At 49.5% G+C, this 71,806-nt stretch overlaps 1 long non-coding RNA gene across 2 annotated transcripts; it reads right to left on the reverse strand.

The window, feature by feature from the left end:
• Positions 1-13,932: 13,932 nt before the first annotated feature.
• On the reverse strand, positions 13,933-41,170 carry LOC122450253. 2 transcript variants are annotated; one of them, XR_006272089.1, is made up of 3 exons: positions 41,056-41,170; positions 33,695-33,855; positions 13,933-14,570 (listed from the first exon to the last, which is right to left on the reverse strand). It is a non-coding gene; the product is annotated as an uncharacterized LOC122450253 (long non-coding RNA). The 2 variants fall into 2 exon arrangements; XR_006272088.1 differs by lacking the exon at positions 13,933-14,570 and adding an exon at positions 32,524-32,728.
• Positions 41,171-71,806: the final 30,636 nt, after the last annotated feature.

Genomic DNA, 71,806 nt, shown 5'->3' on the forward strand with positions numbered 1-71,806 from the left:
CTTTACTTGTGGTTGTTTAATTAATGTTTCCTTCCTGGGTTCACGCTGTCCACCCCATGGAGACAAGAAACACATGTCTTGGGTCACCTGGCACAGAGGAGGTGCTTGGCACACAGCTTTTGATTGACAAAATGATTGTTGTGAGTATCAAATGAGTTAGTGTTTGTGACTGCACTCGCAAAATATGAAATGTAAATAATATGAACAAGGGCGTTAGGCTCTTAACTCTCCAGGACTTGGTTTCAGTCTCAGCACATGAGAGGATTGCTCCAGGTGGTCCCAAGAACAAGAAAACACAAACAGAGATGAAAAACATTGGAAAGGGAGGCAAAAATGGTAACAATTTGCTGATGATGTGATTTTTCTAAGTTGAAAAATCCAAACAACTATGCCTGGATAGCAATGAGCAATGCTGGTAAAAAAACGTTTGTTAAAAGATGTAGATATGAAAATTAGGTAAAAATTAATTGTTTTCCCATCTTGTTAGTATACTTCATTTCAAAGTGTTATTTGCAATAGGATCTTGCTTATAATAGGAAGCTGAAAACCCTGTTAGGAATTTACTTCACAAGAAACTTTGCAAGAGCTCTAGAAAGAAATCTATTAATACTTCACAACAGGAAAAAAGAAAGAATATCTGAATAAGTAGAGACAGAATCATATTTCTAGAAAGAAAGTCCTAAATGTAAAGATGTCAATTGTCTCTCCTATAATTCATAAACATAAGGTAATTCCAAGGAAAGGAGTAGTGGGAATATAAACTTCACTTGGAAAACTAATTGCTTGCAAATAGCCAAGAAAATTATGGACAAGTAGTGATGAAAAGATGACAAGGAGATTTTACTTTATTGATACCAAAATATACTATGAAGTGACAATAATTAAACCAGTGTGAGTTTTGCACGGGAAAACCTGGTTCAATTCTCACCTCCCCCTTCCTAGCTGTGTACTTATCTTCTCTAGTTCATTTCAGTAATATGAGGATAATAATGGCCCCGGAGTTGATGAGGGAATCCAATAAGCTGAAGCATAAGTGGATTTAGCCTGGTGCCTGGAGTAAACTCTCAATAGTTGACATTATTTTATTCACTAAAAATAATACTGAATAAGTACATCATTAACTATCTCACGGGTGGAGCAAGAGTCAGTTGCATTTTTCAGTTCGTGCTGGGATCTTGGTTCAGTTTCCGCATTGGAACCTGTGCTGGGCAAGCTCCGAGCAGCTGGGAGGTGGGACCCTCTGAGTATTATTGAGCTGAGATTTGTTCCCCTCTGCCCTCAGCTCACCTTCCGGGTGGTTCTCTGGTTTCCTTGTGGTTGTTTTTTTCCGATTGTGAATCACAGAGCCGTCCTCTCTGTCACCTTCACAGGTCCGACTGGCAGAAGCCGAGACCAGGGAGCCAAGGCTGCCCAGACTCCCCCGGTGGGGGCAGGGCCTTTGCTCTTGGCCATTAGGGGTGCCCGAGATGCACCCCTCCCTGCAGGACTGAGTTCAAGCAGCACGGAGTGGGGGGCTCCTTTCCACGCCTCCCCCACCCACCCCCGCCTTCAATACTCCCGGGCTCTCTGCGGGGAGAGGATAGCATTTTCCTGAACACCATCTGAATGTAGCCTGGAGTGACGCTCCCAGGGGTGACCTTGGGATGTTTGCGAGGAATGAATGAGGCGGAGAGCAGCTGAGACCCTCAGTACCCTGTGAGCCCAGCCGCGCCCCACAGGTGCCCTGTGCCCTGTGTGCCCAGTCGTGTGTGACGCTTGGTGACCCCGTGGACTGTAGCCCACCAGGCTCCTCTGTCCATGGGGTTCTCCAGGCAAGGATACTGGAGTGGGTTGCCATGCCCTCTTCCAGGGCATCTTCTTAACCCAGGGATCGAACCCAGGTCTCCCGCATTGCAGACAGATTCTTTACCATCTGAGCCACCACCGAAGCCCGATGGGTACCCAGGGACTGTCTTCATACCAGTCCCCTCTGATGGGGCAAGGGGAGCCCCTGGGGGATGGAGCCCTGCAAAGAGAGGGGATCGTTCTGAGTGGAAGGCCGATGGAGGAGGAGGAGTACTGGTCGGGGGTCCTGAGGCCTGAGTTTAGACCACTCAGCCTCTTATAAGAGGACATAACTGCAGTGTGCCTCTCCCACCAGGCTGTGCCCTCCTGCAGAACAAGACCAGTGTCTTATTTATCTGGGGTCCCCACAGCCCACTAGAGGGCCTATGCACCTTCAGTCCTAGAGGTGCTCCTTGCACTGAGGATGTGAGGGCCGTGGGCTTGGGCAGAGGAATGCCCAGGGATCGCTGACCTTTCAGAAGGGCACTGGATGGTGCTCCCAGGGTCCTACCCTCTCTAGCTGACACTCATCCACAGACGAGTCCCACTTGGACACCAAAGGCACGAGTCTGGGGACATCAGTAGGGAAAAGACCTAGAGAATGCCCAGGGTTAAGGGTCAATCTAACAGGGGTCAGGGCTCAACCGTGGCCCGTCACGCAGTCTGTGGCTGAACTGGTCCCCTCCCTTCCAGGTAACGTGTCCCAACCCCCATTTTTCCCCATCTCAGTAAATGGCACCACCTCCCCCCAATTCCCCAGGCTATGAACAGAAGAGCCATCCTGGTTTTCCTCCTTCCCTGCACCACCCACATATAATCCATCAGCAAACCTTGTCAGCAGCTCCGCCTCCGTGTGAGATCTCAGAATCACCCACTTCTCCCCATCTTGGCACTGATACCGCAGCCCAAGGCATCCCAGGGCGGATGAATGGTACACAGAACTCCTTGGTGGGGGTGGGGGTGGGGGTAGTGCTGCCTGATTCCAGCATTCAGAGTTAGGCAGCTCATTTCTCCATAAGCTACAATTCCAGTATAAGCTACAATTTCCAGTATCAGCTTCATCAGTAATAACACTGATATTTTTCCATTTCTCAGTTGGTTCAGAACTGAGGGATAAGCAGAGGCAATTATCAGCCCCCCTCAAAAACATCAACACTAACACCTTGACTGGACCATAGACAAGGCTGAGCATCGGAGAGCTGATGCTTTTGCACTGTGGTGCTGGAGAAGACTCTTGAGAGTCCTTTGGACACCAAGGAGATCAAACCAGTCGATCCTAAAGGAGATCAACCCTGAATATTCATTGGGAGGACTGATGCTGAAGCTCCAATACTTTGGCCATCTGATGCAAAAAGCCAACTCATTGGAAAAAAAACCCTGATGCTGGGAAAGATTGAGGACAGGAGAAGGGGGTGACCAAGGATGAGATGGTTGGATGGCATCGTCGACTCAATGGACATGAACTTGAGCAAACTCCAGGAAACAGTGAAGGACAGGGAAGCTGCAATCTGTGGTGTCGATAAGAGTCAGACACGACTTAGTGGTTGAGCAACAAAACACTTTGATAGCACTTTAGGGGTCAAAGACTATTTGTAACTTCCCGGATTCCTCATTTCAGCTCTGCAATGAGAAGGCTAGTGTTATTATCCCTACTTTACTAATAAAGAACAAAATACCCAGAATTGTGAAGTGACTTGCCCCAAATCACACAGAGTCAAGCCTGGAATCCAGATTTCACAACATTTCACTATCAGAGCTTCTTACTTACGGCCTAAGTTCTGAATTCCTATTAAAAGGCAGTTCTTTTACTCCGCTGCTATAGCAATCAAGACAGCAATCAAGATCCTGGCAGAGGGAGAGACCCAGAGATGAATGGAAGCTCCGTTTCTGGGGCTGGGAGAGGCTGTGTGACTATGCAGGGGGAGTGCAGGGGAACTTCTTCATCTACAGATGTGATAACATTTGATTCCGCTCTATACCTCCTCTCCAAATGAACACGCACAAAGCTGGTGAGATCCAAATGAGGTCTGCATTTTAATTAACAGTGTACACCAAAGTCAATTTCCTGATTCTGATAATCACTTCTGACTATGTGAGATGTTATCACTGGGAAGCTAGAAGAAGACTATATGGGAACTCACTATAACAACTTTACAACTCCTTGCAAAGCTTCCACTATTTCAAAATGAAGAGGTTTTTTGTTTTGTTTTGTTTTTTTTTAATACTGCTGCCTCCAGGAGATAGGGATCAACTTTAATCCTGAGTGGGCAAATTAATTTCAACTCCTGTGCCAATTGCAACCAGTTGATAGGTGTTCTGTGGATCACAACCCACAATGTGAAGGATTCCGTGGCCGTATCTGGGCTTGGTGGGAATGAGTGTATTAACTGATTCGTGATGTCTGCTGTTGTCTCTGGAAATGGCATGCGTGAGCATGGACCAGGTTCATGGCTGACTCTGTGCCCAGTTCTTGACTGGTCAGAATGAACCAAGGCCCCAAGAATAGGAGGACACTGACCCAAGAGAGGGTGTGTGTGTATGTGTGTGTGTGTGTGTGTGTGTGTTCAGTCATGTCCGACTGCTTGTGACCCCATGGACTAAAGCCCGCCAGGCTCCTCTGTCCATGGAATTCTCCAGGCAAGAATACTGGAGTGGGGTTGCCATGCCCTCCTCCAGGGAATCTTCCCAACCCAGAGACCAAACCCAGGTCTCCCGCATTGCAGGCAGATTCTTTACCATCTGAACCACCAGGGAAGGGAAGGGCAAAAGAGGAAGGGAGGTGCATAGTACGACTCCATTTACATCCAGTTCCAGGAGAGAGAACATGAAATAGTGGTTGCTTCTAGTGGCGGGAGATTGACTAGAAGGTGATTAAATATATTGCACTATCTTGATTGTAGTAATACTTACACCACTGTGTACGTTTGTTAGAAGTTGTTGACCCGTACTTTAAGATTTGTGCATTTTATTACATGTAAATTATACTCCTATTTAAAAAAGGGTATGGGGCAAAACTCTAAAAAGAAAACATTTGCGTTAATACAACATTACTGGAAGCTTCCAACACTCTCATTGGAAGGAATTCCTCCTGGTGGGGGAGGGGATGTAGAGCCAAATATTAAGGCGTGAGTTTCACCAGCCCCTGGTGATGGGATTCTCCGGGGTAAAGTCCTAGCCCTGCTATTCACTAGTTGCATGCCTTTGGACAAGTTGTCAGCTTTTCTGTCTCAGTTTCCTCAGCTGTAAGATGGAGATGGCAGTAGTGCCTGCCTGAGAATGAATTGAGTTAATCCAGTGAAGAGCTTAGAATAGCGTTGCCTGGCGCACAGTGCGTCCTCAGCAAATCTTCGCTGCTATGATGGTTGTGGTTCTTCTCCTCCTCTCTTTGGTTCCTGTGGCTTCTAGCTGCTGTCCACCCCCCCTTAAGCACGCTGGCACCAGGGAGGACACAGGATATCTGAGACTCACTGGATAGTCACAAAGACCACACAATCCAGGAAGATGACAGGGAAGGAAATAAACTCCATGTGACCTCCCCAGGGTGATCTGGACCTCACCGAGTGAGCTCCATCTGTCTCCACCAGCATGCCCACTCTTAGACTCTCTGCTCCCTAGCCTGTAAGGAGGATGATCGCCTGTAAGAAGATGCCATCTTTACACCCACCATCTAGATACTTCACCATCTTGGACAAGATGAGAGAGCTCTCAAGCCCTCTGTCCGCCGCTGATGTCCCTTCCTCTCTGCTCCTGGTCGGAGAGCCCTGTGTTTGCACTGGTCACAGCCCCCAGGAGTGATCTCACCCTTCAAGTAGAGTCCTGCCCGCTACCTGCTGTGGGGGTTTAGTCCCCCCGACAGGGTCCGTGTACAGAGCACGGTTACAAACAAGTGATACCATTTCCGTCTAGAATGAGTCTGAGACAGCACCGCAGAGGTATGGGTGGACCAGGAGGGAACACAGGAGCTGTCCAGGGGATAAAGGAAGAAGGAGGGACTTGGTGGGGTTCGTGGAGCTCTTCCCTTACGAAGAGAAAGAAAGGCTCTTCAGCTTTAGATTTTTCATGGCGCTATTATGAGAATACATAGCCAGGAGTCCTCCAGTCTACTGCCAGCTTTCAGAGAGGCAAGAAACAGCTGAGGCATGGGCAAGCTTGAAGGCTTGTGTGAGGAAGACATGTCTGTCCTTCCTTTTCATAACATCTCTCTACCCATCCACCCATCCATTGATAATTTGTGCCCAGTATGGGCCAGGCGTCAGGCTGTATGCCAGGGGTACATGTGAAACACAGAATTTAACCTTAACGGGTTTATATTATCTTTCTAAATGCAAACAAGAAAACAGGAAAGGACAGGGTGCTGGATGCACAAAGGAGAAACACCTGACTGCCATACATGGAGACTCAGGACGGGCTTCCTGGAGGAAGCAACTTTAAAGTTGACACCCGAAGGATGAGGGGAAGCTAGCCAGATGTGGTGGAGACAACCAACCATGGCTGTCTCCTAAAGCTTAGGCTCCCCTTTCAAGGTATAGGATTGTCACTGGAAAGAGGGCATATCTTCTCCCGCTCCTTGCTGGTGGGGCTGGTGATGAGATGTCACTGGTGGAACGTGAGTGAAAGTTACACGTTTCATTGCTGGGCTAAGGCCTTTTTTAAAAAAATAATTTTTTAAATTTATTTAATTTTGTTTGCACTGGGTCTTTGTTGCTGCATGGGCTATTCTCCCATTGTGGAGAGGCGGGAACCACTCTCTAGTTGTGGTGCTCAGGCTTCCTATTGCGGCGGCTTCTCCTGCTGTGGAGCGCGGGCTCTCGGGCCCACAGGCTTCAGCAGTGGCCGCACGTTGGCTCAGAAGCTGTGGCCCCTGGGCTCTAGAGCACAGACTCAGTCGTTGTGGGGCACGAGCTTAGCTGCTCGGTGATGGCAAGAGGGATCGTCTCAGATCAGGGATCCAACCTGTGTCTCCTGCATTGGCAGGCAGATTCTTGCACCACCAGGGAAGTCCTGGGCTCAGGCTTTTAAGAAGCAGGTGTGCCTTATCCAGTGTCTCCTTCCCCAAACTGGGCGCAGATGCTGGTGGCATGGCAGAGCCGCAGACAGAAGGAGGCTGGGTCCCCAAGTCCGCATGGAGGAGCGCTGCCCATGGGCAGGAGCGCTCGCTTGTATTCCCGTTACCTGCAGCCACAGATGTTTGAAATTCACTTATTATAGTAGCTGATGTTCTTTAAAGGGAATAAAGGATACATTCCATGAAGAGAGATGGGGAGGAAAGGGAGAAGACTGATTTAGAGGAAACCTTGAGTGTAAAAGCCCTGGGGGTCAAGAGAGAGAGGGAGAGAAGAGTGATGCCAGGGAAGGCTGGGAGGCAGACTGAGGCCAGGTCAGCCTTGCCAAGAAGTTAGGACTTCATCCTAAAGTGTAGGATGTAGCCAGGTGGCCCTAGGCCTGCCCCTCTCGGCCCTCAGGCTCAGAGACGATGGGTAGCTTCCTGAAGGTCATCTGAACAGCCACGGCAGCTCTGAAATCCAGCCCGGGTCTTGCTGCTTCCACGCACCGAAGCACTCAGCACCGCGCTTTCAACAGAAAGTTGTACAGCAGGGAAACTAGGACGTTCACGTCCTGAGAACTTTGTGAGAATCCTGCCTCTGTGGATTCTTTCTCCAGTTTTCTGGGTCTGGACCCCACCCAACCCAGAGTCTTGTCTCCTGTCCCTGGCCCAGCCCAGCACACAGAATGGTCACCTCCAGCCAGCTACAGCTGCATCTCAAGTCCTGCGCTGGGGCCAGGTCAAAATGAGTGAGCATCCTTCCTGGTCCGGCTAGGCCCACATCCTGGGGGAAGCCCAAAGAAGCCCGTCACCCAAAGAGTGAGGTTGGTCATGTTGACCTGCTCCCACTGTGTGGTCTGATCCTCAAATGGGACATGGTAGGTGGCAGAGGTTACTCAGACTGACTCCTCTGTGGCTCCCCGGGTTGAGTGAGTGACTTGGCAGAGTTTCAGATGACACCTAGCTCCCCCATTTGTGATCCTCAGACAGCCAGAAGCAGACATCACTGTGTTCCCCTGGGCTACTCTTAGGTAGGTGGGCCCTTGCTGACCCAACAGGCAGTGATAGTTGAGGAAAGGCCAAGGGTTTGGCTAGGATCTCCCATCCCTCTGCTACCCTTCCCCAACATCTGACCTAGTTTCTAAAACCAGAATGTTCTGGATCGCCTTTGTCCAAGGCCTTCCTTGGCTTTGCAAAGGTGACTCTGATGCTTCTCCAGAGAGCAACAGTGAGGTTCAGAGGCAGAGATTCAGGTCCTCTGTCTACCCCTTCCCCCTCCTCTTTTCCTCTCTCATCATGCCCAGCATTGCCTGTCAGGCAGCCTCTGAAGACAGAATTTCACCACTAAAATAAAAGTTTGAAAACAAGTTCTCAAGTCCAGCCGTCTAGTTTTCTGGATGGAGACTCTAAAAATTAGAAAGGGAAGTTATATGTGTATTTTAAAACATATGCATGTAAGTTATAGATAAAGGTCTGCTTGCCTATTTGGGTCTGTGTCATCATCCATCCATCCATCTACCTGTCCCTTAATCTCTTCATCCATCACCCATCTATCCATCCATCTATGCAGTCAACAGGAACTGAAGGCTTAGGATCGTCTGACCTTCTCACCTGGCAACCTGGGTCATTGCTGCTAAAGTTCTTGGTCTTCTTTGTACCAAGGAATAGAAAGAACCCAGATTCTGCACATATCTGTGCTCAAGCCCCTCTTCTGCCTCCTTTCAGCTATGAGCTTACTGTCACTTGCCTTAGTTGTAAAATGTAGTCACTACTTCCTTCCTCTGGATTGCTATGGGGACTTAGGGAGGCAGTGTGTACAGCCCCTGATGGAGTTCCTACAACGTGGCAAATCCTCAATACCTGCTCAATGGCAGAACATTCTCTAAGTGCTCTGTGTGTAGGGGCGAGCAGGGGGCCCCTGGACCTGCTGTCATGCAAAAGTGCTCAAAGCCACCAGGAAAGGAAGTCTCTCTGCTCCTCTTGCAGAAAGCCTGGCTCTGGTTCCTCCTCAGCTGTCACCTAATTTTGGTCCGGCGAGACCTGGTGACTTCCCTTTCCCCTCATTGTCTTGGAGGGCTCCAGTGAATTTGGCCAGGACCATTTCCGCAGGGATGGCATATATTCACCCCGCCACCCCCCACCCTCTCTCACACACTTTCTCCCCTGCAGTCCTGAAGTCTGCCCCTCACCCCCAGAGACCCAAAGCCTGCTCCCTGGCTTCCTGAAGGTCACCCCTTCGATTGTCTTCTCCTGCAAGAAGGAGCCCTGGCCCCACTCTGCCACTCTCTCTCTCTCCTTCCTCTAATTTACTTTTCATCACACCATCAGAAGTTGTATAATACATGCTTTGTGCCCTGGCTCGTCTATTTCATACTAGCAGTTAAAAGCTTCATTATTTTGTTCCTTGTTGGATCCCCAGTCCTGTCACGTGGTACCCAAATTTGTTGAATGAGTGTATTGAGAAATTGAACAAGCCTTAACTCCCCTTCCCTGAAGTTCACCATATTCATTGAAAACCCACTCCCATTCCACAGAGTGTCTGTGGCCTTCTGGGTCACGGTAGAAATGACACAGGGCTCGTTCCTGCATGGAGCATGAGACTATGTCCCAAAGGGTAGATGTAAAGTCAACTCACCTGGTTGATACGAAGAGCTGTGTGTGGATCATACCTGCCCCCTGAAAGTGGGCAGGGGACTGGCTCAACCTAGGAAGCTTGAGAGCCTGGCTTGGAAGTCACACAGACCTGAGTTCAAACCCACCTTCTAGAAGTCACGTAACTTCTCTGAGGATCAGTTGCTTTCGGACAACACGGCTAATGATTCTTGCCTCAAAAGGTCATTAATAACAGTGTTCATCACTCAGTCGTGTCCAACTCTTTGAGACCCCATGGACTGTAGCCCACCAGGCTCCTCTCTGTCCATGAAATTCTCCAGGCAAGAATACTGGAGTGGGTTGCCATTCCCTTCTCCGGGTGATCTTCCTGACCCAGGGGTCGAACCTGCGTCTCTTGCATTGCAGGCATATTCTTCACCATCTGAGCCGCCAGGGAAGCCCTGTTGGGAACAGAGGCTGCCCTTTATTGTTTGAGCACTGCGGTACAATGGCGGGCACGCCAGGCGCAAAGCTTGCCACTGGGTGCTGCCAAGAGTTGTGTGACCTTGGGCAAGTGACTCTACCTGTAGGTGTCTCCCCGTTTGTAAGATCTGTGAAGCTTTTGTGAGTCAATGCATGCAAACTATTTGGATCTGCGCCTGGCACTCATAATATTCAAGAATTTTATTTTTATTTGTACTGTAAAAAGCAAGGTATGTGACTTGCACGTATCTTAAATGTATAGCGAGAAGAGTTTTGACAAATTAGATACACCATCTCCACCCACATAGTGTTACTGTCCCACTGTTTGAGACCCCATGGACTATAGTTCGCCAGGCTCCTCTGTCTATGGAGGATGGACGAGAATACTGGAGTGGGTGGACAGTCCCTTCTCCAGGGGATCTTCCCAAACCATCCACATAACCACACCCAAGTCAAGGTATGGAGCATTCTCACCATCCAGACAGATTGTGTGCCCTTTCCCAATTAATTCCTGATGATCTCCATTCCCCAAGAGACTGCTGGATCTACAGTAATAGACACTAGTAACAACAACTATCACGTGAAAGGGTCTCTGAATGCATATGAATGGACTCATAAAGTATGTACTCTTCTGGGTCTGGTTTCTTTCGCTCAGCCTAATGTTCTTAAGGTTTATCCATTTTTGTTGTGTGTTCCAGTATTTTTTTTCTTTGTTATTGTTAAGAAGCAGTCCATCATATAAATATGCCACATTTTGTTTATCCATTTTTCTGTTGATTAATAGTTCGGTTGTTCACGCTTGAGGGTAACGGGAATAAAACTGCAGTGAACATTCTTATATCCTACTCTTTGTGGGCATGTTTTCATTCTTCTTGGGTACCTAGAAAAACAGCTGCTGGGTCATAAGATAAGTAGATGTTTAAGTTTATAAGAAATGATTTCAATCACTTGATGTTTCTTTTTTTTGACGTTTTTTGAGAGCTCTTTTTTAGCCCAGCGTATCATCTGTAAGTTTCCACATGCACTTGGAAAAAATGTATATTCTGCAGTTTTTGAGTATAATTTCTACAAATGTCAACTGGCTTACATCTTCTTAATCTTACTGATACTTTGCTTCTCAATTACTCACAGAAGACTGTTAAATTTCCAATGATCATTATACTTTTTTTTCCATTTCTTCCTCTAGTTCTGTCAACTTCAGCTTCACATATTTTGTAGCCCTGTTACTAGGTACATAGACATTTCAAGTTATTGGTTTTTTTTGATAATTGGCCACTTTACTCTTAAGAAGTGCTCTGATAATATTTCTCATCTTATATTCTGCTTCAGATCTTAATACGGCCACATCATCTTTCTTATGCTTTGTGTTTGGATGGGTTATCATTCCTCAGCCTTTTATTGAAAAAAGTGTATTTGTATGTAAAATTGGTTTCTTGTGAATGGCATAGAGTGGGTTTTGCTTTTTTAATACATTTTAATACATTTTAAAGGTCCTGTGGTTTGGACTCAGTGCTTTCATTGCCGATCCCTGGTCAGGAACTAAAATCCTGTAAGCCACAAGCATGGTGCAGCCAAAAATAAAATAAATAAATATAATGCTAAAAATACATTTTGAAAAACCTCTGCCTTTGATTGGGATGTTGAGCCCATTTATTTAATGTAATTGTAAAGCCTGATACATTGAGTTTGAGTCTACCTGTTTCTGTTGTTTCTCCTCTGTTTGTAATCATCTGGTCTTTGTCCCTTAGTTTTGCCTTTCCTGTCTTCTTTTAAATTACTCAAGTATCACTAAATTTTTAGTATTCCATTTTATCTCTTATATTGACCTTTAAGGTATATATTTTTGTTCTATTTATTTATTTTTAGGGGCATCTCCAGGGGTTAAATATGCATCCTTAGTTATCACATGGAGAGGAAATGGCAGCCCACTCCAGTATTCTTGCCTAGAGAATTCCAGGGACAGGGGAGCCTGGTGGGCTGCTGTCCATGGGGTCGCACAGAGTCGGACACGACTGAAGTGACTTAGCATGCATGCATGCATGCATTGGAGAGGGAAATGGCAACCCACTCCAGTATTCTTGCCTGGAGAGTCCCGGGGACAGAGGAGCCTGCTGGGTGCCGTCTAAGGGGTCGCACAGTCGGACATGACTAAAGCGACTTAGCAGCAGCAGCAGTTATCACATTCTATTTTGAATTAATTTTATACACTTTCTTGTATCATGGAAGATTTTGAAACATTATGTTTCCATCTTAATCTCTTTCAACCTATTGTGCTCTGATCTAATGTTTCACTTCCGTATGTGATGTAAAACCCTACATAGCTATTATTTTTGCTCCTCAGAGTCAATTTTTAACAGCTTAATAGAGGTTTGCTTTATATATTAATAACATAAAATTCAGCTATTCTAAGTGTACAACTGAATGGTTTTTTTAAATTAGAACTACAGAGTTGCACAACCATTACCACAATGCAATTTCAGAAAATTTCCATCACCCCCAAAAGATCTGTTGAACCCATTTTAGTGACTCACCATTGCCCTTCCCTCTTCAGCCTTAGGCAACCACCAATATACTTGATGTGTTATAGTTTTGCCCTTTCTGGACGTTTTATGTAAATGGAGTCATAGAATATGTGGTCTTTCCAGCTGATTTCTTTTATGCAACATAATATTTTTGAGGTTCATCCATGTTGTAGCTTTTATCATTATTAGTTTGTTTCTCTTTATTGCTAAATAATATTTCAATGTGTGACTATATCACATTTTTTGTTTATGCCATTATCAGTTGATGGGTATTTTAGATTGTTTCCACTTTGGGGACATAATGAATACTGCTGCTATGAACATTTCTGTAAAAGCTTCTGCATGGGTAATTGCTTTCATTTCTCCTGGATAATATCTCAGGAGTGATCCTGCTGGGTTATATAGTAAGTTTATGTTTAACTTTTAAAGGCTGCCAAACTGTTGTTACAAAGTGGCTGGAATATTGTATATTTAGCCTGCAATGTGCTATCAACTGCTTTTTAAAGAAGCAAAGAGAAAAATATTCCTTTCTGTTTATTCACTTATTTAGCTTTTATGGTGCTCCTTATTTCTTCCTATAGGTTTGAGTTTCTATTTACTATCATTTCTCTTCATCTTCTTTAAGCATTTCTTATTGTGTGGGTTTGACGGCAATGAGTTCTCTCAGTTTCTTTTTATCTGAAAATATCTTTATCTTACTTTTATCTTTGAGGAATAATTTCATTGATCACTTTTACCAGCACTTCAAAGATGTGTTCCATTGTTTGCTAACTTGCACTATTTCCAGTAAAAAGTCAGCCATCAATCTTATTATCGTGTCTCTCCAAGTAATGCATCTTTTTTGTTTTTTTGGATGCTCTTGAAATATTTCTCCTTATCACTGGTTTCTATCAACATTATAATATGTCTAGCTGTGGTTTTCTTTGTGTTTTTGCAGCATTCATCTTTCCATCTGGGATTCCAACTATACGTCTGCAAACGCGTTTGATATTATACTGTAGGTTACTGATGCTACATTCATTGTTTTTCAATATTTTTTCCCTCTATGCTTCAGTTTGAATTTATTTTGACCACTTTCCAAGTTTGCTGCTTCTTTCTTCTGCTGTGTCAAATCCACTGTCTCTGCAATGTTTTGCAGTTCTGATATTTTAACTTTTATTTCCAGAATGGCCATTTGGTTATTTTTTTAGAATTTCCATTGATATCCTGAAAAAATCCCATCTCATCATCCATTCTATTTCTTTCCCTATAAATTTCTTCATATGTTTATATATACTTTTAAGGTCTTTTTTTGTTAATTCTAATAACATGTCTGGTTCTATTCCTTCTGCTTTCCCTTAATTATGGGTCACAATTTCCTATTTATTCTCTTGTCTAGTGTTCATTTTTATTATATCTTGCAAGTGTGTATAAAAGAACAATCGAGATTGCAGTTTGATTTTATGTTTTGTTTTATTTATTTCCTAGAAGGTCTAAACCCTTTTTTTCTGTCTAATGGCTGGATTGAGAGGCTGCTCATCCAGATTTTTCTTAGAGTATAATTGAGCTGGGACTGAGAAATAGCTTCAATTATTCTTAGTTACCTGTAATTAGCCCAACCACCAACATCCTCTGCCTTTTTCTCTTGTCAGGATTTGAGCTAGGAGGGGGTTGGCTGCAGTTTCAGATATTTTTGGTTTACCTGCATTCCAGTCACTGTGAGAATGCACAAAACTATGTGATTTTTCTCTCCTTATGTACCTTTCCTCGACCACTGCCTTTCAGAAAAGTTTAGGTAGGACAGGCAGGGAGGATGAATTGCTGGACCAGACGATATTTTCTTTCATTGAGAAGGTGCCTCGTCCACCTTGCTGGGATGAGTGATGTCTTCTTTCACTCAGGATACATCCAGACCCAAACCTGACCTGCCGTCCCATGCTCTGGTCCAAGTCTAGGACGGTTTTCCTTTGTCCCTGTAGAGTTTCTCCATCTATGGCTGATGTTCCTCTCTCCACCTATTCACAGACCGGAACCTCCGCCAGGTATGGAAGCCGTCACCACTCCTGCTCTCCCATGAAGAGCTGCTTTCTTTCTGGAATTCAGTTCTTTGGTTCTATTGTTCTTCCCTAGAACCACAGAAAGCTTTAGTTTTGTTTTTTTCCCCCTGGGTTTTTCTTGTTGCTACCAGAGGAACAAAGGTCTTTAGATCTCTCTATATCCTTATTGGAAATAGGAATCTCTGTGTTATTATTACTAGTGGACACAATCATGAATAAAATAAGCACACAAGAAAGTATATAATTGCAATGAAGATTAGTGCTATGATGCGGAAGTAGGTGGTTCTGTGAGAGTATTTTCTAGCAAGATGCCCATTTACAGATGAGGTGAAGAGACACTGAGTGCTTTGTGCAAGGTCTCATCTCTGGCAGAGAATAGGGTCAGGATTTAAAGTCAGGTCATCCAATTCCAGAATCCACATTTTTACTCATTCTGCAGTAAAATAAGTATTTACCTTTAATTTACCTTGAAGTAAATTAGTAAACACTCAATGACTGGCAGAATGTAAAATGCCTGACTATAATTGGATCAGGGGCTGGAGACACAGTGCAGAGAGTCCTCTCCACAAATATTTATTGAATGAGTAAATAAATCTCCACTATAGCACACATACGCATGTACACACACACACACACACGCACACACACACACACACACCCTCTCTTGACCTAGAAGAGCCTCATGCCTCAAAGGATCTGAGAATGTTCTTTCATAAACACTGAGTCTATTTTCATGTCTCTTTTGAGCTGCCTCCTCCTTCTCTTCTGATAGCCGGAGACTCTGGGGAATTGAGCAAGGGGACAGAAAGGACAAATCTCAGTTTCTGAATGGTCTCATATTCTCAGCTATTGTCCCTGGAGCTTACTGGGTTCCTGGCTCCAAAGTGACCCAGTGGCATCTTCACTAGGGACTAGAGACTGCAGGGCTCGGAACCTTACCCGAGGTCCATCCACCCTGGGGTTGCTACTAAACCCCGGGGAGCGATGGCCCCAGCCAAGTCATCCCTGGGTGGGAACAAGTGTGTGAGCAGCCACCACTGCTAGAACCCGTGCTCAACTTCTAGATTGAGTACAACTTTTAGAGTATAATTGCAAAGGTTGCTGCATAGGAACACCCAGTTCAAATCCCAGCTTTACTCACTCCCAAGTGTGCAAACTTGAGCAACATAATTAACCTTCCTGAGTCTTAGTTTCCCATTAAACTATGGGAGTTAAAATAGTGATTGATTAAATGTAGATCAATCACTACATAGAGTGAATGATCAACTGGGCCAATGCATGGTCAGGTTTGCTTGGTTCATGATAAACATTCAATAAATATTAACCATTCTTAGTTATATCAACTTGGAGAAGGCAATGGCACCCCACTCCAGTACTCTTGCCTGGAAAATCCCATGGACGGAGGAGCCTGGTAGGCTGCAGTCCATGGGGTCGCTAAGAGTCGGACACGACTGAATGACTTCACTTTCACTTTTCACTTTCATGCATTGGAGAAGGAAATGGCAACCCACTCCAGTATTCTTGCCTGGAGAATCCCAGGGATGGAGGAGCCTGGTGGGCTGCCGTCTATGGGGTCGCACAGAGTCGGACACGACTGAAGCGACTTAGCAGCAGCAGCAGTTATATCAGCTATTTGGATTGCATATTAGCAAAAAGCAGGACCGGGATTTGAATCAAGGTCAATGTCTGTGTGTTTTACCCGCTGTACTAGTTTTCACCTGGAGAGCTGGTTAATGGGGCAGATTCCAGACCCTATCCTCAATATGCTGATTCAGAAGATAGAGCCCAGGAACTCGCATATTGACAAGCACCCGAGGTGATCTGTATACAGATCTGGGGTCCTACCTCAAAGATCACTCTTAGGCTACTTCACCTCCCTGCTTGGAGCCAGGCACTGTGCAGAGATAGGGGTCTGGAGGGGGACCCTTATGACATCTGCCCACCAGGACATCTTCTCTCCAGACTCTGCAGACAAAGAATACCTTAGCCTGCATCACGGGTGCCTTTAGCTGGTTCTGGGAGCCCTGGGGGATCAAATCCACAGCTGTCCGTATGAGACTTAACACAGCAGGACTGGGACCCTCAAGTCCAGCCCCTCCCTCTTTCTATTCTCAGGAAGTGGCAGGTGGGGGCTGCTCTCACCCTCAAATAGAAGGCTCTTAAGTTGGCTCACAGAATTGCCAAATTAAACTGTTAACCTACTAGGCTCTGAACCTATGTGAGGTGGCGGCTCTGCTGGTCAAACAGGTTTCATTCCATGGGCCGACTCAGGTTGGCAGTGTCTGCTTGGAGTGCTGTGTCCACAAGGATGCTGTGGCTGAGCCTGGGTAGCGGCTCTTGTTGTTCCGTCACTCAGATGTGTCTGACTCTTTGTGACCCCATGGACTGCAGGCTTCCCTGTCCTTCACCTTCTGGAGTTTGCTCAAACTCAAGTCCATTCCATCCAACCATCTCATCCTCCATCACCCCCTTCTCCTCCTGCCCTCAATTTTCCCAGCATCAGGGTTTTTCCAATGAGTCAGCTCTTCGCATCAGGTGGCCAAAATACTGGAGTTTCAGCATCAGTCCTTCCAATGAATATTCAGGGTTGGTTCTCAACCAGGGGCAATTTTGTCCCCTAAGGGATATCTGATCATTTCCAGAGACATGTTAAGTTGTCACATCTGGGGTGCATGGGATAATGACAACGTGGGTAGAACCCAGGGTGCTGCTGAATTCCTACAATGCATTGGACAGCCCCCACAACCAAGAATTATTGAGCCCAAATGGCAGTAACCCCGAGGGGAGAAATTTTTCTCTAGGCTCAGTGGGAAAGGGTGTTGTGAGCGGTTAACCATGTCTGGCATAGTGGTGAGAGGAGGGTAGTGAGAGCACATGGGGTCTCCACTTGTAGATTCTAATCTTTGAGCTTTGATTTCAATCTGGACTTTAAGATTCCCATTAAATGAGAGAGGAGACGTTGTAACTCCTGTTGGCCAAACGGGGAAACAGAAACTCGGGAAAGTAACATGAAGTCCTGGGCTTGATGACCTTGCAGTGCCTTGAGATTTGGGGACTCATGGATGGGGCTCAAGGAGCCCTGTCCCAATTGACGTTGGAGCTCCCTCTCTGGCCTGATTCATTCTAAAAAGCCACTTTTTTCTTTCCTTGGGGACCCAACCCAGGCCAGGCCTGGGGACATAGTAAAAGAGGAAATGCTCACATCCTCTTGGGCTCCTGGGCGGGGTGGGGGGAGACCAGGAGCCGGGGGTGTCCTGGGAGAGGAAAGAGCCCTGAGGGAAGCTGCTGAAGAAGCAGGAGGACACTCCCAGATCCTCTCCCCAGTTCCCTGCTGCAGGGTGACCGCCCCTCTCCACCAGACAGAGGACTCCAAGTTTATCCTCTGATGATTATGAAGCAGGCGTCTGTCCTGGAGTGCTCCAAGTGCAAGGGAGTGGGGGGTACCATATAAAAAACAGGGGAGGGACTTCCCTGTGGGCCAGTGGTTAAGACTCCGCACTTCCACTGCAGGAGGCACGGGTTCAATTCCTGGTCAGGGAAGTTTTGCATGCTATGTGGTGCGGCCAAAACAACAATAACGAAAAAAACCCAGGAGGGTTAAGTGAATGTGTGATAAAGAACACTGGCAGCCAGACCTCTAATATCTAGATGAGAGAATGGAAGGGTCTTCTCTGAGGAACTGACAGATCAGGAGGAAAGATCTAAGGGCCCCAACATTCCCCACAGATGCTCAACATGCCCACTCTCTATGGCGTTTGGCTCTTTTTCAAGAGCAGACAATGATGGCTCACTGGGCATGGCTGAAAGCCGCTAATGTGAACTGGAAGACCTAAACAGACACACAGGCTAAAGGAACCAGAACAGGAAAGATAGTAGGCATGGAGAAAATCATAAACAATATAATCATAATAAAATTTTAAAATCTCTAGATGAAAAGATAGACAATAATGCATCCACGAAAAAAGAACATGATGCCATAAAAATGAACCACAGGGAAAAAGAAGAGCTCTTGGGAAAAAATATGACAGCAGAAACGTAAAGCTCAGTTAAAGCTTTGGGAGACAAAGTGGAGGAAATTTCTCAAGAACATGTAGCAAAATCAGTCATTGAAGACAGGAGACATTGAAGACAGGAGAAGACATGATGAGACAATAAGAGGACTGCTACAAAGATTGTAATATTCAATCATAGAAGTTCTAGAAAGAGAAGGAAAATGATGGGAAAATCAGTAAAATCGTTTCTGTAACATTTTCCCCAAGTGGAGGGTGTGAACCCCAAGATTAGAAAGACCCCACAAGTGCTGAGCACAGTGCATAAGCCAGACTTCCTTCAAGGAAGGTCAAGAGGAAATCTCAGGGAAGAGTTGACTGACTTCCAGAGAGGTGAAAATGGAGTCAGCATAACTTAAACCTTCTCGTGAGAAACTCTGGAAGGGAGATGATAAAGAAATGGAACCTTTACATTCTGAAAGAAAAGTATCTGCAACCTAAAATTCTAGGTCACACCAAAAATGTAAAGACATCCTTAGACAAACAAGGAGAAAGGTGTCTCCCACCAACTCTCCCTCAGGAAGCTGAGAGAGGAAGCTCTCCACTGACAGCAGGAGTGAGGCAAGAAACAGGAAGACGCGGAATCCAGGAAGCAGGAAATCCAGCTTGGGAGAGGAGAGAGGGGAGGAGGAACCCTCAGGCTGATGGGAGGCTGGGCCATGGAGATGGGGGTGGGGTGGGGCGTGGCGGGTGGGGGAGGGGAGATCCCAGCATGCTAGCAGCAGAGGGCAACACATCCAGTTTGGAAATGCCAGAAAGTTCCGGGAGAGGCTTCTCTCATGATGATGAAATGGATAACAAGTTAGATGTGAATCAAGGTACTGAGAAAGCTTCAGACAACTGGCAAAGAAGTTGAAGAAAATTAGTGACGGGGTGCAGAAAACTAAGCAAAGGAAGAAATCCTAACAGTTGTAGCATCGAATGCCAATGTCATCAAAACTATGGTACAGCTCTTCAGGAGGGTAGGAGGCCTGAAAGAGTAGGGTAGGGCAGTGGAGGGCAGAGGCTGGATGAGTATCGCGTGTCCCGGGGCAGGGAAGCAGTGGAGAGTGTCTGACACTGAAAAATACACATAGCGATACAAATTTGTCATGGGGCAGTCGGGAGCTAAACACAGAACGCTCAGCTGGAGGAAGTGAAGTGGCCATTTCTAGAGAAGAAGCAGGGGAGGGGAGAAGGGCTGGAAATGACCACCTTGTCTTAAGTAACTTCCTAAACCAGCTTCATTCTGTGAACTAGGAGCCTGGTAACTGACAAAAAATGGAAATTAAAAACAATGCCATTGGCGTGCATGCAAAATGGTGAAATCTGAGTAAAGCCGGTATCCGAGCTACTAATGTTGTGCCAACATCCGTTCCCGGACTTTGACGATGTACTTTGGTGGCCTGCGTGTGTGTGTTAAGTTGCTTCAGTTGTGTCCAACTCTCTGTGACCCCACGGACTGTAGCCCACCAGGCTCCTCTATCCATGGGATTCTCCAGGCAAGAATACTGGAGTGGGTTGCCATGCCCTCCTCCAGGGGATCTTCCTGACGCAGAGATCGAACCTGCATCTCTTGAGTCTCCTGCATTGGCAGGCGGGTTCTTTACCGCTAGCTCCACTAGTTACTTTAGATGTTATCATGAGGGGAAACCAGGTGAAGGGTATGTGGGAATGCTAAGACATCTTTGCAACTTCTGTGCGTCAAATGATTTCAAATTAAATAGTTACATAAACAACAACCAACCTCAGTTTCAGTAGGAGACTATGCTGTCTCCAAAGCCAATCTTTGCAGAGGAAGGAAAATGAGGATTCATTACGCGGCCAGGCAGCGTCTGCAAACAGCGGCGGTCCATTCAGTTGGCTCTCTCCCCAGGCTGTGGCCCTGTGGCTGCAGGCAGTGAGAGAGCTGGGGTACTCCAGGGTCAAGGAGCTGAGTGGTGTCTGCCTGCCAAATTCTCTTGTCCAATCCTCGTGGGACAGATGAACAAATAGGGTAAGGGAGGCAGGAAGAATTGAAATTGTAGTTAGACAGATCTGAGTTTACACATGAGGACAGTTGGATCCTATGTATCTATCTATAGCCTAAAATCCTTGGGCAAGAGCCTTGTACTTCCTGATCATTGTTTTCTTCACCTGACTATGAAAGTCCAGTGTGAAGGCTGGAAACCAATGTCCGCCAGTCCCCAGGCACAGGGCTCTGGCACTTTGCCTTTTTACATTTGATGAACTGTGGCCCAGAGATGTTAAGCTGTTTGCCCAAGATCACACAGCAGAGAAGGGGCCCAGCCAGGAAAGGCACCCTGTTGGTGTGGGTTAAAGTATGCCTCCACCAGAAAGCAAACCCTTTGCAGTCTTTGCCACGGTACCGTGGCATGCGATCAGGTGTCCCCAGATCCTCATAGAGCACCTCCTACATGCCAGGCAGCATTCTAAGAGCTGATGGTGCTGCTGTGAATGAAATCAGTCCATGCCCTCAGGAAGACGGGAGGTGTCAGACACGAGAAAAGCCAGCTAGCTGACTGGCATGCAGAGCCCTTCACAAGCCTGTGTTGCCGGAGGGAGGTGCCTTCACTCTCCAGTCAGGTACCCAAGCAAGTTTCTCTACAGGGGAGAGGATCCTGGGGTTGGGGGACAGCGGGGTTTAGATTCTAGCATCCTGCCCCCCAGAAAGACTGAGCAGCAAGGCCACAGCCTTGGGGATTAGCTCAAGGGTGAGTAAGCTGGAGGCTTTTGCTATAGCTTGGATGTCCGTGTCCCCCTAAACTTTGCAACACTGAAAACCTAAGGAGATGGTATTAGGAGGTGGGGCCTTGGGAGATCCTTAGGTCATGAGGTTGGTGCCCCTGTGAGTGGAATTAGTGCCTTCATTAAACGGGCCCCAGAGGGATCCCCTGCCCTTCCCCCATGTGAGGATACAGCAAGAAGTCAGCGGTCTACAATCCAGAAGGGGATTCTCACCAGAGTCTGACCATACCCACACGCCTGTCTTGGACTCCAGCCTCCAGAACTGTGAGGAATGAATTTCCATCACGTACAAGCCCCTCAGTCTGTGACAGTTTGTTCCAGCAGCCTGAATGGACTAAGACAGATACAGTGGTCATGAGACTAATGCCCCCTTCTCTCCAGACCCCCAAGCAGATTACAGGGCACAGCTCCTGACATGCCATGGATAGCTACCCCTCTCTCCACTCCTTGATTTGTGGCCTAGTGGGGGTCACTGGACTAGGAGTCTAGCCCCCATTCTGCTGCTCACTTGCAGTGTGACCTCAGATGAGTTCCTGGCCCTCTCTGTGACTTAATCTCCTCACCTGGACAGTTTGGAGATTGGACTTCATGAGGTTTGAGTTGCCACTCTTTAAACTCTCAATATGTGGGGAAAACATCCATTTGTTCAGCAATCAGGGGAAGCTTTGTGATGTCTCTGTGCTGAGATATGGCTGAGCCACAGATATGGATCCTCACTTCTCAGAACCTATGGAGGGGCACGGGTTAAGCCGACAATGACCGAATGACCAGTTGGATGTGGCTGTGAAGGAAGAGGGGACGGGCCGCAGCAAGGTGACTTTTCTTATTGGTGGAGTTTATGAGGCTGGGGGACGGTAGGTTATAGCAGATGAATAGTGAATAGACCCAAGGAGGATGGCCTAGGACGCGTGGTCCACAAGTACCTCTATGGGTCTGCAGACAACACGGTGCTTGCAACCCAGGTCTCCAAACCAGAAGCAGGGGCCTAAAGAGTCGCCCTCTCAGAATGTCTCCCAGCTCAGTGAAATTAAAGGTGCATGTGTTGGGGGAGCGAGAGACTCCCCCAACTCTTTAGTGGTATCTCTCTAGTGTTTAGTCCATGGACACTAAGAAAAGAGCTGAGTGACTTTGTGCTGCTCACTCAACGTCTCTGAGCCCTGCTAAGTTTGTAAAGCAAGGCTGACGGCATCTCCTTCACAGGCTGGTTGGAACAATTCAGTGAGATAATACATCAGAATCATCTGCGCACACGTGTTCAGTAAGTAGAAGCCGCTCTCAGTCAGCCCGACTTCACTTCCTACCTTCTTCCAATGTATTCTTGACAATGCACGAAGCGTGAACACTGAAAAACACAGACCTATCCTACCTCTCCCACATTTAAAAGCTTGCCACTGTCACTAGGATAAAATCCACCTTCTTCACCATGGCCTACACAGTCACACTGGCTGCTGGGCTGTGTCTTGACTATGTCAGGCCCATGCCACAACCTCAGGGCCTTTGCACTTGCTCCCCCCCCCACCCCACCCCTACCTACAGTCTTTATCTCATAAATTATTCCCTGTCAAGTCCCAAGGCCTGTTCCAACAAGAGGGAACAGGATACGCCAAGGCCCTGAGGAGAGACAGAGGTAGGTGAGACCCAGGAATCCAGAGGGTTTGCGAGGAGGAGAGGGGGTTCTCAAAGTGCTGGGAGGAGCAAAGTGCGGGAGCCTGTGCTAATAATGGGAGAAGCAGCCAGGGCTGCTTTGTTATTGTTGTCGTTGGTATTGACGTCAGCCCGGGTTCAGGGCCGGACCCAGAGCGAAGGCTCAGTTCATGCTGGGCAAGTGGTCCAGGCATATGCTGGGTAGTATTTCCATGGAAACCCATCATGCTCCCGGCTGACGACTCCAGAGGCTCCCCAAGGTCTCATATCCCCTGGCCCCGGCTGGCCCTGAGCTGATAACACTTCCTGAGCTCTTGGGGAGAGGGGGGGTCACTTCCTCTTCCTCTGCGTCTCTCTGAGCCCCAGCTGTTAAGGAGTCCGCAGACTGGGGGCGGGAAGGCGATCCCCATGCACAGACAGCATGTGGGGCCCCGGCGGCCCCAGGCCAGGCCCTGCCGCCATCCAAGCCCGTGTCAGAGGCCCGGCCCGGATGCAGCTGGGCCCCACCTGGGCCTCCAGCAGGAAATGCGCACGCCGACAAGGCCTGGGGAGTGGCCAGCCACTGCCCAGACAAAGGAGCTGGACTCAGACCCCTTCCTCGCAAGACTGGGCTCGGCCACCAGGGCGGACCATCAACACATGTGCTCGTGTGACCCTGGGGGATGGAGACCCCCGGGGGATGGAGACGCCGGGGCCCGCTGGACAGCCGAGGAAACGGGGCACTGAGGTGGGACCAGCCTGCCCTGGGAGGGACGTACTTCCCGCGCCAGACTGCACCCTCCGACGAGGCACATGCGTCTAGACACGTGATCACACACATAGACGCACACACAATTGCATGTGGTGAGGATAGATCCAGACATAACGGGCTCTGTTACAGGAAGACAGGAAACACAAAGACACAGCCACACTCAGCAGACACGAGAACCACACAGAGATGCACACGGTTCAGAGGGGCATTCTCCTGTGAGGGCCTGGAGCACAATCATGCAATGCTACACGACAAGGCAGGCACAGACGCACCTCCATACAGACTCTCCTCAGCACACACGCAAAGCCGCAGACACATCCACTGATGCCTCTGACCTCACTCCCCAGATAATTGTGCCAGAAAATAGAAACACTTGCTCCCCACCGAGCCGTCCCCCAGCAGTGGCAGGAGTGGACTAATTAAGCCTTCACAGGAGGCTGGCATTTTCCTGGCAGCCCCGCGGCCCTTCGCTGCCAGAGCAGCCACCAGCCCAAGTGGCCTTTGTGATGGGCCCCAGGGGGTGTTTGGCCCAGCCTCTGTCCCCCTTCTCCCTCTCTGGGCACTGGAATAGCCCCCAACCTTCCTGTCCCCAAGGATCCTTCTGAGGCTGATGGCCTACTGATGAGGGTACCAGGACAGAATTGGCCCAGGGAGGTTGAGACCCGGGTCAACAGATTCCCAAGAACTTGAAGATACTCGAGGGACTTAAATCAGCTGTAGACATGACAGTTGGATGCCCTCAGCTGCTCTCTGCCTAGTTCAAATGCTAACCCCTGTCCCTCTAGCCAGAGGGGAACTCAGTTTCCCGTATTTGTCATCCTGGACTCAGATCCTCAGCTGTTGCCTCTCAGACATGGCCGTCTCTGCCACCCTGGCCTTCCTGCTCTTTTTCTAACACACCTGAGGTTCACACTTGCCTCAGGACCTTTGCACCTGCCCTGTTCGCTGTATGAAACCCACCCCCTCTCCCAGTCTTCGGTCTCCTTCTCACCCTTCAGATCTCAGGTTAAATGCCACCTCCTCCAAGAGGCCTGCCTTGCCCTAGTTAAAATATCTCCTCTAAGTGGGCCCCTCAATTATTTCCCAATTCAGTGGTTCCCAATCCTGGCTGCTTGTTAGAATCTCCTGGGTATTTTTGTTTGTTTGTTTGTTTTTAATCATTTGAGGCCAGGCCCTGTGTAGGCTTAACTAAGTAAGAATCTCTGGGGTCTGGGTCTTGAGTGCTGGCATTAAAAAAAAAAAAAAAAAAATCCCCATGTAGGCAGGACGGAGAATTCTTGGCCCGGAGGCTTTCCAGTGAGTAAGAGGAAAGACGGAACGTTGCAGCCTCCTTACCTCCTGCTCATCGTTGCTGTTGTTTATTGAGCACCTGTTCTGTGGCTGGCCTGTGTTGCACTATGTACATTAGGATCTCACCACACACTCGGGTAGCACTTACTGTGCATCCAGCACAGTTCAAAGGACACTGCATGGGACAGTTCATGTCATCCCTCTAACAGCCCTACAGGGTGGGAACTAGTATCATCCCCATCTTACAGATGAGAAAACTGAGGCCCGAAGAGAGAAAGTCTTTCACCCAAAGTCCTGCAGCTGGAAAACGGCAGAACTGAGGATGTAACCTGAGCAGCTGGTTCTTAACCCTGAAGACACAACATTGTAAAGATGTAGAAACTCTGGCTCAGAGAGTCAAGAGACTTGAGGATTCAAACCATCCCAGTTTGACTCTCTAGAGTAGAGAGTGCAGACACCTTCAGGATCCCTCATGTCTTTATCTTCCCTCCTCCCAGAAACCAGCTTTAGTGGCAGCGGGGCAGAGGGGAGATTGGAACCAGCATGGGTCAGCCCACTTGAGTTCCATGAATCAACAATAGCAACAACTGACATATATATGGCAGCCACTATTCAAGATACATTGACTTATGTCACCATCAGAGAGACCCTCGTTTTACAGAGGAAGAAGCAGGTACACAGGGGTTAAATAACTTGCCCAAGGCCACACAGCGGGTCGGTGCTAAGCTGAGACTTGAACTCAGGCAGGCTGGTTCCAGGGTCTCTGCTCTTAACTCCTACACCATACTGTCTCTCAGCTCCTGTGGTTACTTAAGCTGCTTGAAATTCACTTTTCTCCTCTATGAAAGCTGCATGTTAGTGCCTACCTCTTTTGGAAATGTAGAAGATGAAACAAGAGCACAAATGTATGGACAGGCCCTCACACAGGGCCCGTGCGTAGTAGGCCTTTGATAGGAGAGGTCACTGCACAGAGCCGACGGAGCCACAGAGGCATCCTTCAGCAACTCGCCTTGACTTTCACACACAGTAGGGGCTGAGCTAACGTGGGATGTGGACGCAGGTGGTGACATTTGGAGGTCTCCAGCCTGCTGGTCCCCCAGAGTGATGCATGGGCCCAGTAGGCCCCTGGGACCCTGAGCTCCCCATGGACACCTGCAAATGCCTAGAAGCCGACTGCATGCGTCACCACTGACCCTCCAATAATGTGTAATTGCTATTGCAGGCGAGTAGCTGTGTTCTCTGGGGTGAGATTTACAATCAGAGCAGGAAACAGCCGAGCAACAGGCATGATGGAGATGGGAAGAGAGAAAAAGCTGGGGAACCAGGGGAAGAGGAGCCTTCCAAGGAGGAAAGCTGGGTCCTTGGGTGAATTTGCAACCTGGATTTTTGAATCCAGACTTTGTTTTATACAGTCTGCCCTGCTGTTCCCACCAAGCATGTCATGGAAATACAGCATTTGTGCTTCTAAGCTCTATCTCCCATAAAGGTATGGAAACATACCCATGCAGTGGGCAGTACTGGGATTAAAGCTTTTTGAGTTGTCCATGCATGGTATCACTGAAGTCCGCAAGCGTCATCAAAGATGATGTGTCCTGTGGGGTGTGAAAGCAAGCCTTTTGATCTCAGGCTTCAGCTGCCCATCCCGGGAACGGATCCTCACATACCTTCCTAGGTGTCTTCAAATGCACGCACAGGCTGCTAAGCGTGTCCCGTCAGCTCCACCGTGCTCTCCGAAGATGCCTCGGGAGTTAGGGAAAAGGAGCGCTGTGCCTCAAATGTGCTGTATTTTCTCCTGCTGCCTTACCTCTGCACCTGCTCTTCCCTCTGCTGGGGATGCTCCTTGTCCAGCCAGCCTGGCAAATTTCTCCTGGCTCTTCAAGTTCCACTCAAGTATTACTTCTTTTGTGAAACCTTCCCCAATTCCTCTTCCACCCGAACCCCCTGCAAAGGCGCTTCTCCCCCAGGTCTGAGTTACCCCATAAGAAGCTTCGCTAGAGCTCTTCCAGCTCTCTACTTTTGCGTTCGCCTTCCCAGATCAACTCTGGGTCTGTCACTAAGCCACTAGTGCAGTAGAACAGTGGTTCTCTAAGTGTGATCCCCACCCCAGCAGCATCAGCACCCTCTGGGACCTTGTTGGAAATGCCGACTCCTGGTTCCAGTACAGACCTACTGAGTCAGCAGCTCTGGGGGTGGGCCCCTTCTTCAGCAAGCCTTCTAGGTGACTCTGATGCATGCTCAAGTTTGAGAACCAGTGTGGTAGGAAGATAAGGCAAGTTTGGGAACACCTAATTCAGAACAGAGGACATACGTATACCTGTGGCTGATTCATGTTGATATACGGCAGAAAGAACACAATGCCATCAAGCAATTATCCTCCAATAAAAAAGCAATAATTCCGAGCAAATAATACAAAAACAGCCACAGCGAATACCACCCGGGGGAACATGTGCCAGGTGTGTGCCAGGCACTTTACCTGTGTTACTTCTCCTCAGCAACATGTGAGGAAGATACTGATGTACCCATTTTACGGATAAAGAAACTGAGGAAGCAGGGGTCCCGGTGACCACTTTCCCATCCAGCCTCTTGAGGCTGTCCCGGGTCTGGCATTCTCTGATTTGCACCTGACACTGCATTTTGGCTCAGGCCCTGCTGACCTCTACCCTCCAGGCCTCTCTCCATGGGCCATGGGCTCAGGTTCCTTGCATTTTGTTTTCCAGTTAGAGATCAAAGGAATAGAAATGGTGGATGGCAGGCTCATGGGCAAAACAAAACCAAAAAAGCCCATCCGAGGGGAGGGACTTTTATTAACTTCACAGCTGGCGCCAGAGCTCCCCATAGGAAGATATGTAACATTGTTTGGAAAAAATATTTTGACAAGTGTTGGGGAGAGAGGTAAGAACTTTGGGCCTGGTGCCCAAGCCTCAGAGTGAGGGAGGAGGCTGCCCTGCGAGAAGGGAGACTTCGCAAGCTCCCAGGGCATCCAGGATGGCGGGGGCGAGGAACAACGCAAACAATCGCTAGTATTTATCCAAACCCGGATCTGCACCAAGGAATGTGTACACTCTGTGCTCTGTGCATTGCAGGAACCAAGGTGCTCAATTACAGAGAAAGAGCAGAACGGAAAGAAAGAGGAAGAAAGAAAAAGAAAAGCACAGAGCAGAAAAAATAAAAAAGAAAAGATATAGGAACCACCTCTGGTAGCTGAAGCCATGGAGGAAATCTATTAGAAGGTGTATTACAGATGGTTGGATGGCATCACCAAGTCAATGGACATGAGTTTGAGTCAACTCCGGGAGGTGGCAATGATCGGGGAGGCCTGGCGTGCTGCGGTCCACGGGGTCGCAAAGAGTCGGACACGACTGATAGACTGATCTGAACTGAACTGAACTAGCTACCTATAAGCAGGGAGCTCCAGAGAAAGGAGGCCGGGAATAACATGGCTTAGATGAGAGAAGTTTCTTTCTTTTTCAGGAAGTAGCCGAAATGTAATGGTGGTTCTGCTCCATGAATTTTTCAGGCCCTCAGCATATGCTCCAGGAAGGTTCACTGCTCCGCTAGCAGGAAGGGGAATAAGGAGGGGAGGGGATGGTCTGTCCCTGCAAGGCCCCCCCCCGGAAGGTGTCCCCTTACTGCTGCTCACCCCACCCCATCTGCGGAGTTGTTCAGCTGTCTGCTGGAGCCTGTTCGACAGCCACACCCGTGGCGAGGGAGGCTGGGGAGTCTAGGTGTGTGCCTAGCAGCCGCTAGCCCAGTTAAATGAGTGGGGGAGAGGCTCCTGAGGGGGAGGGCAGAAGTCTCTGCCACAGATAGAGCTTGGGGAGCTTACAGAACGGGGTGAATCAGGCTCAGAGAACTGGCAGGAACCACGGGAGGCCACGGGGTAGGACCCACAGCCACAGTCACGTCAATAGCCAGGCTGGCTGGGGCACGTAGCCAGTGCTGCCGCTGGGAAGGACGTACCATCTGTTCCTGCATCTTGGCATCAGGTTCCAGAGGGGAGGTGTTCAGACAACAGAGGCAAGGTCACAGGTCTCAGCTTCAGCTGCCAAGGGCTTTGGTGCAACGGGAGGGGCTCCAGGTCCACCCACACCTCAGGGACTGAGGATTCTTCCCCAGATAAGCTGGGAGTTGGATTCCTGGCAGCAACGGCCCCACCAAAGAGCAAAAAAAAAAAAAAAAAACGAAGTCCACAATGCTTTTAATGTCATTTCTTCCTCATAACCAGTATGGTAAGTTCCAGTTTTCAAGTGAAAGGGGTTAAATTTACTAGTTGCTTCTAGAGCACCTCCTGAGTTAGGCATTTCTCTAAGCAGTTTACAATTATTAACTCGCTAATTTGCCTGCTTCCCTGGTGGCTCAGACAATTAAAAAAAATCTGCCTGCAATGTGGGAGACCTGGGTTCGATCCCTGGGTTGGGAAGATCCCCTGGAGAAGGAAATGGCCACCCACTCCACTATTCTTGCCTGGAAAACCCCATGGACAGAGGAGCCTGGGGGGCTACAGTTCATAGGGTCACAAAGAGTCAGACATGACTGAGCAACTTCACTTTCAGAGAAAGATTTTAGAGAGGCACAGAGAGGTAGGGAAGATGTCCAGGCTGGCACAGCTAGTAAACAGCAGCAAGGCTGGGCTTTGAACCCAGACAGTCTGGCTCCAAACCCCTAGCTGGTAATCACTATACGACACAGCCAGCAAGAGAAGCAGCAGCTGAAGTTATGAGAATGTGCATTTTGTGATAAGGCCCACCCTCCCCCCACCCCAGGTTTTCCAGTAGAAGATATTGCATTCATGAATATTTTATGCAAATGCTTGCTGTTTCCCTTCTGGAAATGAAGCCAATTTCACATCAGGATCAGTGAGGCACCGTTCAGAGGCAGCGTGGCAGCGTGTCCGGGGAGCGCGGGCCCAGAAGGAAGACCATCCAGGGGAAGTGAGCCCCTCCCCTTTCTGTTGTCTTTAATTCTTGCTGGGAATTAGCAAAAGTGGAGGAGAAGACTTTGAACTTCACTAGGTCTTGGGACAAAGGGCATAAAGACTATCTCACGGAGACCTCAGAGGCAAGGCTGGGCCAATAGCTGTCGTCTGATCACCCGAACTCTAAAGCCAGCAATGCAAGGGGCTTGACTTCCTGCCCCTACCTGCCAACAGCCGCCTGGGTCTTCAGTCCCTGTGTGCTGCCTGGGAACTGAATTTGTAAATCTGAATTTTACCTGACCCGCACCCCATGTTCCCACAGGAGTGCTCCAAGCAGGCTGTGACCACAAGGAAAAAGGTCGAGAAAAGAAAAAAAAGGGGTCTGTAACATTCATCAACCTGTGTCAGAATCCACCCAGCGTGTCCCGGGACTTACCCCATGCTGTGGGGCCCTGGATCTTGCAGGGACCTGACTGACCTCGGGAGGAAGTAGAAAGGCCCTGAGCGAGCCCAGCTTCAGAGACCCTGCTGTAACCTGCTGCAGAGAAGCTCGAACCCCTGGCCGTGCAGGTTTAAGAACCGGGAAGTTGGGAGATGTGGGTCGTCAGACGCCTACCGTCCACACACACACACACATACACACACACACACACACACACACACACACACGCACGCACGCCTACACATCCCACGTACGCGCGCGCACACACATCTGCCCCAGGCATCAAGGAGACCCAAGGTGTCACTTAACTGAGTCACACCACACCTGCTGATTATGTCCCCAGGGCCAAGGCGGTCCTACTCTTCTGCAAGCAGTGAGAGATTCATCCCCTTAAAACTCACATGCTGGGACTTCCCTGGTGGTCCAGTGGTTAGGAATCTGCCTGCCAATGCAGGGGACACTGGTTCGATCTCTGGCCCGGGAAGATCCCACATGCCATGGAGCAAATCAGCCCTGTGCCACGGCTTGTGATCTAGAGCCTGTGAGCTGCAACTACCAGGCCCGACCGCTGCAACTACTGATGCCCATACACCTAGATTCCGTGCTCCCCAACAGGAGAAGCCACCGCGACTGAAAAGGAGCCCTGCCGCGATGAAAAGCCTGCACACCACAACTAAACAGGGGCCCCCATGGCTGCAACTAGAGAAAACCTGTGTGCAGCAACGAAGACCCACCACAGCCAATAAATGAATAAATCTAAAAAAAAAAAAAAAAATAACAGGCCAAGGGAGTTTATTTCTTAGTAAGGTATGTTCATCATTATCAGTACCATTATTGTTACTCAGCCATCACTTTTTAGTATCTCCAATACCATCCACTACAGATCTTCCTCATCTTACAACTGGATTATATCCCAATAAACCCAATGTAAATTGAGAATGTCATAAATCCGAGAGGCAGTTTTGCAGATAACCTACCAAAGATCGTGGCTTAGCCCAGTCTACCTTAGACATGCTCAGAGCACTTACGTCAGCCCACAGTTGGACAAAATCATCTAACACAAAGCCTGTTTTATAATGAAATGTTGCCTCTCTTTTGTAACTGATTGAATGCTATATTGAAAGTGAAAACCAGAATGGTTGTCCGGGTACAGAACGGCTGTAAGCGTATCGACTATTCGCCTTCCCGGCCATGTGGCTGATCGGGAGCTGTGGCTGCGGCTGCCCAGTATCACGAGACAATGTGCCACATGTTACCAGCCTGGGAAAAGGTCAAAATTAAAAATTTGAGGTATGGTTTCGACTGAATGCTATTGCTTTCATACCGTCATAAAGTCGAAAAACCGTAAGTAGAACCGCACTGCCTGAGATATAGGGACTGCTTATCTATTAGACACTTAACATTTGCTACCTTCAGCCTTCCCAAGTCGGGGTTAGGGACCCTCCACTTGTCCTGCAGATGGAGAAACGGAAGCTCGGGAAGATGGACCAATGGTTACACAATTCATACAGTGCAGGACCAGCAAGCCCGTGGTTCCTGCTGGGCCTCGGGCACCTCCACAGCACAAGCAGGTACTGACTCACCCTTCTGGGAGCAAAAGAGCAATCCCCGGGGGGCCTGGAAGACAAGGTCCTCATGGGGAGGGCTGCTGGGTCAACCAGCGAAGCTGCATTTTACTGTGGTCCTGGGAGACACATTGAGGGTTCTCCCTGGATCCCAGCACCCCAGGGAAGTCACAGTTAAATTCTGACAGCCTGCTGCCCTCAAGAACAGCACACACACAGCCCAGGGGCACGGCTGTACCTGGGAAGCCATTTTTGTGCCACGTCTTCCTTGATGTTTGCAGCTGATGAGCCGATGGGACGAGGACTAGAAAACATAATCCCAGGGTGCCAGCCCACTGCAGGGCCAGGGAACCCTTTTTCCATAAAAATATGAACTCGGAGACAAGAAGTCTCTAGTTAACTGGGGTTCTGGGTCTATAACGGACTGTGGAATTGGGGCCAGTCTGGACATCACAAACTTGCCAGCTGTCTTTTGCATTCCCTCCTCCACAGACCAGCAGACTCTTGCTTGCATATCTGAGACCAAAATGACAGGGAAGGAAAGAAACCACAAGGATGCAGGGTATGTAGACAGAAGAAGGAGAATTGTAGAAGCAAGATCACATAGATAAAGAAGAGAGAGGAAACAAAGTAATCGAGAAAAAGGTACTTTCTTGGTTCCTATCAGCTCCAGGGTCTGCCAGGTCCAAATCCATTTCATTTCCAGGATATCTGTACTCTTCCCAGCTTCCTTGAGCTATTTTGAGTCATTTCTATTCCTTGCAACTAAAGAATCTCTGACTCGCAGAAAAATTGGAACCAAGAATGGATTTGCAATAATGTCTCAAAGGAAACATGAAGCTGTCTGTGAGATTAAAGCAAAGTGAGAGACAAGAAGAGCCTGGTAAGTGGTTTAAGGGCCGCACCTTCCTCCCATCCCAGTACACTGGCCCCTTTGCAACGTGAGGCCCCAAATGCCCCAGCCAGAGGTAAAGCCTGCTTCTCGATCCCTTTGAATACAGACTGGCCTTGTGACTGCAAAGTGAGGTTGTGTGAGTTTTGGAGCCTAGGTCTCAAGAGGTCTTTCAGCTTCTGCCTTTGCCTTCTTGGACCATCAGCCCAGCATCCGAGCTGCCCACCGTGGACCATGTGGGCTCAGATCAAGGTCTCACTGAGAGGAGGCCTGGGGGAACTTGTGGCAGCTGAAAGGAAGGATATTGGAGCACGCTGATCACTCCTTCTGGTCTCATGTAAAAGGGAGAGAGACAAACTCCAATTCTAAGTTTTCCAGCTGGAACCAGACATTTTCTTAAATGGCACAATTTTATAGCTTTGTGCTTATATCCAGCCCTCTGAGATGATTGAGACCAAATCCAGAAAATAATTGTGCACCTTGCCAAGTTGCAGCAGCTGAATTTTCTGCCATTCTGGGTTTCTCTTATCAAAATTAATTCATTTAATGAAAAAGTCTAGAAGAGAAGGGCAAATTGGGCATTCTAGGCAGGGAAAAGTCTTTGAGCAAAAACTCAGAGACATAGTGTCAGTGAGATTTACTCTCAGATACAAGTAAACAAGTACCAGATCAATGAGGTGCTTAGGTCAATGGTTCCTAAACTTCAGTATGCAACAGAATCACCCAGAGGGCTTGTAAAAATTCAGTTTGCTCAGAGTTTCTGCTTTAGCAGGTCCGAATCATGGAAGGAGGGCAAAATTTTGCTTTTCTAATAAGTTCTTATGTAATGCCCATGCTGCTGTTCAAGCAAGTATCACACCTTGAGAACTACGGGCCTCAAGTTTAGCCCCTAAACAAAAAGGGGTTTGTCCTTCTCACCTTTTAGTAGGTGACTGGAGTGGTAGTTCAAGTCTCAGCAATGCCATCAGGAACCCAGAATTATCATCCTTCTTCTTGAACATTCGTAGCTTATTGGTTTTCATTTTTATGTTTGAAGTCTCATGGTCACAAGCTGGCTGCTGCCACCCCAGAAGTCATGTCTGTATTTAAGACAGAAAGAGAGAAGTTAGCCTATGTACTAATGTAGCTTTAATTCTTTACCAGGATTTCAAAGCTTTTTGAAATTTTTACCAGGATTCCTTGAAAGATCAATCCACCTCCCACTAGCGCTGGCCCTAACTCCCCCTGCCAGATTGTCAGACACATATATGAGCCATCTTTAGCTGTAAAAGAGACTGGGAAATTGAATCTCAACTCTATAGTAGAGGCACGCAGGAAGAAGGGGGTAGGGAATGAAGCTACAGATATGAAGGTCTCTGGATGTGACCCAAAGTCTGGAGACCAATCCTTGCTGGATCTAATAGGCACCCAATAAATGTTTATTTATGAATGAATGTCAGGAGAGGATGCAGAAAGAACATTGAAATTAGACTTCTTCAGCTTATCGGCTGGGTGATCTTGAGTAAGTCACTTTAACTTTCTGAATCTCAGTCCCCCTTTCGATGAAAAAAATCAAATTATTCCCACTGAGTTGCTGTGAGCATTCAGTGAGATGTGAGTTGTGAAAGCGTCCAGCCTGAGGCCTTTGGGCCTGGTGGGTGGGTTGGAATCAGAAGTGTGAAGCTGTACCAGTAGCCTCAACAAAAGCATGTGTGCCCTGGGCTCGGTGTGAAACCCTTTATGTCCTTCTGTCCTTTCCTTCCTACTTTCCCATTCTTCAGATGGCAAAACTGAGGATCAGATGAAGATTTTAAAGCCAAAGCTGGTAAGCAGAGAGCAAGGATTCAACCCAGGTCTGTTGGGCTCCAAGCAAGCAACCCTAGACATTATCCAGATGGCTTTAACGGAGGAATAAACTACGCAGAGCCTCCAACACCATGAGCTCAGCCAACAGTCTTCCCCGTCCTGCGTCCTGCTCTCACCGGGAGCAGTAACTCAGGGGAAACCATCCTCACCTTTGCTGTCCCTACCCCTCAGCTGGAAGCAGCCTGCAGGAGCCAGGCAGAGCCGGCCTCCCACCCGGACTGCCTCCCCTAGCAGGAATAGTCCTGCCAGGACAATGGAGCGGCTCCAATTAGATACCAGCTCCTGCCCAGGCAGGGCCCAGTGGGGAGCAGGCAGTTAGAGGGTAATTAGATGTGACTATGGAACAGCTCCCTTAATAAGGAGGGTGCTCTGGGCAAGAGACACTTGGGAGGATCATCACTCCAAGCACCAGCCACCCACCAGCATCTTGCACTGGGCACAATGGGGAAGGAAGAAGCCACTAACATTCTGTGGGGCCCAGGCCCTGTTCTGGCCACAGGTCTCCTTCACCTTGTAACACCTGGCGTGCAGATGAGAACACAGTCTCAGGGAGAGAGAACAACCTCCCCAGGGTACACAGCTAGGGATGGCGGAGAGAGAGGTTGAAAGATCTGAAATCCCGAGTCTGTGCTCTTTCTCCTCTAGTATACCATTGTTCCTATGTTCTTCATCTGCTCATGTCTTCTGACATTAGAGCATCTGGTAGGTACTAACAGTGGACACCAAGGATGATATTATAGTTATATTGACTGGTATGGACCCTGGTGCTGGGAAGGGTAGAAGGCAGGAGGAGAAAGGGATGACAGAGGATAAAATGGTTGGATGGCATCACCAAGTCAATGGACACAGGTTTGAGTAAGATCCAGGAGATAGTGAAGGACAGGGAAGCCTGGCGTGCTGTAGTCCATGGGGTTGCAAAGAGTAGGACACGACTAGCAACTGGACAAACAAATAGAACATAAACATGGCAGAGCTGTGACCAGCTGGAATAGACCCAGGCCTGCTGGAGGCTGGGAGGGTCCCAGGGGGCCCCAGGCTGCACCAAGCATTAACCCCTTGGCTGCCAGATCATGGGAAGGTGCAGAGGGTCCCACAAGAGAGGCTGTAGTGGCTGGAACAGAAGTGGGGGTGAGGGAACTCGAGGGCTCAGAGCAGCAGCTTTTAACTAATAGGTATGGAGGAATTTCCACTTTACTAACCAGCATAGCTGTAATAAACAAGGCAACATGGCAGAACCTTAGCCACCGTTGGGCCTGGCCTTGGAGGCGGCATGCATTTTCTAGGACACAGAGAGCCCTTGCCTTCCCGCTGAGCATGCCCTTCCTGCACCCCAGCACTGGCACCCAAAGCCCAAGACGGGCGATTCACACTTTCTCCCAAGAGTAGGGAACAGACTCCCCAGGCGGGAGCAGCCGGATCAGGGAAACCCCCATCTGGTTTCCGTAATCTGTCCTTCTGGAAGAGGGTAGAGTGTGCCAAACTCTACAGCAGCTGTGCCCAAAGCTAGTTCGGCAAATCTGAAAGGTCATCTTCAGGAAAGAGGGTTCCTCGGGTAACTCTTTGGGAAGCACGTAGGCTGCAGTCCCCTTTGGAGAGTCCCAGCCCACGCTGACATGTTAAAGGTCCTCAGACATCCTGGGTGGGAAAGGAGCCAGGAGGTCTTTTGACTTTATTTAACCCAAGATTTTCTAGATGTTTTAAACCCCAGAGCTGTTCTTGGTTTAACTCCACTGGGCCTCCGAAGGCGTAAGTTTTCCTTGGAAGGCAATCTTGGAAATACCGTTATGAACAAAATCCTTTCTCTGATCCCAGCAGCCCAGACATCACCACACAGTTACAGCTGATACTGGGGGACAAAGATTGAATCAGGAGAAAAGGGAACAAGGTTTCGAGGTGTGGGGGCTGGTTGGTACCCCCAGGGCCTCCGGAAACCCTTTATTCCTCCTGGATGGTCTCCCTCCATTAAATAATCAAAGCCCATCCAATGGCAGGGAGCAGTCCTCCCCTCAAGGTGGAAGAAAGGTTCAACGCTGCAGCTTAGCCCCAGAGCACCAGGAAAACAGCCTCTGGGTGCCAAGGACTCTGGACTGGGGCAGACGGAGTTCAAGTGCCAGCTCCACCTCTGAGCAGCTGCGTGACTGGGCACATTGGCATCACTTAACCTCTCTGAACTCCAGCTTTCCATCTGAACAGTTAGGTGATAATGTTTAGATCACAGGGCTGGGATGAGAATAAAGACTTAACAGTTATAATAACCACCCTTGCATAGCACTGTCGGGGTGTCTGTGTGGCTCTAAGCATGTATGTGCGTATTCACATATTAATGTTGCTTCCATAACAGTTCTATGGGGGAGATGCTCTGCTTTCCAAATAAGGATGCTGGATCACAGATTTCCCAAAGTTGCACAGGTGATACAGGTGGTGGAGCCAGGACGCAAACCCGAGGAGTCTTGTTCCCAAATCCACTCTGTCAACCATTATTCACAGAGGCTGGCTGAAGGAAAGGCTCGGTAGCTGGTAACAATCTGTGATGGGACACAGAGGTTCTGGGGGATCTATAGATAGCTGGGTTTGGGGGGAGCGGGACTGAGAGGTGCCCATCTAACGCAGGAAGAATGAACAAGTCTAAGAGAAGACGGACACAGGAGAGGAACTCTCCTTTCCCAGAAAGCATGGGTGTGATTTTGTATCACTGTCATTTCACGTCTAAGGCAAGGAAGGAGGCCTCCTGGAGGTGTCCTACCTCCCCAGTCCCATGATACACTGGTTATTAGGGCCCTTGGAGGGCAGGGGTTGTCCTGTTCAGGGTGTAACCTCCGTCCTAGAGTCTAGCCTTGTAGGATGTGAATATCTCCTGGCTGAATGTGGATAGATAAAGGGCACGTCTTAGTCTGGGGTCTCCAGAAAGCAGAGCCTACGACAAAGCCTTATTTAGTGTGATTACTTAGAAAGTATGATCCTGGGACTTGGCCAAGGTGCTGGGATCGGGGCTGCAAGCCGAGCTGCTGTGTCCCATGGGGCTTCCAGGAGCACCCAGCCCAGGAAGAATGTAGAACATATTTATTTTCAGGCTCTGGCCCCCATTGGCCAGGATCACTCCCACTTATGGGCTGGTTGGGGCCACAACGCCCAGGTCCCAGGAAGGATCAGAAGGGGACAGGCGGGATTGAGGAGAGGCAGATTACTCCTGCACAAAGTGGGTAAAAAACTGTATGAAAAACAAATAAACAAAATCCGCATGGAGCAGAGCATCACAGCTCTGTAGCTAGCTGGAGTGAGTGACGAGACCAAAAGGATTTGAAGGGATGCCCAAAGTTATCTGATTCCAGACGCTATTGAAGATCTGGGGCAGCAAAGTGTAGTGATTGTAGGTGGATTGTGTATTTTAGAACAATTCAGCTGATTTGGAGAGAAGAATGCGCAAAGAAGGCCAGCCCAGAGTTTCTGGATGTCAAACTTTGGCAGCCCCAGAATCATTTGGCGGGCGTGGTGGAGCACAGATTGCCGGGCCCCAGGCCCAGGGACCGCATTCCTGCCACGCTTGAGTGGTTCTGACGCTGCTGCCCTGGGGAAACTCACTCTGAGCTGCACCAGTGTCAGTTCTGAGACAGCGAAAGAGAAGAACGGCTGCCAGACCATGTGATTCAGAAGAGGCCTTATAGTCCAGACTCACCTTTCTGGCCTCAGTCTTCCCGTCCCCACGCGAGTGAGTGCGTGGTTCCGGCCTTGCCTGCTCTGAGGTCCTGTGAGTCTCCAGATTCAGAACAGGAAGAGGGAACAGAGAGGAAGGGAAAAAAGACTCCTGGGAAAGAGATGTCTCCTGGAACAACAGAGCTGACCTGGAATTGCAATGCTGCCCCGGCTCACTGGGCTTCCCAGGTGGCTCAGTGGATAAAGAATCCACCTGCAATGCAGGAGACGCAGGAGACTCAGGTTTGATCCCTGGGTTGGGAAGAGCCGCTGGAGGAGGGCATGGTAACCCACTCCAGTATTCTTGCTTGGAGAATTCCGTGGACAGAGGAGCCTGGCGGGCTACAGTCCATAGGGTTGCGCCCTGCTCACTGCTGGAGGAGCTGGCAGGTTCGTCTACCATAGCCGTGCTGGCCTCCCTTCCCCTCAGGGCCCCAACTGTGCCCCTATCTCAGGGCCTTTGCACTTGCTGTTTCCTCTACCATGAACAGTTGTCCTCCAGATTTCTACAGGAAGCATTCCCTCACAGCTCTCATATTTGCTCAAATATCTCCTTCTTTCTAAAAAAATGTATCACTTTGCCCCTGTCTCCCCTCTTCCTCTGCTTCACTTGCCATCACTCTCTCTGAGGTCATGTGGCCTATTAGTCTCTAGAAGTGTTGTCCAGTAACTTCCTGCTGGGTAGACATGTGCTGTAATCCACTCTGCTCATTACATAGCCACGGGCCTCCTATGGCGACTGAGCACTGGAAATGTGATCATGATGACAGAGGAATGGAATTGGCCATTTTCTTTGATTCTAATTACTCCGCATTTAAATAGCCACACATGCTCGTGGCTTCACAGTGGGCAGTGCAGGTCCATAATCTCTGTCTCCCCCTGAAGAATACAAGTCCTTGGGAGTTGGAGGGGGGAGGGCGGGAAAGCTTGTCCCTTTCATCTGTAGATAGATCCCAGGGCCTAAAACATTTTCTAGCCCATGTGGGATATGCACAAAAACACCTCATCAGTGAGTTCCTCTATTACCATAGGATTATGTGCTCTCTCTCCAGTTTACATGAATGAGGCTCAGAGACGGCAGGCGACACAAGTCACACACAGCAAGCCCCTGTCCACTGAAGCAGACTTCCTTCCCCTGCCCAACACCACTCTGCTCCCTGGTGGATTGTTGGCAACGGGGAACTGATTAAAAACTCATCAGCCTGATTAATCCCAGAGAATTCAAGAGGTTCAGCTCTAGGTGGCATTTAGCAGAGGCCAAGACAGCGTGTGAGCTAAGGCAGAGACCCCTAGGCTGCTGCCATGGGCTGGGGAGGGCGGGCTGAGTTCTCCCCGCACCCCACTCGGCATGCCGGGCGTGTGAGTCACAGGCTAAGCATCATGAAATCGCTCTCTATGACAACAGAAGAAAGACGAAGGCTAGGGAGATGGCCGACTTGCTATTTTGTTCAGTCAGGAATTCTTCATGGATTCCTGCTCGTCCAGCTTCAGGAATCAGGGGTCAAAGAAAAATCTAGCTGGGTTTTAAAAAGGAAACAGGAAACCTGGCTTCCTGCTGGTTTGAGCAGGAAGCGGGTTTATAATTGGAAAGAGAAAGGTGGGGAGGGCAACCAGGGGTCTCTGTGGCCAGCAAATGCTGCTGTCCTAAACAGCCCCTGCTACTGAAGTTCGTGGTGTCCTGGTTCCCTGGGAGTTGGGGGGGCGGTCCCCAGACCTCACAGCCCAGGTTTGTCTCTTGTTATCTCGCTTCTCTGAGCCTCAGTTTTCACGTCTGTGTAGTAAAGGGGGAAGGAGCCTGCCCGCCAGGAGACACGAGAATAACACGTGAAGGTCCAGCATGGTCAGTACTGGGCAAGTGGTAATTGACCTTACCATTGTCATCAGAGCCTCCTGTGCTGGGACAGACAGGGAGTTCAGAAAAGATCCTTCTGAGCTGGTGACAGACTGGACCTCGGGCAGCAGGGGAGGCGAGGATGGCGTGCCAGGCAGAGGGAACGGCAGGTGCAAAGGCTCAGAGGTGAGACCGGCCTGCAGGGCACAAACCGGCAGGTCCTAGCTCTTCCCTGCTCCTGACTCTGACCTCAGGAGACCGTCTGCCTGTCCTGCCTCCTCCTCCCCAGGGTACCCCTAGAGGGAGCCCCTGGAAGCAGGATGAAGGTGGGGGAGACCGAGCCAAAGGTGCAGGTGAGGGCAGGCAGGCTGAGGTCTAGCTCACCCATCTGAGAGGCGACAGTGTGGCTCCGAAGGGGAGCAGACATCTTCTCCATCTTCCCACTGGGGGCTGTTAGGTTTAGCAAAGAAGCAAAACACCCAACGGGATACCCAGTTAAATTGAAATTTCAGATAAACTGCAAATAATTTTTTTATAGTAAGTATGGAGAAGCCAGGACTTACTTATCCTAAAAAATTACTCTTTGTTTACTTAACACCCAAGTATAATTGGGTCTCCTGAGTGCAGGCGGGGAGCTGGGTTGGCAGGGCAGCCCCAGATCCCCTGCCCAGGAATTGCCCCTTTGAAGGGGTTCTCGTTGCTCCCCAGTGAAGTCCAAGGGCCAAGGGCCAGACACACCAACCTCCCAGCTTCATTCAATCTCACTGGCCCTTCTTCCTCGAACCCCACTCTCAGGCCTCCAGACCTCACCCTTGCAGAGCCCTGGCCAGGAGGGAGGTCATTCCCACGCCTGCTCCCCCTCTCTCCCCAACGAAATTCAAACTCTCCTGCAAGCGCTCGCTTCGGTCCTCACCCTGGCCTCCCACAGGAGTCAGTTTGCTCTGTCTCCACTTCTCATAGCCCTTGAACTTTTCCTTCAACGTGGGCGGGGATCGTCTGACATTCAGCGAGACACCCTGGAGGTTCTCTCCGCCCGGTCACTCTGGCTCACCGCTGTCCCCAGCGTCTGGCCTTGTCCTGTGTGAGCAGGTGCTGCTGCCATTTTCGTCGTGTGACGGAATAGCAGCTATTCCAGGAAGTGGGGAGGAGGCAGATAAGGCAGGTCTGAGGCGCTCATGTATCCACATCTCCCCTGGGAGAAAAACCCATTTCCAAAGCTAGCTTTCTGGACATGACAGGGACCCATAGCCATGGTCAAGTGGCCAGAGCTCTTGGGGGAGGCTGAGGGCTGGAGCCCCAGCCCTGCACGTCCAGATGTTCGCGTCGGGAAACCCACTACTTCTGCCCAAGTCTCTACTGCTTCCCTAATAACGACAGCAACCTTCTCAGCTCTGCTTCACCCTGAGGCTTGTCACTGAAGACCCCATACCCTCCCAGGGGACAGATGCTGAAGCTGAAGCTCCAATACTTAGGCCACCTGATGCAAACAGCCAACTGATTGGAAAAGCCCCTCACACTGGGAAAGATTGAGGGCAGAAAGAGAAGAGGGTGACAGAGGATGAGATGGTTGGATGGCATCCCTGATGCAATGGACATGAATTTGGGAGCACTCCAGGAGACGGTGAGGGACAGGGAGGCCTGGCGTGCTGCAGTCCACGAGGTCACAAAGAGTCAGACACGGCTTAGCAACTGAACAACAGCAACAAAATAATGATAGCATCTTTCTCAGCTCCGCTTCACTGCGAGGCTTGTCACTGAAGACCCCAAATCCTCCCAAGAGGGGGGCACCGCCTCCCCTCCCTTACCGGGCTGTGATCTCTGGGCCCCCGGGGCCTGTCTGTGACAACATCCTGGCTGTCCCCAGGGCCTCACTGTGTCTGCACACGCTGTGTACGGGCCCAGGAATCGTCTGAAGGGCGGATGAGTACCTAAACGTCCCGTTTCCTCCAGACTGAATGAGAGTCCCAGGGACTTGGAGGGAGGAGAGAGAGGCTGCACAGTAGACAGCTTTCAGGACCGGGAATCAGGGGCTAAAAAGGGAAGATGATGTAGGGAAGGCGGCCGAAACCACGGGCGTGTTTCTCTACATTGCATCCTCTTGGACCAAACCCAGGGGGCGGGGCTCAGTTATCACAAATTAAATCTCCCCAGGCTGGCGTTATCTTCTGATTTCGAGCAAATTACAGAATTAAGGGGTGGGGTGGCTGGGCCTGTTCTATATTTGGCGCTGGCATAGCAGCAGAGCCAGCAAGAGACTTCTGGGATTGTGCTCAAAAATCTGATTCGGGTTGGCTTAGGCCAGACAATCGCATGTGCCCCGGATGGTCAAGGATCTCACAGGAGGTGGGGATCAGCCTGAGACCCTCGCGCCCCCAGCCCCTATTAACTCAAATCAAGTTGCCACAGCTGGGGTGGGGATGGGGCTGACAGCTGGCAGATGCTATGTTGCCAGAAGGTGTTGCCGGCACCTCTGAAGGGGACCAGATTACGCCCAGCATCCAAGGAGGCTGGGAGAGAGAAACCAAGGAGGTGCGAATGAGTACATCTTGGCGGAACAGGATGGGGAGACTGGGGGGGGGGGGGCTGAGAAAGTTGGGGGAGGGCATGGTGGTGTGAATTAAAGGAGAGCTTCTCTTCGCAACCTTAGCTCTTGCTACCTGTAGAGGCCATCTGGTATTTTTACTTGCTTAACATTCATTTTTTCTCCTCCTGGAAGCATCACTCTGGTTTTCCTTTGAGGAACAGCCTAGCCTTGCCTCTTAGGGGTTCAGATTTAGGTTCCACCTCCTACTGGTTTGACTCCTGGATCGGGAAGATCCGCTGGAGAAGGGATAGGCTAACCACTGCAGTATTCTTGGGCTTCCCTTGTGGCTCAGCTGGTAAAGAATCCGCCTGCAATGCAGGAGACCTGGGTTTGATCCCTGGGTTGGGAAGATCCCCTGGAGGAGGAAACAGCTACCCACTCTAGTATTCTGGCCTTCAAAGAGTCAGACACAACTGATTGACTTTCACTTTCACTTTCCTAGTGGCTGAGTTACCTTGGGCAAATCACTCTGCTGGATTTCAATTTATCTTTTTTCATTATTATAGTAAAAATATACCTATTAGGAAATGTACCAATTAACCATTTTCAAATGTACAGTTCACTGGTATTTTAATACACTCATATTGTTGGGCAACCATCACCACTATCTCTCTCCAGAACTCTTTTCATCTTATAAAATTTTAAGTACGTTTTAAACAGTAATTCTCCATTCTCTCCTGCCCCTCAGCTCATGGCAATTACCATCCTGTTTTCTGTGCCTGTAAACTTAACAACTCTAGGTACTTCATATAAGTGGAATCGTAGAGTATTTGTCCTTTTGTGATTGGCTTACTTCACTTAACACAGTGACCTCAAAGTCCATCCTATTGTACCATATGTCAGAATTTCCTTTCTTTTTTTTTTTTTTAATGTTGACTAATATTCCATTCTATGGAGTCTGCTACTGCTGCTGCTGCTAAGTCGCTTCAGTCGTGTCCGACTCTGTGTGACCCCATAGACGGCAGCCCACCAGGCTCTCCTGTCCCTGGGATTCTCCAGGCAAGAACAGCGGAGTGGGTTGCCATTTCCTTCTCCAATGCATGAAAATGAAAAGTGAAAGTGAAGTCGCTCAGTCGTGTCTGACTCTTAGCGACCCCATGGACTGCAGCCTACCAGACTCCTCTGTCCATGGGATTTTCCAGGCAAGAGTCCTGGAGTGGGGTGCCATTGCCTTCTCCGTCTATGGAGTCTACCTTATCCTTAAACCAAGGCTAGAATCTACCACCACCAAGAGCATCAGCCATTCGTATAGGCATCTTGGCTGCCATCACCCTCAAGGCCCAGGCTGGGGAGGGAAAGTGGGGGATGTTTCAGGAGGGTGGGGGGGACTCCCACGGACAAGGAGAGAGGTCCACGCTTAGGGCCTATCTGGCACTGTTGCCCCTCTGAAATAAGTATCCACCATGGAGGAAAAGAGAGGGAAGACTTGGTATGTCTGCAGGGAGAGAGGGTTTTGACTCCAATTCCTCTCCTGTCTGGGGGACACCCACTGCAAACCAGGAGCTGTGCCACCGCTCCCGCTTGCCAGCCCTCATCCCAGCTGCCAAGGAAATGTCCATCAGGGGGATGGCAGAGCAGGAAAGCGGGAGAGAAAAGTGCCAATCCAGAAACTCTTGGCCAAGCCCCCAATGCAAAGGTGATGCTCCCACTTCCCTAGGGCAAGGCTCAGGACTGTGGAGAAAGGAAATGAAACACTTGGTGTCAGTTCAGGGGAGCTGCCTGCAGAAACCCTGGGGAGGAAGGGGCATCGCCAGCACCCCAAAGGGTGCTTTGGGCCCAAAGATGGGCTTCCCAGAAGGATTCCTTTGGGACAGTGCGGCCTCTCTGGCTTCCAGACCCTCCAGGACAGGTGCATGGGCTGAGCCAGGAGCAGGGACTGGGCCCGTGGAGGGCAGGGCAGGGAGGGGAGGGGACACCCTGCAAATCACCCTCAGCCTGTTGGCAGTGCTCGGGTTTACCAGGAGTTGCACACTGGACACTGTGAGATTCTGCCACACCCGGGATCATCCAGAACACTCCTGCCTTCAAAAACTCTAAAAATTAGAATTTATCCCCTTCCAAGGCTTCCCGGGTGATGCAGTGGTAAAGAATCTGCCTGCCACTGCAGAAGATGCAGGAGACGAGGATTCGATCCCTGGGTCAAGGAAGGTACTCTGGAGAAGGAAATGACAACCCACTCCAGTATTCTTGTCTGGAAAATGCCATGGACAGAGAAGCCTGGTGGGCTACAATCCATGGGGTCACAAAAGAGTCAGACATGACTTAGCATCTGAGCACGCACACACACACACACACACAGGCCCAGTTAGGAGATGGAGCTAGTGTGGGGCTAGTGGCTCCGGGGGCTCTCTGAGGTTAGAAGATGAGCCTCTCTTGCTGTAAGTGAGGACAATGACTGGGTTATAAAGCTGCTGACAAATGCTCTCCACCCTCCTCATATAAATGAACATCCCACCCCTGTAATCTAAACCCACGCACTTTGCCATGTGCCTCAACAGGACCCTTCCTATGGGGAAATAGACTTCTCAGTGCCCTCCAAGTAGAACCTGGCCACGTGACCCTCTTGGGCCAATGGAATGTGAGTGGACCTTCTGTGAGGTTTTCAGTGTCTTATGTCATTTGGCCCCGTCTCTTTGTACTTTGACCAAACCCAGCAAAGATCAGCTGAACCCCAGCCGACTCCAGACCCAGAAGGGAAAAAAGCAAATACTAGTTCCTGCAGGCCATTGAGATGCTGCTGTTTGTTCTCAGGCATTATCATAGCCTTGGCTGACAAATGCAGTGATACACACACATGTATCCAAATGCAACAAAGGCAAGCTCACCCACCCACCTGTGTATTGTGCATTGTATTACATGTCACAAGTACACAAACTGAAATTCACGTACAAATTCTCCCTCGTGGCTGGAGACTGGGAAGTCCAGGGTGGTATGTCATCAGACTGTGTTTGCAGCCCTCGCTGGACCTTAATTATCACCTGAGTCTGGGAGCCTGTGCCCACCTTTCTTCCAGCAGGAACTTGGGGGAAAGTGAAGATGGTATGTCCTCCCCTCTCAGTCACAACATAATCAGCTCAGAGCAAAACACACCGACTCAATCAAATATCCAGTTGGAGTGAATCACATCAACAATCCAACATGCCATTGAGTGCTTTTTCTCTGGGCAATGGGGATTATTGGGGTCCCACCAGCCCTGGAATTCTGGGATTCTCTTAGCCCACACTGATGTCAGCAGGCTATTAGCAGGTGGATTGAGCCTGCTCAGTAGAAAGGATGGCCACAACCAGGTGTGGGAGACCCGGGCCCCAGTCTAGCTGCCACAGCCATTTGTGGCCCTGCCTCTGAGCCACACCCCACCATGGGCACGGGGACCCCCACGGGCCTTCACTGACATCCCTGAACTAGGGAGAGAAGGTTTTATTCTCTGCACACGGTGGTAACGGGATGGGACTCTGGCGTCAAACTGCTTAGGTTCAATCCTCCTCTGCCCCTGTCTAGCCGTGTGTCCTTGGACTAGTCACTCTACCTTTCTGGGCTTCAGCTTCTGTCTTTGTAGCCTGTTTAAGACCGACCCTCCACCTACGCCTTAGATGCCAGCCCCTTTCAGCCGACTTCAAGGTGATGTTCCGTCACTTCCTCCTGTCGTTCTCCTGCACCATCAGCTTTCTCCTTCCCTGGGTCATTCTCAAGGGCAGACAAAAGCTCAGATTTCTCCCATCTTCAAACAAACCAGCAACCATAGAACCTCTTTCCACGTCCTATCCCCTGCATGTCCTCTGTTGCCCCTGAAGGAGCTGGCCAGGCCCCCTCTGTGAGAGAGACTCTCTCTATTTCCTCTTCTATTCTCTCTTGGACCTACTTCTGTCAAGCTTGTGTTCCCACTATTCCACCAAAACCAGCTTTGCCAGGGTCACCAAAGGCCTGCCTGTCCCTAAATCCAAGGTCATTTCTTGGGCCTCCTCTTACTGACCTCTCCGTAAGGTCAGTGATGGCTTCCTCTTCCTGGGGACTCAGGGCTCCTGGCTCTGTTTCCACCTTTTGGCTGCCTGTGTCCTTATTCTCCACTAACACCCAGGCCGGGGACTTGATGGGCTTCTCTTCCGTCTACACCCACTTCCTTGGGGATCACAGATCCAAATGCCATTTATACAGCGACAACTTCCAGCCCAGATTGGAGCCCTGACCCATCTGCTTGGTGGACGCCCCCAGTCCCAAGGCCAATAGGCATCTAACATCTGCCGTGTTCTCAACCGGAATCTCCCTGTTTCCCCATCTCAGTACGTGGAATCTCCCCCTTCCAGTCACTCATCCAGACACCTGGACAGCATTTTCGCTCCGATCTCTCTCCCGTCCATCAGCACTTCCTGTCCATTGTACACTCGGGATGCACATCTGATCTGGCCACGTCTCTCTTCCTCCCCTCCTTGCAGCGAGGTCCCTGCATGTCACTTCTCCACCCCAAATACTACCCCTCCAAGGTGCTCCGTCTCACTCAAGGTAAAAGCCCAGGACCTTACACAGGCCTTAGGTGTGCCGGTCCCAGAGGTCCACGTGTGTCTACCAAGGACAGTGTGAAAATCCCAGACAGAGATTCCTCCCCTCCGTCCTCCCTCTTCACTCAGCTGTAGTCACACAGACCCTCAGTTGCTCCCCAAACACTCCTTAAGGGGCATCCCTCCTTTAAAGCCTTCACGATGGCTGTTCCGTCTGTCTGGAGCACTCTATTCTGACACTTGCATGGCTCCTTCAGCTCTGTGATCAAATCCCACCTTCTCCAGAGGCCTTTCCTGATTGGAAATGGAAGAGTTAGTTGCTCACTCGTGTCCAGCTCTTTGCAACCCCATGGACTGTAGCTGCCAGGCTCCTCTGTCCGTGGGATTCTCCAGGCAAGAATACTGGAGTGGGTTGCCATTCCTTTCTCCAGGGCATCTTCCCAACCAAGGATTGAACCCAGGTCTCCTGCATTGCAGGTAGGTCCTGTCTGAGCCACCTGGGACCTGATTTTAAATTACAACCTCCCGCCCAACCCACCACCCCACCCCCTGTCTCAGCTTGATCTTCTGTTTTACTTATTCATGATTTTGTTGTTGGTCTCCACCTTAGAATGTAAGCGTCATGACAGTAGGGATTGTGGTGTTTTTTTCATGTCACCTAGACTGTAGCTGGTGCTCAACAAACACGTATTAATGAGCCAGTGAGTGAATGAGGGCTGTTGGCACCTGCCTCACTGGGGTTTGGGTTCAGTGAGAGATCGCAGGTGGGTGCTCAACCTGTGGGCGCATGGGTTCACAGAGGTTAGTAGTCTTGTCACTGCTCTTGTCATCATCACCATTATTTTATTTCTCTCAAGTGCAGAAAGCAGGGCTCAGAGAGGTCAGGCCAGTTCAAGGTCTCAGATCAGACTGCTTGGACCAAACCTCCTTGATGACCGATGTGCAAATCCTATGCTTTAAGACTCCCAAACCTCAAGGAGGTATTTGGAAAGCTCTAGAGCTGGAGTGGGTGCTTCCTTGGTGGCTCAGTGGTAAAGAATCTGCCTGTCAATACAGGAGACCCAGGCTCGGTTCCTGGGTGGTGAAGATCCCTGGAGGAGGGCATGGCAACCTACTCCAGTATCCTTGCCTGGAGAATCCCATGGATAGAGGCACCTGGCGTGCTACAGTCCATGGGGTCACAGAGAGTCGGACACGACTGAAGCGATTTAGCACGCACGCACACACACAGAGCTGGGATAGCCTCTAAAAACCCTCTGTCTAGTGGTTTCAGGTCCTTTCTTCCTTTCTCCCTCCCTCCATCTTTCTCTCTCCCTTTCTTCCCTCTCTCTCGCTCTTGTTCTTTCTTTCGAGGGGTCTTTTGCTCAAACTAAAATGGATGGAAATAGCCCAGTATATGAAACAGGCACAGCGGGAAGGCGCTGTCCTGACTGAATTCCAGAGTCTTGCCCACCCCCAGACCTCTGTGGACCCTCCCAGGCCTTTGCCAAGTGCAATTTAAATCCCTCCCCGCTCAGCCAGAGGTGCTCTCTTCCTCTCTCCCCTCTACAGAGTCCTTCCCCTGGCTCCCCTCCACTTTCTCCCTGGCCGGGGCTCAGAGCCCCCTCTTCCCAGCTGCCCCTGACCCCAGACCTCCATTTTCAAGCATTTCACGTTCTCGCTCCTTCAAGTGCCTCACTCCATCCAGCCCACTTAATTGAAGCCAATTTTTTTTATACAAAAGAACAGAGAGCACATCAATTCCGGCCTTTGTCTCCACAACAGGGCCCTGAACAAGGAGCTCCAGCTGCCTTTGTCCCCAGAGACGTTCATTAGTGAGCAGCTGAGCCCAGGCTCCAAGGGCAAGACCGGGCCAGCTGGGGTGCGTGGTATGGCCAGAGCAATCCGCGAAGGGCTTCTGGGGCGGGGTCCTGGCTGTGTGAACAGAGGTCTTGAGACGGGACCGAGAGCTTACACTTCATGGCAAGCCATGGAAGTGTAGGAGGCAGCGTGGCTGGGAATCTTAGGAAGTCACTTTCCCTGGAAGTCTTGATGTCCCGACTTGTATGCTGGTGACAACCAAGGAACTTGTAAGGCTTACGGTGTAAGTTATCTTTGCAGAGAGCTGAGCACAGTGCCTGGAACGCGGTGTGGTCTGAGGTTAGCTGTTTTTATCCATTCGTGATGGCTACCAAGTTGTTATCATCAAAACAGCATCGTTAGCTTTGTAACCAGCAGACCTGGGTTTGAACCTGGGCTCACAAAGAGTTGGACGTGACTGAGCGACAAACACTTTAACTTTACTTCCCTGTGCTCATAGCAGCATTGTTCACAGTAGCCAAAACATGGAAACAGACTAAATTTCCATTGACAAATAAATGGATAAAGATATGGTGCATACACATATATACAATGGAACCGCACTGAGCCATGAAAACAGAAAGAATGCTATCTGCAGCCACGTGGATGAACCTAGAGATTATCATACTAAGCAAAGTCATATCATACTAAGCAAAGTCATATCATACTAAGCAAAGAGAAACACAAATACCATATGATATCACTCATATGTGGGATCTAAAATATGACACAATTGAACATATCTATGACAAAGAAACAGGCTCACAGACATAGAGAACAGATTTGTGATTGTCTAGGGGGAGGGGCATTGGGGGAGGGAAGGATCGGGAGTTTGGGATTAGCAGATGCAAGCTATTATATATATAATGGATAAACAACAAGATCCCACTGTATAACACAGAGAAAGAATGACATTCAATACCCTGTGATAAATCATAATGGGAAAGAATATGAAAAAGATTTGAAAGAATATGAAAAAGAAAAAAAATACATCTGTGTATAACTGAATCACTTTACTGTACAGCAGAAATTAACACAACACTGTAAATCAACTATACTTCAATAAAAATTTAAAAAACAACAGCTAGGAGATGCCAATAAGACTTGGCCTCTGAAGATTTAAATTGAACCAGCTTAGAAGATGCCTTTCCGGGGTCTCTATGCTCTGAGTCAGCAGGCGCTGACAGCACCTCTGTTCGTGCCAGGCCTGCTTCCTTATCAGGACCTTGATGATGCCCGAGGCCCCTGTCCCATTGAGACAAGGCCCTCCCCTACTTCAGGGCAGGGTTTCCCAACCTCAGCACTACTGACGTTCGGGCAGGATAATCCTTGGCCATGGAAGGACTGTCCTGAGCACTTAGGATGTTTAGCAGCATCCCTGGTCTCTGCGCCCTTGATGCCAGTAGCATCCTTCCCCAGTTAGGACAACCAAAGTGTCTCTGTTGAATCCATTGCTCAGCCACTCAGTCACGCCCGACTCTTTGCGACTCTCTGCCTGTAGCCCGCCAGGCTCCTCTGGCCATGGCATTCTCCAGGCAAGCATACTGGAGTGGGTTGCCATTTCCTCCTCCAGGGCATCTTCCCCACCCAGGGATTAAACCTGAGGCTCCTGGAAGGTGGATTCTTTGGTACCACTGTACCACTTACCACCTGGGAAGCCCAACGCGTCTCTAGCCATAACTAAATATTTCCTGGTGGGGGCAAAATTACCCCCAGTTGAGGAGCCCTGCTCTGGGGCCTTCCTCCCTCGGGGCCCAGATGCAGACCTCCCGGGTCCTCTACCCCCGATCTGCACGCTCATCCACCCCCAGGGAGCAGCCCTCCTCCCCACTTCCAGTCACTGCAGGGGTGATGGGCTTTCCCCAGAGAACAGGCTGAGCCCTCATCCAGGAGGAGCTGGTCCCCGCTAGGAAGTGGACTGTAATTGTCTGGTTGTGACGTGCCCTGGTAAGATAGATGCACCACCTCACCCGGACACCCTCATCTATTTACCATGCAGAAAAAACATGTGCCACATACCGACCCAGGGCATCAATTTTGGTAATAATGATAAATCTTAGTGATTTTCCCAAAGGTCAGGAGGCCTGGGGGCAGCAGGGTAACTCAGCTGTTAAACCCTGATAAATTATCTTCATCACCCCATTGGGAGGACAAAGCATTTCCTCTTTTGGTCTTCTTCATCATAAAAGCGGCAGTATTGCTGAAAATTTAGGAAGGAGAGAATGAAACATCCCCTGTCCTGCCACTGAGATAGTTTTCGTTTCTGCATATTTGGCCAAGCACAGGCTGAGTCTTTCTGTAATTAATGGCACAGGGCATACGCCATGGGGATATTCTATTTTCTTTTGTGTTTTTATTTCAAATTGTGCATAACGCCAAAAACATCTCTTTATGCTGCCCCACAGGGTCCATCCATCCTGTGGTGTTTACCCAAAGGGCGGCTTCAGGAAAACAAGGAGGCCGGCTTCCCGGGCGGGGCCGTTGAGGGTCTGTGGCCTCAGAAACAGGAGGATCTTGTGTTTACTCAAATCTGGGTCTTAGAAGTGTGGTCAGACCCTTGGGTGGACCATGAGGTCCTGCTGCGTCATAATTATAAAAATATGGTGCTTGCCCAAAAGCGGGTTTGGAAAGACAAGAGCATGATGGGTTTCTTGGGTGGAGGCCGTGAGATGCTGAGATTTGTGAAACTCTAAAGGATCACAAAACCCTGTGGTTTCCAAATTTAGGAATGTGTGTTTTCCCTCAGGGAGAGGTCGGCTTCTCAGGCGAGGCCACGAGAGCCCACAGCTGCAAAGGCCTTGGATATCAGATGTCAAGTGTTCCTGATCAGAAATTTGCCTCCCAGGGCCTGGAGGAGACACAGACAGCCAGCCACGTGCGCAGGGTGAACTCTGGCCCTCTACCTGCACCATTCACCCAGAGTTTTCTTTCCAATGAGTCGGAGGAGTTAAGTCTAGCAGGCCACTCAGCCATGGTGCTCACACACTTACTCGGCGAGCGAGTACCATGTGTCACTGTCCCAGAACTCATGGTCCATGATGAACAAAACCATTCTGGCTTTGCCTTGGAAGAGGCCACAGTGGATGCACCAAAGGCAGCATCCACCAAGTAATGCAATAAGTCAATGTTGCCTTGCAAGCCTTTCACTAGGAAGGATACTCACAGGCCCTGCTGGAGGAATGATCGGGGGGTGGTATCCTTATAATAGCAGGGTGGTCAGGGGTGGCCTCTCCCAGGAGGCAGACTTTTAAACGGGGGCCTGAAGAAGGAGAAGATGCAAGGGCAGTGACCTTCTGGGGAAAGGTCGGGGAGTTGGAGGAACTAGGGGACCAATATGGATGGAGAGGGGCTACACCTGAGGACCCCTCGCTGTACAGGCCACAGTGAGGAGTTCAAACTCAGTCCTGAGTGAACTGGAAATGAAGGAGGAAACAGACAGAAGAGGCTCCACCTTGAAAGCGGGACTCCATCTTGGGCCGGACTGTGGACTTTGAGCTCTATGCCCAGTGTCTATGGAAACGACGTACCAACTGGAAAACCAGACCCTGGAAGGAAGAGCCCCAGGGCTCATACCTAGACTCTCCATCGCCTGAAGAATACACTGATTATCTGTGTAACTGGATAGAATCATACATTCTATTATGCTTGTTGGGGTATGACCACAGGCCTGTTGATAACTGTTCACTGTGAACTACCTAGGCTTAAGGTTAACTTTGTATCTTTCTTTTCCTTTGTTCAGACTGCTGCTGCTGCTGCTAAGTCACTTCAGTCGTGTCCGACTCTGTGTGACCCCATAGACGGCAGCCCACCAGGCTCCCCCGTCCCTGGGGATTCTCCAGACAGGAATACTGGTTTCGGGGAATTTGGGGAGGCGGGTTTGGGCACGTACACTTAGGGTATATAAGGTTTTTACAAAAACTGGTCGGAGTCCTTGACTAAGAGGAGACTCTGCCTTGGGCCCGCTGGTGTAATAAAGTGCACTCGACTCTCTGCATTTGTCCTTCTGAGTGAGTTTGTTTCCCGGAACGCGTGGCTTCAACAGAGAGAGAGCACAAGGACATCTTCAGAAAGATGACTCTGGCAGCTAAGTGGAAAACGTGGAATGGAGGTGGTAGGTTAATCGTAGACACAGGGAGACAGGCCAGGAGGCTCCGGCTTCCTCCGGGAGAGAGACGCAGTTGCGTAGGCAGGGTGAGGATGAATGGACAGTCCTCACTGTTCCTGGGTTCTGTACTTGCGAATTCACCTTCTTGCTACAATTTTATTTATAACTTCAAATCACTACTCGTGACGCTTTCATGGTCACTCTCAGACACGCGCAGAGCAGCAGAACGTTTGAGTTGCCCACATGCGTGTTCCCCGCTGAGGTCGACCAGAACAATGGTCTGCCTCTTCGTTTCAGCTCTTACTATAAGCAACCGTCTTTTATGCAGGCTATTTAGCACTGCATTTTTTTTCACGTTTGTGCTTTTTTGGGTGATTTTGCTCTTTAAAGCCATCTCCAATTATAGTGCGGAAATGCTGTCTACTGTTCCTAAGCACAAGAAGGCTGTGATGTGCTTTCTGGAGAAAATATTTGTGTTAGATAAGCTTTGTTCAGGCATAGTGCTGTTGGCCTTGAGTTCAGTGTTAATGAAGCAGTATATATTAAACGGGATGTCTTTCAAGGGAAACACACATAGAACAAGGTTATGTTTGAGAAGTTGGTGAAAATGTTGCAGTCAGAGACTCACAAGAACCTAACCCTGTATTTCTCCTAGGAGCAATGATCCCATATTCCCTAATCCATCGTTTGCCCAACTTTATAGAACACAACCCAGCTGGGCTTTCCTGGTGGCTCAGCTGGTAAAGAATCCGCCTGCAATGTGGGAGACCTGAGTTTGATCCTTGGGTTGGGAAGATCCCCTGGAGAAGGGAACAGCTACCCCAGTATTCTGGCCAGGAGAAATCCATACAGTCCATGGTGTTACGAAGGGTCGGACACAACTGAGCGACTTTCACTTCACTTCACAGGACACAGTTATTGTGACTAGTGAGAATCAATTGTATTTGAGGGTGGAATCAACAAGACTGCCCACTGAATTAGGTGTGGAGGGAGAAGGAAGAAGCAGAGGGGACTCCTGCCTTCCTGTCCCTCCCTCCAGGCAGTGACTGCCCGCCGACATCTGGGGGCCTGCATCAAGGCCTCCCAGCCCCTTCTCTTCCCACCTCCGCCTCCATCCCCCACAGCAAGGGGTTCATACAGAGAAATGTCCAAGCAACGTCCAAGAGACCCCTCCAGCCACAGTCATCCTGCAGCCCCCCGAGCAAAAGGGTAAGCACCAGAACATCGATCTGGAGGGCGCACCTGAGGAACAAGCCCTAGAAGCAGCAGCTTAGGGCTGATGTTCAGGATGTTCGGGGGTCCCGTGTACCTGGAGTCTGGTCCAGAAACGGGGGGTAGGAGCTCCAAGCGGGCATGTCCTTTTGGTGCCCTGGACTCCTCACTCCAAGAGAGGGACACAGCTGGAGCAGAGCCAGAGCAGGACCCTCGAACACTGCACTGTCCAATTCGGTAGCCACATGCCTCATGTGGCCGTTGAGCACTTCAGATGTGACTGGTCCAAATCAAGACGGGCTGCAAGGGCAAGAAATATACCAGACTTTGAAGCCTTAGCAGGTAAAAAAAGATATCTCATAATCACTTTTATATTGATGACTTGCTTAAATAGTAATATTTTAGGTATAAGTTAAATAAAATCTATCTTAAAAATGAATTTCACCTGTCTCCTTTTACTTTTTTTTTTTTAACACGACCACTAAAAAATTTAAAACAACATACATGGTTCATACGTGCAGAAGCTGAAGCTCCAATATGTTGGCCACCTGATGCCAACAAGCCAACTCACTGGAAAAGAGCCTGATGCTGAGAAAGATTGAAGGCAAAAGGAGAAGAGGGTGGCAGAGGATGAGATGGTTGGATGGCATCACCGACTCAATGGACACACACTGGGCCAACTTCAGGAGATGGTGAAGGACGGGGGGCCTCCCGTGCTGCAGTCCGTGGGGTCGCAAAGAGTCAGACGTGACTGAGCAACTGAAGAACAGCATGGTTCATGCTTGATTTCCATCGCATGGTGTTGACCTAAAGTGTGGGACGGGGGGCAGGAGCCTCGCCTGTGCAGGAGCTGGAGGAGACTCAAGTGGTGGGGTGAAGACAAGGGGTCCAGAGACTCCTACGATAACGCTGGACTCCATGCTCACCAGCGTGTTGACTGCTGCCTTCCCTGGTTCAGCCATTATCAAGAGTCTGCCACGTTTGTCTCATCTGGGGATCCATTTATGCAGTGATGGTTGAGGTTTTCCCAAATAACCCTTAGGATGGCGACAATGATCACCGATTCTTTCTCTCCCATGGAGAGGTGGAGTTTATTTCTACACTCCATGATCTGGTTGGCAATGCACCTTGCTTTGGCCAATGGAACTTTAACAAGCATGACTCAGGCAGAGGCGCGCTCATTTTTGCTGCCTTTGGAGCAGTGCTGCCCTGGGAAGAAGCATTGATGACCCCGACTAGTAGCCTCCCTGTATCTACACCCCATGCATGTGATTTTGAAGCTCCTCTCATCAAGAGATGGAGTCGATTTCTCCAGCCCTTGAATCTGAGTTATCTCTATGACTTGCTTTAATCAGTGAAATGCAATAGAAGTGAAATTGTGTATAGTCTAAAACTAGTCCTCAAGGGGCTTTGCAAGCTTCTGCTTTTTCCCTTGAGGTCTGCCGGCTGCCTTGTCAGTAAGCCCCAGCTAGCAAAGAGACGGACACGACTGAGCGACTGAACTGAACTGAACTGAACTGAGCCTGCTGGAGGCTGATAGACCATGAAGGGTAGAAGCCATTTAAGAACAGCAATACCTCTGCTGAACCACTGATGGCAGGTTCATGAGCAAGCCCATCAAAAATCAGCCAAGCTGAGTCCAGAACAGTATCACTTCCCAAGCAATCTACAGACTTGTGAACTAACTAAATGCTTGTTGCTTTAAGTTATTAAATGTCTGCTTGTTTGTTATGCAGCAAGAGCTAACTGATACAGTGTTACAGAAACACATGAGATTTGAATTCTGTCAGACCTGATTCCAAAGCCCAAGATCTTTTAACTACCACACTCTACTGATTATATTTAAATTCTGCTGACACCCAAAGCTCTGAGGTGAAGTGGAAAAAATCCCAGCCTAATGATGTGGTTTCCCCACAAGCAATAAGAATGGCTACCCCACGCTGTGCCACCTTCAAAAGGTACACCATCTGAACTTTTGGTCCCAGTAGGAAACATTAGCAAGGAGGCTCTGTTGTCCTTAGGGATAACAATTACTCTTTGAGACACCAACGTCAGCTGTCTTCCTCATTAAGGGTTATTAACCTCATTCTTCTTTGTCTGCTGTTAGACCCAGGAAGGGCTGCTTTGCAGATCCTGTTCTGCCTCCATAATTACCCATCATAAGAACTGAGCAACTCTAATGGAAACCTTCCTAATTTCTAGCATTTACCATTTACTTTATTTTTGCAAACCTCCCCCAAATCGCTAGTCATACACTTCATTAGACTTGCTCTTTGGATGAATTTAAAAGGCTCTTTGATGATATAATCACTATCTTCTGTATTAGTGCTTTTCTGCGGGATATTAGAACAGTTTACAGCTGTTTCTCCAAATCACCTCACTGTGTCCTGTGAGACCAGTGGGCAGGTGTCATGAAAGAAGGAATCCAAGTTTCTTACTCTACCCACTTCACCAAAAGTGGAACTTACACAGACAGACAGTATGTTCTATTGCTTCATGACAAGTTACCACCAACAGAGAGACTCAACACACACACTTCTTATCTCAGTTTCTATAACTCAGAAGTCTAGACATAGCTTAGCTGCAATCCAGGCGTTGACCAGTGCTGCAGTCTCATCAGAGGGGAAAGATCTGCTTCAAGCTCACTCAGTTTGCTGGCAGAGTTTGTCTCTTTGGAGCTCAAAAGCTGAGATCATCATTTCCTCACTGGCTACCCACCAGGTGCCACTTTCAGCTTCTAGAGCCCACTCAGTGTTTCCTCCATGTTGCCCTTTCCTTAAGCCCTCTCACTACATGGTAGATTACTTCTGAAAAGCCAACAAGAGCCTCTTCTTGTCTGTCTTCAACCAGCTAAGAGAGTTTCATATAGTAAGATATAATCACAGGAGTAACATCCAAACGAGCTTCCGGATGGCTCAGTGATAAAGAATCCACCTGCCAATGCAGGAGACAGAGGAGACTCGGATTCGATCCCTGGGTCAGGAAGAGTCCCTGAAAGGGGAAATGGTAACCCAGGCCAGTATTCTTACCTGGGAAATCCCATGGACAGAGGAGCCTGGTGGGCTACAGTCCATGGGGTCGCAAAGAGTTGGACACAACTGAGTGACTGAGCACACACCCCCACACATACACACAACATCCAATCACCTTTGCATATGTTCTATTGGTGAGAAGCAAGTCATGAGTCCTGCCCACACCCAGGGAGAGGGGAATCACATGAAGCTATGGATACCAGGAGACAGGATAACAGCAGAGGTCACCTTAGGGTCTGACCATCACATTAGACAGAGGACCCAAGGTCACTTAGCAATTGATGATCCAGTGCTCTGGTCAGAGAGCCTGGAACTGTGATAAACATCTTTGCTGTCAGGGTGGTGGCCTCTGTGTTGGTGCCCACGGGCTGGCACACCCTCATTGCTGCTCATGCAGCCGTATCCCTGGCACCTGGCAAACCCACCAGCATTCCCTATGACCCTTGGGGGGTTCGGGTCCAGATGAGGGGGTAGCCAGGGGTCCAGCTTGGAGAGTGAAAGCTCCCCCATCACATAGACCTCACTTTCAGCAATGGCTGATGAGTTCGTACAAATGGGACACTTAAAACAGCATCTGGCACACCACCAGAGTTTAATCCACGCTCGCTATTTCTGTTATTCCTGAAAAGGAGCTTGTAAGTTAAATTTAGAACGACCTGACTTCAAATGCATGAGAGGAATATATACCAAAAAGGGACCGCGAGAGTGGGAGTGGCGTTTCTTAAATACATACTTGTATAAAGTGCTTTCATCACTACTTCATTTTTGTTTCCTTCGTATTTTCTTGTTTCGGCACTGAGCTAAAGGCTTTCATAGATAGTTTTACTTCAACCCTCGCAGCGATTTTTTTCAGAGAATAATAAGCTTTATTTTCCACATTTTGCAAAGCAGGCCTCCAGGTGACCCAGGAGGCTAAGTGACTTGCCAAGGCCACACGGCCTGCTGGTGGCAGAGCATGAACCCCAAATCTATGCTGGGAAACACTCGACCAACCTGCTTCTTCCTTTTATCACCTGTGATTTTCAGATTTGGCCTCCAGCCCACCATACCGGATCCTACATTTGCTCAGTCAGCTTCTTCCACAGTCCTGTTCCATGACCCATGTGGTGGGGTGGGGGCAGGGGGTGCCGAAGGGAGGGAACGGCTACACCTCCCTCGGGGAGAATTAGGGTCCGGGCTCTCTGTCTCTCACACATGCAGACAAACTCATATATGTTTACATGTGGCCTCTTTTAAAGAAGACAGACCAACAAAAGTCAAACACTGTTTCCTCGGTGGAACTGTCCGAACTGAGTTCGTAAAGTCAGGACCCCGTTTCATTTTTCTCCCATCACTGCTCCAGCCATGCTCTTTCTACTCTCCATCTGATGCTTTCATGGCATCCAGGCAGATCTCGTAGTCTCCCAGGCACTTTGTGAAGATATGAGACATAATCCAGGAACCCTGCTCAATGTTTTATGGCAGCCTGGGTGGGAGGGGAGTTTGGGGGGAAGTGGACACATGTGTATGTATGGCTGAGTCCGTTTGTTGTCCACCTGAAACTACCACAGCATTATTAATCAGCTCCTCCAATATAAAATAAAAAAAGAAATTTCAGAGAAAGACCCAATCTAGAGTGATACCGGTTTGAACTTCAATGTCTTCCTAAAGAACAGTCCAGCTTGGGCTTGGACCAAGAACAGTTCTCCTTGGCCTGCCCCAGGAGGAGGTGTGTAGGGAGACAGAAAAGTCAGCTCCTCCCTCTTCCCATTTTCCTGAGGGTTTGGGGGGAAGCAAGATGCCCCATTCACCTCTCCCTTGGGGTACTCTTACTTCAGGGACCCTTTCACCAGGGACCAGCCCTTCTGCAGACAGTTCAGCAGGATGGCTCAAGTCAAGAGCTCACCCCAAAGTCTGCATCTTTGCCACACCAAGTTATGGGCAAGAATGCAGTCCTCGCCCACCATCCCCTGCCGACACCTCTCTATCTCTGTTATTTCTCCAGCTCTTGGCTCCTGGCCTTTCCCAGAGTAGAATAGGCACCACAGACACCCAGAGCGGGTCAAGATGCTAAGGGCCTTTTCCAGGCACCCCTGTTTTCTGTGATGTCCACCTGGACCCATCTCACTAGATTTCCTGGAAGGACCACACTTGGGAAGAGATGGGAACAGCATATCATGTCCCCCATTGGCTGGTGATTCATTTCTCAGAATCCCCCTGAATCCCCAGGCTTGGTGGGGTCCATATGTATGTGCGGGCACATTAGGGGGGCTAACTAGCTTGCTGTCAGTCAGTCCAGAGATCGCTCTTCTGAACGTGAGACCACACAGCACCCACTGTTTTCAGCTTCATCCCTTGAGTGGCAATTCCAAAGTGACAGAAAAGCCTCACCCAGCAGCCTGCTACCCATCACTGTATCCTCAGCTCCCAAGCCCCCCAAGGAGCAGACTGAGCTCTTCTCTTCTCACAATGCGGGTGCTAAACACAGCTGATGATTACATCTTTCCTGGGAAGAGGCTTGATCTTGCTGTGCAAGAGGCCACTTGCTGTATGGAAGATTGCAGTGCCCTGCTGCTAGCCTGAAATCAGCCACTTCCAAAATAAATCCACTCATGGCCCCTGGTGAGGGTGGGCCTGGGAAGTCGAGCGGAGTGGCAGAGGGTAGAGCCAGGCTGGCTGCTTCAATCCCCCAGGCTGGTGGGTAGGAAGAGTCTGGTGCCGCTCCTGGGTATCCCCCAGCCCTGCCATGGACCCCTGGACAGTATCGGTTTTTTTAGGCCACCATTTATTTCCCTCTTACAAAGTCCTGGGCTGTGCCAGCAGCTCTGGTTTGTTCTGTCTTTTTGAGTCTGGTTGACAGCTCTGTGAAGCTCACTTCTGAGCTTCAGAAGTGAGTTCACACTAACTTTCCCAAAGTCAGACAGAACAGGTGGGAATGATGAAGCAACGCTCTGAAGCAAGGTCAGTTCAATAGTCTGTACCCATGAACACTCTGCTATGTGACTCCTTGCAGTCAGAGCACATCAGTGAAGACCTTGACTCTGGAGTTGAAGGTTTTAATCCCAACCTGGTCAGTACCTCACTGTTTCGACATTGGACTCATCACACATTTCTGACCTGCCTCCATTTCCTCATGGGATAGAGGAATGGGATAGAATCCTAATAACACTGCCCTCATTAGGGCTATTGTGAGGAATAAAGAAGACAACGTGGGCAAAATGCTTCTAGGACCACCATGTATGGGCGTTCAAGTTGGACACTGCACAAACTCAAGGGAGTTGAGCAGTGCACAACTTCTACAGCTGTGCTTGACAGCCTTGCTTAGCACAGTGTCTGAGAAAAGAAAACTGCTCCGTAAAAGTGAGCTCTCAATTCCTGGGAAGCACCCACCACAGGCAGAGAAGAGGATGATAGAAAATTCTCTCTGGTCCTTCTTTTCCCCGGGGACCCAGACCGCCCTGAGGCTGACTCCTCAGTAGCGCTCACTCCTGCAGCTTCCTGAGAGAGCACTGTCCTGGAGTCTCCAGGAAAGCTGTGCGGAGAGGAAGCAGAAGGGGACGATGAGGTAGCAGATGATGCTCACAGTGGACACAGGTTGCCCGGGTCAGCTACAGAGGCAGTGTGTTCAAAGGTCGCCAAGCTCTAGCCAGTGGTCCTCAGCCCTCTCAGAGGAGTTGGGGAGAGAGGCTCAGAACAGGGGCTGATGGGCACCCCGAGATCTCAGAAGAGGGGATGGCAGTCAGATGTTTCCTCTGGAGTCAGGAGCTCTCCTCGACACAGTGGCCAGAAGCAGAGCTGAAGTCACCTGCTAGTGGGTTCCATGGTGGGAGCCTGAGGCCAAGCAGGTGCGAGCACTCTGCATCTCTGAAAGGCTGGGAAGGCTTAGACCGTTCTCTGTGTGAGTCAGGGGGAGGCAAAATTCAACTCACTATAAGAAAGACTAAGAGACAGTGTTTCCAGGGGAGGCACTGCCCTGAAAGGTGGTGAGTTCTCCATCTCTGCAGGTATGCTAGCAGAGATGCTGAAGAGGGGATGAAGCATCAGGTGAGTGGTTGGCCTAGGTCGTTTTCCAGAGCTGAGGTTGGAGTATCATTCTAACCTCTCCAACCTCCACGCTACTCAGCCAGCAAATCAGCAGATGCTCTGAACAAAGCCTGGGCAGCCCAGGTCAAGGGCAAGTATCAGGTATCTTGCTTTCAGAAGCTGCAGGTGGGAGGCCACGGAAGATGGCTTAGCAGGTGGGAGGAAGGGCAGGGAGGCAGCGGCGGCACTGGCATTGGGCCCAGCTGCACTTGGACCTGGGCAGTGCCAGCTCCCTCCCCGGGCACCCGAAGCCTTCCAGGCTTCAGAGCTTTACAAGCCTTGGCTCTGGCAGAGGAAGCACCAGCTTTGGCCAGAGGAGCAAGGTTTAAAGGACCTGTTCCCACCCCCCAACTCCAGCACACAGACCAGGGCTCTCAGCGGCACTGTCTCCTTCAAGGATGCTTGCAGCCCTACAGTGGCTCCCAGCATTAAAAGTAACTCCAAACCCTTTGTTGGCTTGCCAGACCCCCCATGACTCTCTGTCATGCACTGTCTCCTCTCTTTCTTCACAGCACGCACATTCCCACCTCAGGGTCTTCACCATGCTGTTCCCTCTGCCTGGAACATACTTTCCCAAGACCGCCACAGGCCGGTCTCCCTTGTTTTATTCAGGTCTTTGCTCAAGTGTCAGCCACTCGGAGAGGCCTTTCCTGTCCATAGAGGCCCTCCCTGGCTCTCTTGCAATTTCACCAGCTATACTTTCCCTCCAAGGATCTTTCCCCACCAGACACAACACGTTAATTTGTTTATTGTCTGGCCTCTACTAGGACGGACCCTTTAAGATGCCAGGAAACTGCATTCCTTCCCTGATATTTCCCCAGCACCTAAAACAGGGCCTCTACTCTACCCAGTGGGTCTCATGAATACTTGTTGGAGGAAGGTAGGAAAGAAGGAAGGAAGGAATAGAGGCAGAGATGTAGGGATGGAGGGAGGAAGGAAAGAAATTGCTTCCTCTTTTGGACAAATGCCTACTCATTCCTCAAAGTCTAGGTTAAATGCCACCTCCTTCAAGAAGTCTTCTTTGACTGCACTGGTAGACTGCTCTCCCCTGTGTTCCCCAAAATTCAGTGGAAGAAACCCTATTAAATCACTGGTTGCTGACAATGATAAGAAGAGCTGTAATTTCTGGAGCAGCTGCTACACACCAGCATGTCCTCTGCACTTCACCTTTGTCAGCTTGACCTCCTCCTCCACCTTCCATGGTCCCACCTCACCTGGTCCTCCTCTCACTCTCCTCCTGCTCCTTCTCAGCCTTCTCTGCTGTGTAGTGTCCCCATCCCCACCTGAAGGCGGGCTGTGGGAAGTCCCAGAGCCCTGGGTCCAGCCCTCTGCACTCACTGCTGTGATGATCTCGACCTGTCCGTATCTTTCCACGCTTCCCACCTGCAGACAACTCAGCACATGCCTCTCTGTCCCTGACTTCTCATTTGATGCCTCAAGCTGTGGATGCAGCATCTCTGCTTCGACGTCTAATGGGGATCTCACTCTTGGTTCTCTCAAAACCCTCCACCGGCCCCCAGGCCTCTCCCATCTTCGTGGAAGATGGCACCCCCATCCAGTTCTCAAGTTAAAACAGAAACTCTCTCTTTCCTCCATGTCAACATCCAATCGCAAGGCTAGTCCTGCTGGCTGAATAAATCTCAAAGCCCACCTTTCCTTGCCGGTTGCACTGGACACCACGGCTCAAGCTCCCACCCTCTCGGGCCCGTATTGCTGCAGCAGCCTCCCAGCTGGTCTCCCTGCCTCCACCCAGCGATCCTGGAATTCATCCCCCAAACACCACCACAGTACTACTTATAAAGCTGAACACTGATCTGACACGCCTGCAGAAAGCCCTCTAGACCAACCACACACCCCCACTCCCACACTGTGATCTGAATGAAATCCACATGCGCCACGGGGGCCAACAAGGTCCCATTCGATGTCCCCTGCCCCCTCTGCCAGGACACAGCGAGTCCAGGGGCCCCCTGACCTCAGGTGAGCAAAGCTGGTTCACCTCTCAGGACTTTGTCTGGGCCGCCCCTCCATTGCCTGGCTGGACTCTGCTCGTGCCTTAGGTCCCATCAAAGGCTGCCGCCTCTAAGAACACTTCCCTACCTCCGCTGCTAGGGCAGCACCTCCCACTCACGTCTGCTGCGACACCTGCTGGGCCCGGAGGTTACCACTGGAACCTGAAACTGACTCATTAACGTGCCCGTCTGTTCTGCCTGCCCAGGATGTGAGTGTTCTGAGCCTGAGGCCTTTGTCACACTCACCCGTACCTGCAGGGGCATGCCCTGCACATTAGAGGTGCTCGGTGAGGACGCTGTGCCTAGCTGACCAGCTGAATAACTGACCTGTTAGTCTACACAATCCTCGCTGCAGCCTCAGGAGGCAGGCACCCCCCCTGAACAGGTGAGAAAAGTCCCAGAGGGCTTCCTAACTGGCCGGAAGAGCTCATATGTGCGAGAACAGATGTGGGATCCTGGGTTCATCTAGCTTCACTCTGCACCCTACACCATCAGGCCACAGTGCCCTGGGCTGGATTTTATTTTTTTATAAGCCTGCATCCCCCACTAGCTGAAGAGGAAGGAAGCTAGCACCCGCTGCTCAGAAACAGAGCAATTGAGTAGAGCCTACTTCCTGGTGTCAGACTGGCACGGGCGCAGCAAAGTGCAGCAAGGAGCTAGCCGTGCGCAGGTCTCTCTGAGCAAGAAGCTCTTGTCTGATTGTTTCTGGCAAAGCCCTCCAGAAGGGCTGGGGAGACAGAGGAGCGGATAGTGCAGAATCAGTATTCCGAGGCACGAAGAGGCTAATCACAGATAATCACGGTCCCAAAGGGTGGGTTCAGCCCAATTATGGGCCAGAACAGCAATGACGGCTGGTTCAGGAGGGTGGCAGGCTCAACGGCAACGCTCGCCCCTACCCCCGCTTCCACCCCGAGGCTCCCTGGGGTGGGCTGCTCCCCACCGCGGGGTGGAGACTTGGAGACCTCTTTGCACTCTGGTACTGGGGCCTCTCCAGCTGTAGAAATACAGCCTGAAGTGTGGCTGGCAGAGTCCACCCTCAGCTGTGCTCCACCCTGCGGCCCGTGCCTCAGAGCTAGCCAGCCGGGCTGACCCACCGTGAGCCCTGGGGCCTCTACCCCTCTACACCCAGGCAGCCAGAGGAAGAGACCAGAAATTGACCAAGAAATTGAGGCTAAGGCCGGGCACAGTTCTACAAATCTCCGTGTTTCAGATGAGGAAGTGGAAGCTCAGAGAGGTTACACGACTTGACCAAAGTTGCCCAGATAGTGATTTCAAGGGGTCAGATTCAGACCCAGATCTTTCTAAGCTGAGGCTGCCACCCTTCTGAGCCAGCCGTCATTAGTTGTCCTGGCCATATTCTTTTCAAGATCCAGGATTCTGAAAAAAAAAAAAAAAAGGGATTGGGTTAAGGAGTGCTTATAGTGCCCGACGTGAGCAGAGATGTCAAAGTGCAGAACCCTGAGCCCCATCTGGGTGGGTTAACACGGCCCAACTCCTAGTCAGACTCCAGACGGTGAGGATGTTGTGGGCAAAGCGACTTCTGTAGGGAACAGCTGCCAGGATGGGCCGTCACTGCCCCAAGCTGCACGCACAAGAGACCGAAGGCAGGGGCCGCCCATCGTCACCTCCCAGAGGCAGAGCCAGGGGCCCCGACAGAGGAGAGGACGGCTGGGAGAGGAGACGGGAGACAGACGACAGAAGGGGTGAGGGGGGAGCCTGCTTTTTCTGCTGGAAGGGCATTGAGTACAAAATAAACTGTCTTTTAACCCCCTCCCTGTCTGGTTCAGGTAGAGTTGTTGACAGAGCCATTTGACACCAGGGCCATCTGACACCATTCCCTTCTGTGTTTTCCCACACGGATCCTAACAACGGGCATATTTACCTATTACCCAAAATATCACCCACTCCAGGTTCTCTTTCTCCCTTCTCACCCTTCCCCATATCCTGTGAGCTGTGGGTGGGAGCGTGGGTGGGAGAAGACAATGGGAGATAGATGACAGACGGGGTGAGGGGGGAGCCAGCTTATTTTCCTCCAGGTAGCCACCGCTAGGACCGTGACCTTGATTGGCCAGCTGGGAGGACAAGGGGAGCAGTGGACGGATGTGAAGACAATATACTGCCTCCCTGTCCTCTGGGGACCAGGGCTTAGCTGGGGGAAGGAAGCCATTAGGACACTGTGGTGTCAGAGTGGAGGCAGTCCTGGGGGGCAGGTGGGGAGGGCTACCCCGGGAAAGGCTGGAGTGTTCTGGAAGCTGCTTGGGCCCTGTGTGCCTGGTTTTGGTAGGAGTCGGAGGGGTGGGGGGTGGGGGGTGTTTACTGTTGGAGTGGTCAGAGGATTGCCTGGAGTGACCTTAAGAGTTTAAACAATCAGGGCCCCAGTCTGAGCTTCTCTGCTGTTGGGAGAAGCTGAGAAGGAAACAGGAAGTGGGGGGGAAAAGTCATCCGTGTCTTTTAAGGCTGAGTATGGGTCCCAGAGATCTGAGTTACGAAATGCATGCTCGATTGACTTGTACTGAACTTGGGCTTAGAGAGTGCCACACTCAGGATGAAAGAAAGACAGGGAGGGAGGGAGAAGGAAGGAAGAAAGAAAGTGGAATGGGGCAGGGAGGCATCTGCTAAGCACCTTCGGTCTCCTTTTCCAGAGAACCATTTCCAGACGACCTCCAAGGGGCACTTCCAAGAGAGGTCACAGACCCTGCAAGGCTGTACGATGCTGTCAGAGGAGGCACTTAGCCGTCAAGTGTCAGAGCATGCCAGCAGAACCCCAGGCTCCACTCTGAGTAAACCACCCCACCCCCAAACTTCCATGTCCTGGCGTGGGATTGGTAAAAGGGGAGGCCAAGACTTGCTGGGCAGGCTTTCACAGAGTCTGAGGGAGGTGAGCCCCAGATACCCCTACCCAGAGCTGGAATGAGCCAGGAACAGCCTCACCCAAAGACAATCTCCCAACCTGCTCCATGGGGTCCCACCCCCGACCCTTCCACCCAAGCCCCACCGCCAGGCTTCTCTACTAAACCAGATGGGTCATCCACAAATATTGGACTCCCTGCAGTAAACATCATTAGTTTTTGACAGGTGGAGGGAGGGGAGGGCTCACGTTATTCTGCTCCACAACCTGGTTACCAGGCAGTCAGTTACAATGAAAGCAGCCCTCACACCAAATCTGGCCACACACGCACTCATTTATTAGCAAGCATACATTATATATTACCAAGTGGGCCCCAAAACTCCTGCTTTAGGACTCTGTAAAGTCCTAGGTCTCGTCCTGCTAGAAGTTTTTTGAATGAAAGATTTACCCAAGGCAGAAGCAATAGTGTTAGTGCTGAATTCAGCTGAGATTCTAGAGGCAGGTCATGCACAAGAGCAGATGGAAATTCTGAACCTAGAGCACACCCCTGATGGCTCAGATGGTAAAAGCGTCTGCCTGCAATGTGGGAGACCTGGGTTTGACCCCTGGGTTGGGAAGATTAGGAAATGGCAACCCACTCCAGTACTCTTGCCTGGAAAAACACATGGATGGAGGAGCCTGGTAGGCTACAGTTCATGGGGTTGCAAAGAGTCAGACATGACTGAGTGACTTCACTTTGACTTTCAGACCACATCCTGTAGACTATAAGACCCACTGGATCCTAAGACCTTGTTCTACAAGAGTGACAGTGCCTGGATCGTATCCCCAGCCAATCAACACACTGCTTACACACTGCATTCACCAATGAAAAGTCATTCTACACCCATTATGCAAACGAACAAGCCCCCCCCCCCCGCCCCCAGTGCTAACTGGCAATAAAGACAACTGACATGCTTGTGTAATAGTCGCCCCTCTGAATCCTGGACTTCTGGTCTTTCAAATACTAACCGCTCATCCTGGGAGTATGTACTCTTCTTTGCTTCAGCTGACTATCCTTGAGTGTAGGTTAAAAGTAGCCTAAAAGATATGTCACAATGTCTATCTGAAGCATTTTGAAGTAAATTATAGGCAATTAAATGCCATTTAAAGGAAAGTGAGAGCTACAAAGACAAAGATGTGGCTTTGGAAGCAAGCCTTGGGAATAGGGGATGTGCCCTTCCCCGAAGGAAGGCACAGAGGCACAGGGTGCAATTTAAAGAAGATTCCTGTGAGACTTCGGACCATGACTCTGAACCAGACTTGATGAATGTTCATTTAATTTTTGTGGCGATTTCACAAGTTGCTGTTGTGCCCAAAAAAAGACTGCTGAGAAGTTTACTTTGAGTTTAAATAACTATGGCTCAATTTATTAAACTGACAAGTTCTTGACCCCAGCTCTCTCTTAAGCTTTTAAATCTGCTTACAAACCTTTCTTTGTTTATACTGAGCAAATTTTAGCGACCGCTTCTAAGAAGTCTTTGAATGATATTTGGTCCTGTTTATAAATGGAAGTAATTAATTAGACATGTCTCAAACAATTCATATTGTATTTATAAATGGGGTATTTGGTGTGAGTAGTTTCCCTTGGAGGGGGTAGTGACTGAGGAAGACGTGGGCTGGGGAGAAGGGGGCCTTCTGGGGTTCTAGCAAAGCCAGATTTCTTGACTTGATTCAACCTCACTTTATAATCTGGGGACTTTTCTGAGTGTATGGTTTATCTCAAAAGAGTTATTACAGTCATCTGTTAGATTTCTTCTTAAATTCATTTGCCTGTTTTTAGCAAAATCTCCCTAGGTACTCAACTAATTCTTTTACAGCTAGTCAATTAAATATGTATGTGTGGTGAACCTACAATTCTCTTAAATACTCTATTTCTGAGCTTAAGCTTAGTAAGATTTCAACTTAAATTCACACATCAAAGTTAATTATTCAATTACATTTTTAAATTAGAATCATTAGACTCTCACTTTAATGGGCCAAATTGTTTTCTTTTAAAGGTTTTATTCGTGTGGACTTTTTCTTAAGTCTTTACTGAATTTGTTACAATATTGCCTCTGTTTTTTATGTTTGGGTTTTCTTGCCTTTTTTTTTTTTGGTATTTTGGCCATGAGGCATGTGGGAAGCTTAGCTCCCCGAACAGGGACTAAACCCACACCTTCTGCATTGGAAGACAGTCTCAGCCACTGGACCACCAGGAAGTCCTGGGCCAAATTATCTTAGCATTACAAGTAGTAAGCAAATAATAGAAAAATAAAATACTATGGTTTTGATTCTCATCAGTTCAGTTCAGTTCACTCGCTCAGTCATGTCCGACTCTTTGCAACCCCATGAATCGCAGCCCCATAAGCTTGTCTAAATGTAACCCTAATTCTTCTGGAGTTCAAAGATGTCCAGCCATGGGAAAAAAAAAACAAACAAACCACTATCCCAGTTAACTGGGGCTGCCTACTCCAAAGGGGGCAGTTATGGGCTAGCTAATTGAGGTTGCTTCAGTTCAGTTCAGTCGCTCAGTCATGTACAACTCTTTGTGACCCCAAGAATCACAGCACGCCAGGCCTCCCTGTCCATCACCAACACCTGGAGTCTACCCAAACCCATGTCCATCGAGTCAGTGATGCCATCCAGCCATCTCATCCTCTGTCGTCCCCTTCTCCTCCTGCCCCCAATCCTTCCCAGCATCAGGGTCTTTTCCAATGAGTCAACTCTTTGCATGAGATGGCCAAAGTATTGGAGTTTCAGCTTCAACATCAGTCCTTCCAATGAACACCCAGGACTGCTCTCTTTTAGGATGGACTGGTTGGATCTCTTTGCAGTCCAAGGGACTCTCAAGAGTCTTCTCCAACACCACAGTTCAAAAGCATCAATTCTTTGGCACTCAGCTTTCTTCACCGTCCAACTCTCACATCCCTAAAAAGCAGAGACATTGCTTTGCCCACAAAGGTCCGCCTAGTCAAGGCTATGGTTTTTCCAGTAGTCATGTATGGATGTGAGACTGCTTAGGGTAGGGCATTTCTCCTGAGATGTTGGTTAGGTTCTTGTTGTTGCCCCCAGCAGCCTCTTCAAACCCTGTCTCCAGGTTCTCTGTCATGGATTTCAAAAATACAAAAAACTAAGGGCTTATCTCTGCAGGTCTCTGGTCAAACCTCTGGATTCTGGTAACATACACACTCCTTAATTCATCTGTCTGTGCCTGCAGGAGGTTGATGGCTTGCATACATTTGATTCTATCTTCATGTATTTACATGGGCTTCCCTTGTGGCTCAGCTGGTAAAGAATCCACCTGCAATGTGGGAGACCTGGGTTCAATCCCTGGGTTGGGAAGATGCCCCGGACAAGGGAAAGGCTACCCACTCCAATATTCTGGCTTGGAGAATTCCATGGACTGTATAGTCCATGGGATCAGAAAGACTTGGACACGACTGAGCAAACTTCATTCATTCATTCATGAATTTACACTTTTAAATCAAGATTTTTGAAGTGGATAGAATCCTCTTTCTTAGGCATCCCTGGTGGCTCAGACAGTAATGAACCCACTTGTGATGCAGGAGACCTGAGTTTGATCCCTGGGTCAGGAGATCCACTGGAGGAGGAAATGGCAACCCACTCTAGTATTCTTGCCTGGGAAATCCCATAGACAGAGGAGCCTGGTGGGCTATCGTCCATGGGGTTGCAAAGAGTCAGACAAGAACACTTTCCTTCTTTCTGCTTTTTCCTAGGATGCCACAACTGTTAAAGATATTTACATAAAATGCTATTGGATTGAATTTTCTCTTCTGCTTGGTCATGACAAAATCACTTTTCTGAGGGCGGTGGAGAGAGGCGAGGGAAGTAGGGGCGGGGGAAGGATCCTAACGCCCCACAGCTCAGATCAGTCTGCTCCAGTCATCACACAGCTTCTGCTCCTCCTCTCTGCTGGCTAGAATCCATCTTGAGCTGCTCTTCCTTGCTCTAGCCCTGTTCAGAGGAAACTTCCCTCTGGAACCCAGCTCCTGGCAGGCTCACTGGACAGCCCCCAGAGGCCCCAGATCCGTATACACTGCAAACTTCTCAGCAAGCGGCAGCGAGCAGCTCATTCCATGAGACCCTGCAGCTCCACGACAGCTGAAGACATCCAGGCAGGCTCTCCCTGGACGCCTCCCCTCTTGCCTTTCCAGGGAAACTTCTACTTGACCACAAGCTCACAAGGCTCCTTCTCCTTATTCACTCCTCCAGTTGCCAGCAAGACAGGCAGAGAGACAGCTCTGTTAAAGTTAAGGAAATCCATAGCCTGTGTGGCTTTAGTCTGAAGAACAGCCAACATGCTGATCAAGTATTTAGTAAACACTATACTACATGCACTTGCTCATTCTCTCTCTCTCTCTTTTTATTTTTTAAAATTTTGTATTGGAGCATAGCTGATTAACAAACAATGTTGAGACAGTTTCAGGTGAATAGGGAAGGGACCCAGCCATGCATACACATAGATACATTCTCCCCCAAACTCCTCTCCCATCCAGGCCACCATACAATGTTGAGCAGAGTCCCCTGTGCTATAGAGCAGGCTCCTGTCGGCTATCCATTTTAAACACAGTAGTGTGCACACGTCCATCCCAAACTCCCCAGCTATCCTTACAAGAGCCCTGTGGTGTCAGTTCGTTAGTCCTTTTTATGGAGGAGGAAGCTAAAGAAGAACAGACAGGCTAAGTACTTTGTCCCAGATCACACAGCCGGCAAATAGAAAACCAGAGTTGGAACATGGGCCTCCACTTTCAAACACTGCACACATAACCACATAACCCCTAAACTATATGCTTCCCGATTAGGGGAGGGACCAGGCTTAGACCAGGACCCAGTTGCTCGGGGGGAGAAGCCCAGCTAGCTACTGAACAAAATGGAGTACCCCAACTGTCTTCAGGGAGTAGGTATGGCCGAGAAGGAGAAGGGTGAGAAGAGAATGAGTGTGACACGTGAAGGAGAGGAGCTGGGGAAGAGCCGCATCTTCTGAAGGCCCCAGGAGCATCCCACGTTCTGGGCACTGCGTCCTGGGATCCCTCGACCTCATGCGTGCAGTCTTTGATAGAAGCAAGGCTCTCTCTGCTTTTGTACTCTATGGAATCCCTCAGAAAGCAAATATTGCGATTAACAATGAATAAAAGCAAAGGAGAAAACCAGGGCTCCATTCATGAACCGCACATCGCCCACCCCGTCCTTGAGTGCCCACCCAGACATCCCCTGCCCTGAGCCAGGAATATCTCATCCCATCCTCCTCCCAATGATGCCTGAGATCAGCCCATTCTGCAGATGGGGACATTGACATGGAAGGGATGCAGCTGGTTTTCCATGGAAGTCCGAGACCCAAATCACAGGGTTTCTAACCATTATCCTATATTGCCTGTTGGGATGATGTCAGACCTCCAGCTGAGTGTCCATTCAGATGACCAAGAAGCCAGAGTCTTTGCCCA

Source organism: Cervus canadensis, chromosome 11 (assembly GCF_019320065.1).
Source record: "Cervus canadensis isolate Bull #8, Minnesota chromosome 11, ASM1932006v1, whole genome shotgun sequence".
Classification (NCBI taxonomy): Eukaryota; Metazoa; Chordata; class Mammalia; order Artiodactyla; family Cervidae; genus Cervus; species Cervus canadensis.